The 72,089-nt window shown below is 41.9% G+C and overlaps 1 protein-coding gene across 1 annotated transcript; it reads left to right on the top strand.

The window, feature by feature from the left end:
• The first annotated feature begins 45,068 nt into the window (after positions 1-45,068).
• CAV3 (caveolin 3) lies at positions 45,069-68,869 on the top strand. Its single transcript, XM_043977437.1, has 2 exons — positions 45,069-45,296; positions 68,098-68,869. Exons 1-2 carry the CDS (start codon positions 45,186-45,188, stop codon positions 68,437-68,439), a joined length of 453 nt encoding a protein of 150 aa, XP_043833372.1. The 5' UTR covers positions 45,069-45,185; the 3' UTR covers positions 68,440-68,869.
• The last annotated feature ends 3,220 nt before the right edge of the window (positions 68,870-72,089 follow it).

Raw genomic sequence — 72,089 nt, 5'->3', positions numbered from 1 at the left:
CTCACAACAATCATCTCCAGATTTCAGTTTCTTCATCTGTAAAATTACAGAGCTGAACTCTCTGGCTGCTGAGGTCTCTTTCAACCCTAAGATTCTGTGATTCTATTGGGAGGTGTGGGGCAAGGTAGAGGAAGGGATCAAAATCTGCCCTTTCATCCATGTAAGAAAATCCCTCCAGCAATGCAGATCAGCAATTCCTCTGTAACTGATTGTCTTAGAGGTTAAGTGACTTGCCCAGGGTCACACAGCTAATACGTAGCTAGACAGTGTAGTCGATAGATTTGGGGTCATGAAAGCTGAGTTCTAATCCTACCTCAGACAGTTACTAGCTTCATGAGTCTGGACACATCACTTAACCACTCTCAGACTCAGTTTCTTCCTCTGTGAAATGTGAATAATAGGAATACCTATGTCATAGAGATATTGTGAGGATCAAATGAGGCACCATGTTAAGTGGTTTCTAAACTTTAAAGTTCTCTACATCTACTAGCTATTTTGGGGTGCCAAGGGCAAGACCTGATTCTGACACTGCCCCCTTTTCCTTTACAACACCCTGCTTCCTCTCATGAATCTACCATTTCTCTTTTACAACTGAGGAAAACAAGGCCCAAAGAGGTTATGTGACTTGCCCAAGGTCACATAGCTTGTTTGTTGCAACTAGAGGCCAGGTTTCCTGATGCCAAATCCAGCATCCCAGCATCCTTCCCCTCAGAAGTCACACTTCCAAAGTGTTCAAGATAGCTTATTTTCTTGAGTAGGTTAGATATTACACCCATCAACCTCCACCCAAAATCTCTTGATTTTGAATCATGCTCAGCAAACCCCATTCTTCAAAGAGTCGAAAAGTAGCCTTTCACTTCAGCTCTGTCCAAATCATTCTAAATTCAAAACAAGCGCTGTCTGAATTCGTAAAGTTTTATTGTACTTTATCTGGGATCTAACGGCACTATCAAGGCTTTAAGTAACAAGTATAAAGCCATCTCTCCAAATGACTTCCCAGGGGAGCCATGCGCTTATAAACATAGGCCATTTTTTTCCTCTTAGTCTTTTTACTTAAATCTTAGCCTGCAGAGAAGAACAAGTGGGTAGAAGTGATATATAGAGGGAGTACAATGTGATTTTTAAAAATCCTCATTTAAGAAGTCAGGAGACCTGTGTTCTAGCACACGCTGATTCCCAGTACCTTGGTATAGTGAATAAAGTGTTGGACTTGAAGTTAGGGAGACCTGAGTTCAGATCCTACCCCCAGACAAACCATTTAAGCTTTCTGTGCCTTACTTTCCTTCAGAGGTTGAACTAGAGAGTCTCTTCTAGTTCTATGTCCTTATAGTCAGAACACTAAAGCTGAAAAGGACTCTGAGTCTTCAGTTTCTTCATGTGTAAAATAAAGGGATTGGATTCAATGACTCCTTCCAGTTCTAACATTTTATCAACTGTCTCTTTTCTCCAAAAGCTGGTTTCATCTGACATTTCCTGATGGATCCCACCACTGGGCTAGGAAATCACCCTTGCCGCCCTACTCCTGAACAAATTTATTGCCTACAGTCAAGGCAAAATGGAAGTGGGGCCCACGTGGCCTGACAGACAATTTTACATCAGGAGTGGGTCAGTATTGGTAACAGGCATGAGAGAACAAGTCAGCCTGGCCAGACAAGAGAGACTAAGTTGATAAAGAAAAGGAGCAGCAGGTTTATTGAGGGTTCCACGGCCTTCACATCTGCTAGCATGGCGTAAGTATGCCTTTCTTGACCCATCTCTGCCCCTTTTTTTCCATAGAAATAGAGACCTTTAAAAACAGTCAGCCAACTAGCATTCATTATCTATTCTGTGACAGGTGTTGCACTAAAACTGAAAGGGATCTTAGAAAAATTAAATCTTAGAAAAATTATCCAACCCAACATCCTTTTGCCTCCCCTCAGTTTTAAAGATGAGGGAACTGAGATGCAGAGAGAAAAGTATTTGGCTACGGTCATAGTTTAGCCACGGCTTTTTCCACTACACCACTGATGATTCTAAAGGCTAATGGCAGGGCTGGCCCTAGGTATAAATGAGAGAAAGTGGTCATCTACCTGACATGATTTCGGTTGGAAGCGGATCAAAGTAACACACCCCACAATCCCCTCCCACTGGAATGCCACGTGGTCTCTGTACATTTCACCATTAGAGCTTCCTCCCTTAGGGTAAGGCTTTGTTCTTCCCCATCTCTCACACTTTTACTTGAACTAAGAATTTGAGAGTAGCCTTGTTTGGGTGATTGAGAAGGTAGTAGCTGAGTCCTGTTCACCTCCAGGGTCCTTTAGATCTATCCCTGTCTTCAGAACCATCTCAATCCATTCATTCATTCATTCAGCATGAAATCAAGCGTACTTGGAAATGTTTCTCACATTGGTAAGCCACATTTCTTGCCAGCCAGGTCTGGACTCCAGCAGCATCTATGGATCTCCCTTAGGCTAGGGAGGACAGCCAAAAGTACACTGCAGAAGGTCTGATTAAAGCCGCGCAGGCTCCTGGCTCTTCAGGGGCAGCTCCCATCAATCACACTTTGCTGGAGGTTGTTTTCAGTCCTGCTGACCTGAGATGGGTCAGATTTGCTCTTCTCGGTTTTTCCTGGTGGGATTTAGGAGGGCAGAAGTGATATGGAATGCCAAGCTGACTTCCTCATAGCCTGATGAACAGAGGCACTTTTTTGAGGGCAAGGGATATTGATCAAGGGAAGAAAAGAGTAATGACTTGGGCTTCTGGAGGGCCAACCTTCTTCATAGGCAGAGTCAGGGCAAAACAGAGGAATAGAATGGAAATCATGCATTCTAGCCCAGGGTCAACCACTGGTAGTTGGCTTTGAAAGTTCTGATGAATCTCTTCAGCTTCTTTGAGGATCATTTTCCTCTTTTGTAAGTGAGGTAATAAGACTAGGTTATCTCTAAGGTCATTCTATCTCTAATGTCCCATGAAGACAAACTCCGATAGCTTCCCAATTTTATAACCCCCTGGACCCTCTGCCAGAGACCTGGCATTATAGGGAATTGTCAAGCTTACTTACCAGGTACTACCTGCCTGAAATACATGACAATTTACTTAACTCTTTGCTCAGTATCAGGCATTTAAAGTGCTTCTAGTTTTTTCTCAGCAACACACTATAATGCTATCAAAGTCTTTGAATAAGCAGCTCTTTTCTTATTGCTTTTGATGACACTTTCAGGGTATAGTCTCATTAACAGAACTATGGGCTCAAAGGCTATGATTGTTTTTGTGATTACTGTGTGCTGCCAGACTGTTCTCCAAAGAGATTCTACAGGTTTGAAATTCGACCACCAATGAATAAATGCACTTCTTTGTCTAGCATTGAGTTTCACTGCTTTTCATTACTTTGGGCAATTTAATGGGTAGGAGGTGGTGCCTCAAAGTGGCTATCATTTCCCATAATCTCAGAATTTGAAAGTTGAAAAGGGCATCCAAGGTCATCTCATCCAGCCCATACCTACGAAGGATCCTCACTACAACATTCCTGACAAGTGGTCCTCCAGTTTCTGCCTGAAACATCCAGCGACAAAGAACTTACCACACCAACAGCAACTGATAGTTCAGTGGATAGATCACTGAACCTGAAGTTGAGAGGACCCAGGTTTAAATCTCACCTCATTTACTTGTTGTGTAACTCTGGGTAAGTCACACAATTGCTTTAAACATCCAAGGCCATCTCCAGTCATCCTGATATATATCTCACCTTTGGACCCAGATGGCTCTGGAGGAGAAAGTGAGGTTGGTGACCTTGCACAGCCCTCCCTCACTTAAATCCAATTCACTGGCGGTCAAGACATCACCCTCCTGATGTTATTGGTCCTCTCTGAGAATGAAGAAAACAACAAAGCAATGACAACGTCCTAATAACAACCCAATAGGGTGGTCCTGTCATCATCCCTACTCTACAAATGAGGAAATTGAGACTGAAAGAAGTCAAATAACTTGCCAGGGTCATACAGGAAGTGTCTGACACTGAATTTGAGCTCACCTCTTTTCAAGTTCAGATCCAGGACTCTATTCACTATGCTCAAAGCCTTAGTTCACCTCAACCCATATTTGTTTTAGTTGTTTTAAGAAGTTGAAGTTGAAATTCCTAGCTGTTGGAGGGTCTCTTCCTCTGAGATCACCTTCCATCTACTCTGTAGATATCTTTTTTGTACTCAGTTATTTTCATGCTGATCTTCCCCTCTAGAATGTGAGCTCCTTGAGGACAGGGATTTGGGGGGGGCTTTCTTTGTATCCACTGTACTTAGCATGGTTCTTGGCACAGAATAAATGCTTAGAAAATGTTTGTCAATTGGCTAGCTGATTGGTGAAGCTGTATATTTTTATGAAATAATTATTAACAATTTGTGCCTCCCCTTTGGAAAATAGTCTCATTATCTCTGTTGCCCTTTCTCCATTGTGGACTGAGAGTTACCACAATGACTTTAATGGTTCCATTAGGGTTTTGTATTTTTTATTAATATTACAATCTCCAAAAACCAAAGTTGAGAATCTCCCGACAGACAATGGAATGGGTCAGCTAAGAGGTCCAGAGTAGGTGGTGGAGTAGATAGAGCTCTGGGCTTAGAGTCAAGAAGTTTCAAGTTGAAAATTGACCTCAGAGATTTACTAAGTGTGTGATTCTGTGTAAGTCACTTAACCTCTGTCAACCTCAGTTTCTTCATTCATCAAGTGAGGATGATAATAGCACCTACCTCCAATGACAGAGAACAGAGGGTTGTAAGGATCAAGTGAGATACTATTTGTGAAGAGCTTTGCAAATCGTAAAGCATTACATAAATGCTAGCCATTATTATGTTGGCTATTATTATAAGTTGTAACATAATGAACAAATAATTATGCAGGAAAAGTAATAGAAAGGATGACATCAAAGAAATGTGTACTTGAGAAAGTGAGCCAAAGGTGTCTGCCCTTTGACTCAGTAAACCAATCAGTCAAAAATCATTTGTTAACCACTTACCATTTACCAGGCACTGCATCAAGCACTGGGGATACTCAGAACATCTATTCTCTCCCTAATAATTCTTTCTATTAATTGAACTGGAGGTGGGGAAGAGGGGAGGGGAGATTGGTAGGAATAATTTCCTTCCTCAAATGAGGCAAATATATTATTCTTTTGGCGTAATGGATAAAGTATGATATTTGGAGTCAGGAAGAGCTGAGTTCAAAGTTGCCTCAGACATTAAATAGGATGTGACTGAGAAAGTTATTTAACCTCTCATCCTCAGTTTCCTTATCTATAAAATGGGATTAATATAGTACCTACCTCACAGGGTTGTTGTAAAGATGAAATAAGAACACATATGGATAATACATTGTAAACCTTACAAGAACTAAATAAATAAAAAGAAAAAGATAGAAGAAAAAGTGCCATATTTTGTTCTTCTATTTTTTATACTTTTAAAATGTTTTTCTATCATTATGCTAGAATTCAGAGATACCATTTTACCTAAGATGTGTCCTTTGAGTGGCAGAGAGAAAAGAGGTATTAAGCCCTGTTTGATATTCATTATTATTACTGGTTATTATTATCATTGATATTCATTATTATTATGGGCAGCTGGGTGGCACAGTGGTTAGAGTGCTGGACCTGGAGTCAGGAAGACCTAAATTCAAATCTGGCTTCAGACACTGACTAGCTGTGTGACCCTGGACAAGTCATTTAACCCCATTTGCCTCAGTTTCCTCATCTATAAAATGAGCTGGAGAAGGAAATGGAAAACTATGCCAGAGTCTTTGCCAAGAAAACACCAAATGGGGTCATGAAGAGTTGGACATAACTGAAACGACTAAACAGTAATTATTACTAATCTAGTTGTTATAAGGTTCCTCTGTAACTCTGGGCTCTGCAGAGCTGCGAGAGACACACTGGCCTCATCATCTCCTCTAAATTAAGAAATTCCCAGCAGCCACCCCTTCGCTCCTCCATTGTAGAGACAGGATGTGTCCAGCCAAGTCTCCAGGACTTTTTTTATAGGTCATACATCTCCAAGGTCTCAGCAGCTTGATCTGTACCTCTTGAGTCTAGCAAGAGTGTTGCAGGTGCAATGAAAACTGCCCTGTTTTATTCAGGGGACAGAAAGAAATTCCCAAAAGCTTGGGGTTTGACCCCTAGTTGGATGCCCCTGAGCATACTGTGCAGGCAAACACCAAGGGAAAAATAATTTAAATAACAACAATAACAGAAATGAGTGCTCTAATATTTACAAAGCACTCGATAAGCATTATCTTATTTGATTCTCACAACCCTCCTGCATAGTAATACTACAGGCATTATTTTTTTTTCCATTTTACATCTCAGGAAACTGAGGATCAGAAACTGGTTCATTAAGAGCCTGGATCATGCTCCTACAGCCAAATATCAAAAGAGCAGGATTTGAAGCCAAGTCAAGAAGTAACTTTACTACTGAAAAAAAAGAAGTCTTTGGTCTGAGAGGGCCAATAGACCTTTTATTAATAACCTGCCAGCTTATTAATAAAATGATTAAATTTTTTTAAAAAAGAAGTAACTTTACTCTGCTCCATTATCTCTATCCCCAGTGTGCTTAAACCTACACAAATATTGTCTTTTATTGCCATAATCACCTTTGTTGATATACCTGCTTACCTACTAGCTGGAACTGGAAGGAAAGATCTTTTCATCTTCTTTGGGAACCTAGAATCAAGAGATGTAGGATACAAACTCAGGCATAGAGTCTGTCACATAGTAAATGATTAATAAATGCTTTTTTTCCCATTCATTTAATCAATCAACAAGCCGAAGCATATTTTTTAGTGAGGCAATTGGGGCTAAGTGACTTGCCCAGGGTCACACAGCTAGTAAGTGTTAAGTGTCTGAGGTCGGATTTGAACTCGGGTCCTCCTGAATCCAGGGTCGGTGCTCTATCCACTGCATCACCTAGCTGCCCCTCGAAGCATATTTATAGAAGACACCTCCTAGAAACATAGACCAAGTGACACTGAGATTCCCAGTCCTGGGGAAAGTTAACTCTATGTTCATAGGTTCAATTTTACCAGCAGAAAAAAGCCACACCCATCAATCTTCCCCCTCCGTTCCTGCTCTGTACAAAGCACTATGCTAGACACAAAAGCTATAATGACAGAAATGAGCATGGGCCTGGCCTCAAGACCTGGCCTTCTATAAGGAGAAATAGCATATCCTTATATAAAGAATATAGAAAATGTATGCAAAATAAATGTAATGTAATTTGGGGAAAGTGGATACACTGGCAGCTGGTAGAATTAATAAAGGTATCATAGAAGAGATGGTACCTGAGCTGAGTTTTGAAGGAAAATAGACATTCTAAGAGATGGTAGTAATGAGAAAGTGCATTTCAGGGATAGAAGACAAATGGAGAAAAGTTATGAAGACACAAGGTGAAAAGTCATGTGTGAGGAAAACCATGAAAGCCAATTTGGCTGGTCCAAAGGGTGCATGAAGGGGAGTAAACCAGAGTAAGACTAGACAGGTAAGTGAGAGCCAGACTATAAAAGGCTTTATACAACCAATCGAGGGATGTGGAGAGGGGAGCGACATGATCTAACCTGGAAGAACTTGAGAATGTTTAGCCTAGAAAAGAGAAGTCTTGGATGGGAAAGACATAACTGTCTGGTGGGTTTGGGGTTTTTGGGGTGTTGTTTTTTATTTTGGTTTGGTTTTTGCGTTGCAATGGGGGTTAAGTGACTTGCCCAAGGTCACACAGCTAGTAAGTGTCAAGTGTCTGAGACCAGATTTGAACTCGGGTCCTCCTGAATTCAGGGTCAGTGTTTTATCCCCTGTGCCACCTAGCTGCCCCCAGAAGAACATAACTGTCAAATAGATATGAAGGGTTATCACACGGACAGAGGATTAGATTTGTTCTCCTTGGCCCCATAGGGCAATGGGTTTCAGAGAAGAAATTTTAAAGTTTCAGAGAAGAAATTTTAGGCTTGATATGAAGAAAAACATTTCCTAATAATTAGAGCAATCCCCAAAAGGAAATGAGCTGCCATAGAAGTTAATGAGTCTTCTCCCTAGAGAGGACCCTAAAGGTCTTGAAGTCTTGGGGGAAATATTGCAAACAATATTCTCATTCAGGTACGGATTTGAGTGTGATGGCCTCTGAGCTTTCTTTGAATTCTGAGATTTAGTATTTCTGGCATCTGCCAAGTTCCTTCCAGCTTTAAATCTTTCATCCTAAAGACAAATTTTATTGGCTTTGAAATTTTGCCCAAGCCTAGCTCTATGGAAGATAAATGCCATAGTATTAGCTATAAATTCTCTTCTAACTCAATGGATCAGCTCACATTGTTGTGTTCTATATAACATAAGAAAGAGATTCTAAAGCTTGCACGATATTGTTTAGGGATAAGCAAGAGTAATTGGTTGGTAAGAAAGACTACTTTAAGTCGCATTTTAAAGGAGCAAGGGAATGAAATGACCCTTTAAATATAAGGGAAAGAGGGGCAGCTAGGTGGCACAGTGGACAGAGCACCAGCCCTGGAGTTAGGAGTACCTGAGTTCAAATCCGGCCTCAGACACTTAATACTTACTAGCTGTGTGACCCTGGGCAAGTCACTTAACCCCAATTGCCTCACTTAAAAAAAAAAAAAAGATGTAGCACAAGTACCAACTGCTAGTACCTCCCACCTGAAAACAGTTTTACTTTTAACTACTTTGTATATTTTTTTATTTATTCACTTCGTGTTACATATATGTATACATACACAAATGCATATATGTCTGTATATATGTATATGTACTTGCTATCTCCTCCATTAGAGGGTAAGCTTCTTACCAGTAGAGATTGTTTCATTCATTGTACTTGCATCCCCAGTGCCTGACTTACAGTAGGAGTTTAATAAATATTTGTTGATTGATTGAAGTCACTGGAAATCCCTGGGCTTGTTTCCCACCTGTAAAATACAGATAACAATCATTCTGCTACCTAGCCCTGACAAAACTCTCCCAATAGGATGATGGATGTGAATGTGCTTTCTAAACTACGAAGATGGAAACTGGGATGGATGGCAGCAGGGAGGATGTGCCCGGTAAATGTATTAGGTTCATTTAGCAGATTAACCTTTTTGTTCATTATTTCAAATCCAAAACATTTCCTTTATTTGTGACATTCTCCCCTGCCCCCCATCCAGACTTTATATAATCATAGACATAAAGAGAGGAGAGATTTGAAAGGTCATTTAATCCAACTCTTTCACTTAACAGGTTGGGAAGCTGAGATCCATAGAGGTGACATAATTTACCCAAGGTGACATATGTGTTAAACAAAAATTTAAATAATAATAATGTAAAGATTGAAACCTAGACCCATGAATTCTAAATTTAGCTTTCTTGCTGTGACATCACACTGCTCTATAAGTCCTTGGAGTCCAATGTATAGGGAATATCTTGATAAAGTGGTTCTCAGAGTGGGGTCTCTGAGATCCTTTTGAGGGGTCCCAGAGGTCAAAACTATTTTCATAATAATACTAAGATATTTAAATCTTGTGAGTTAAATGAGTTATGAGTTTAAACCTGGTGAGTTATTAGATGGTAAATATCAATAGAAATAATACACATAAGCAAATACTCTTGGGAGAGGTGAAGGACTGAAGGCAGAGATCCTCATTAATTTTTTTTTTAAGTGAGGCAATTGGGGTTAAGTGACTTACACAAGGTCACACAGCTAGTAAGTGTCAAGTGTCTGAGGTCGGATTTGAACTCAGGTACTCCTGACTCCAGGGCCGGTGTTCTATCCACTGTGCCACCTAGCTGCCCCAGGACTCCTTTACATTCTTAAAAATTAATGGGGCAGCTAAGTGGCACAGTGGATAGAACACCGGCCCTGGAGTCAGGAGTACCTGAGTTCAAATCCGACCTCAGACACTTGACACTTACTAGCTGTGTGACCTTGTGTAAGTCACTTAACCCTCATTGCCCAGCAAAAAAAAAATTAAAAGAAAAAGAAAGAAAGAATGTAAAGGAGTCCTGAGACCAAAAAAAGTTTGAGAATACACTTCTAATGAAGTTCCCCTGCTTGTCATTCTGATGTCTGCCACTAGATGGAACCAACACACATTCACCAGACCCAGACAAGCGCTCCTTGGACACCTAGACTAGATCATAGGGATGAATGGGGTCATAGGTTTCAGAGCAGAAAAGGAGTTTACACATCATCTTATAGCAACCCCTTCATCATACATATGGGGAAACTGAGACCCAAAGAAATGTCCTACCCAAAGTTATACAGCTAGTCAATGACAGAGCTGGAATTTGAATGCAGGTCTCTGCTCTGGGACTGCTAGATGGCTTAGTGAATAGAGTGAGGGGCCTCAGAAACTCACCAGCTATGCGTTCCTGGGCAAGTCATTTAATCCTGTTTGCCTCAGTTTCCTCATGTGTAAAATGAGCTGAAGAAGAAAATGGCAAACCACTCCAGTATCTCTGCAAGAAAACCCCAAAAGGGGTCACAAATACTGAAAAACAACTAAACAACAATAGCCCCTGATGCTGAATCCTGAACAACACTGTATCAATTGTTCAATCAACAGGCATTTATTTAACATCTAATATGTACCAGGTAATGTCTTAAGTACCAAGGATACAAGAACAAAAGTAAAATAACCTCTGCCCTAATGTGGCTTACAATCTATTTGGGGAGAGCAAATGTGGGTCTCCACTCTCTTTTCAGTTCCCTTGTATTTCCCTTTTTAGAATGTAAGCTCCTCTAGGGCAGCACCTGTCTTTCTCATTATGCATTTGTTTCTCTGGTGCTTAGCACAGTAACTGGCACATGGTAAGTGTTTAATAAATTATTGTTGTTGATGATGATATATACACACAAGGAATACAAAGGAAGAAGAAAAACAGAGAATTAAGTAAATTCTCATTTGGAAAGTAGTGACTGAGCTGAACTGAAGGAGACCAGAGATTCTAAAAGGGAGGGATGATGAGTAAGTGCATTCTAGGCATGAAGGATGGCCTGTGCAAAGGCTCAGAGGTGGGAGATGACCCCTTAGTGTATGAAGGGGAGTAATATAGACTAGTAAGTGTCAGCATATTGAGACTAGAAAGGGAGGTGAAAGCCAGGTCCTGAAGGGCTTTAAGTCCAGGTCGCCACCCTCAAAGAGGGAAGAAAAGACACATGAGGTTACAAAGGACTTCCAAATTGACAAGGAAACATATCAGCAGTGACAATCACGCACGGGGCCCAGGGGACCTTGGGAAAGAGGACAGCTCTGAGAATTGAGTCAGGGCAGGCTTCTCGGCAGAGGCGAGTGTTGAAAAGCGTTTTCTATTCTACCAAGCAAGATGTGGTCATGAAGGAAGAACAGCCAGAAGAAACAAAAGCCAGGTTGGGGAAAATAAATCTATCCAGCAAGGGAATGATAAAAGAGGCTTTTCTAAAAAGTAGACAAGATATAATTCCACTAGAGCGTGACTCTCTTATCTATGAATACCCAGATCACAGACCACAATTCATCCAGGGCTGTCTCCTGAGGTCCTTCTCTGTCTCACCGACCGGCTGCTGAGAAGGCAAGTCGGATCGGCGCATAGCCCCGGCCTGGGAGCCAGAAAACCTAGATTCAAGACCCAACGCACAGTGTACTGATGATGCTCCATTGGGGGAGGTCACGGGGCAAGTTTGGGGGTCAGAAGAGAACTTTCCATTCCTCTTCACTGGCTGTACAAGTGGCCAGGACCCCAAACTGTTAAGGAAGGCAGAGTAGAGGTAGGTGGCTCTGGGATCCTTGCTCCCCTCTTCTACCTCCTGTACCAGAAGCCTGCCTACACTGTAAAGGCAGAGGCAGCTGTGCCCAGATGCACCAATTTAGAGCGATGGGCATGGCTAGCCTCATTGCCAAAGCCACTCCAAGAGTTGTTGGCCACCTGTTGAGCTGGCCTTGGGCTGGATTGGCACGAGGGGAAACAGGCCAGCAAAACCTCAGCTGTTGTTGACCTTTACCCTACTCTATCTACCCCAGGCTTCCTTCGGGGTCTTAGAGCAATGAGCATTTACCAAAGAGCAAGGAATTGGACTGCTGGATTAGAGAGCAGAGTCCAGGTTCATGCTGCTTGTGTCTGTGTGGCCCTGATCAGGACAAGTGGAAGACAGGACCCAGTTTTCATTGTGTCTTTTTTTTTGCAGGGCAATGGGGGTTAAGTGACTTGCCAAGGGTCACACAGCTAGTAAGTGTCAAGTGTCTGAGGCCGGATTTGAACTCAGGTACTCCTGAATCCAGGGCCAGTGCTTTATCCACTGTGCCACCTAGCCGCCCCCTCATTGTGTCTTTCTATCCCTGTCACCTGGAATGATGCCATGAACTTAGTAGGTACTTAATGAATGTTCCCATGAGCCAGGAGCAGAGACCTCAGTGAAGGGAATATGCTGATAAGGCATCCTGGGGTCCCAGGAAAGAACCGGAGATCATTTGGTCCAATGTTCTTCAATTTCCTGGAGCAGCTAGGTGCTGCAGTGCATAGAGCACTGGGCCTGGAGTTAGGAAGACCTGAGTTCAAATAGATGCTACTATCTAAGTGACCCTAGGAAAGTCACTTAACTCTCTTTACTTTAGTTCCTTATCTGTAAAATGAGCTGAAGAAGGAAATGGCAAACCACTGAAGTTTCTTTGTCAAGAAACCCTCAAAGTGGGTCACAAAGAGTCTGATATGAACAGAAAATGATTAAACAATCTTCAGTTCCATAGAGATAAGAAGAGAGACCCAGAAAAGTAAAGCAGTTTGCCTAAGGTCACACAGGTTGAAAAGTAACAGAGTCAGAATCTGAACCCAAGTCCTCTGACTCCAAATACAATGCTCTTTCCCTTACACCCCAAGTACCAGGCTAGACTAGCAGTGGGTGCTTGTTAACTAGCCCCTTATTAGATACCTCACTGTTCCATAGGAGGAAGAGGATAAACACACACAGAAGGGAATGCATAGACTTCCAGATGTCTACCTATGGGCAGATAGCCTGATAGAATAGAAAAGTCTTGGACCAGATATTAGGACCAGACTTGAAATCCACCATGATACTTTCTGGCTTAACTTCTCTAGCCCTCAGTTTTTCTATCTACACAATGGGGAAAGAAGAATTGGTGTCTAGATTGTATCTAGAATTCTATCTGGGTTTGGATTCAGAGGCTTAGAACTTAACCTGGCTTTGCTACTCATCTGTGTGATCATGGGCAAGTGGCTTAATCTCCATTTCAATCCTCTCATCTGTGATAGGAGGAAGCTAGACAAGATTCTTGCCAAGTGTTCTTATCATTTAACATCCCATGACCTGGTAGAGGGATGTAAGATGTGTAAGGCCCTACTCTTCCAGACCTTATTCAGATTTTTAGTAGATCATCCATGCAGATCCACAAGTTTCTTCTCAATAATGACTTCACAAGGGGGCAGCTAGGTGGCTCAGTGGATAGAGCACCGGCCCTGGAGTCAGGAGTACCTGAGTTCAAATTCAGCCTCAGACTTACTAGCTGTGTGACCCTGGGCAAGTCACTTAACCCCAATTGCCTCACCAAATAAATAAATAAATAAATAATGACTTCCCAAGCTCACACAGATTATTCTCTCTCTCTATGTTGAGTCTCCATTAAAAGAGATGCCTACGTTTAAGAGGGCAAACAGCACATCCACAATGGCCAACATCTGTTGGGGAAGTAAAAAGATATGCCATGAGCTAAATGTTTGCTGGCAGAGAGAGTAAGAGGTATTAAAATGCCATACAAATAGGTCTTCCTGCTTTTACATCTTCCCCTCTTCCTTCTACCCTCCCCTGGTGCTTCCAGGGACCACAGATGATGCTTTTTCAATGTATCCTCCACACAGCTGCCAAATAGTATTTCCAAATCACAGATCTAACTGAGTTGGGTTGTTTTTTCCCTTGCTCAAAAAACTTCAGTGGCTCCCTATTGCCTCTGAGATCAAATACAGATGCCTGAGGCTGAAATCTCAAGCCCTTCACAATGTGGCCCCATCCTATCTATCCAGTCATATTCCATGTTACTCCCTTCCCACTCTTTGCATTGCAGCCAAATTAGACTATTTGCCATTAACCCAAACTCAACATATCATCTCCCTCCTCCAGACAGTCACCAGAGCTTTGTACCATGCATGGATGATACTCTGTCCTCATCTCACACTCTCATAATCCCTCAGTGTTCAGCTCAGGTAGCCTCCTCCAAGAAGCCTCATCTGATTTCCCCTCTTTGTGTTATTTTCTTCTTATTCATCTGTGAAAATGTTGAATCCCTCCATAGAATATAAACTCCTGGAGGGCAGAGACTGGTGCATATTTACCTTTGAGTCCCTAGTACCTAAAGCAGTACTTTGCACATAGTAGGCAGTTTAAACATATTAAACATATTAACATATTAAATGGAATAGCAACAAAATAGGCTAGCTCATTGCTAGAATATTTCCCTGAAAGATGAATACTATAAGAATGAAGAAATGGGTAGAAGTTAGGCAAAGTCACATCAACAAAAACTTCTTAAGCACCTACTATGTGTAGCCACTGTGCTGTGTGGGGAATACAAAGAAGGGCAAATGACAGTTCTTGCCCTCCAAGGAGCTCATCATCTAGTGTTGCTTTTGTACAAGGTGTATAATATATGAGTTGTTCCTCTAGAACTGAACAATAATAACAAAAAAAAAATACCATCAGTAGAGAAAAAGGAAGAAGCCACAGACTCCTTGAGGCCAGAGCTTTTCATGATCAGGGAGGCAAGACAGAATTTAGAGCAGAGTTGCATACTCACTATTTGAAGAGGGGCTAACCACAACACTAAGTCCCTATTAGGAACTAGTTTTCTCTTTAGTGAAATAATTCACAAAGGTTTGATTAGACAACCTCTAAGGTCCATTCAAGTTACAAAGGTCTTTGATCTTTTTGATTGGTCACTTGTCTATTTTTTCCACCAAACTGGTTAGCCAATAATTCTGGGACAGCAGAAAAATGTCCTCTGCCTGATAGCTACTAGGATGCCTAATAGGACACAATTCTGTATGTATCTATACCAAAGACCCATGAGGCACTATTACTGAAACTATGTAATCCTGAGACACCTGGGGATGGGGTGGAAAAGGGGGCAGAGGATCCCACATTGATAGAACTCTACTGAGAGAATCACAGAGAAGGGATCATGTTACAGCAATGTGTAATCTATTTTTATAATTTCCCTAAATTCAATATTATTAAGTGTCTATTGCATACAAGACTCCATGATATGTCCTAGGGACACAAAGACAGAAATGGAACCACTCTGACCTCATAGGGTTTATTCGATACAAGGGTTGTGACTGCTAGGTGGTGCATTAGATAGAGAAATGGATGTGCTGAAAGGAAGACCTGAGCTCAAATCCTGCCACAGATTATATTACAAGCTGTGTGGCCCCATGCTCCCATAGTATTATGGAAAAAGTATGGGAGGGAGAGTCAAGAGTCTCTTAGATCTAGCTGGCGGGGACTTCAGCTATCATGTAACACTGCACAAGTCACTTTATCTCTCATAGAAGGAGAGTAATACCTACTCTATCAACCCAGCAAGGTTTGGTGAGAATCAAATAACCTGGGGAAAGATGGTTTGAAAAGTAAAAAGAGCTTTCTAAATGCAATGGTTGCTATTGGCTAGAAATCCAATAATAATAAAATATAACTCTCACACACACGTACACAACTCTAAGAAAGGGGAATAGATGACCCATCATTGCCATTGTATCATAGATTGGGAGCCAGAAGAGACCTTAGAAGTCATCTAACATCTCTCGCTTCATTTGACTCATGAGGACACTGAGGCTTAAAGTTCAAGTCCAGGGTCACAGGGGAAATAAATGACTAAAGCAGAATTTGACTTTAGGCCTTCTTTATTCCAAGTCCAGCACTTTATCCACTAAACTACTAGGCTGCTTCCACATAGGATTAGAACTAGGAAGGCTTGGGGCAGCTAGGTGGCACAGTGGATAGAGCACCGGCCCTGGAGTCAGGAGTACCTGAGTTCAAATCCGGCCTCAGACACTTAACACTTACTAGCTGTGTGACCCTGGGCAAGTCACTTAACCCCAATTGCCTCACTAAAAAAAAAAAAGAACTAGGAAGGCTTGTGAAGTAATAATTAAAGATATATAATAATAAAAAAATAATGGGCAGCTAGGTGATGCAATAGATAGAGCTCCGGGCCTAGAATCAGGGAGATTCCACTTCCTGACTTCAAATCTGGTCTCAGATGCTTATTAGCTGTGTGACCCAGGGCAAGACACTTAACCCTGTTTGCCTCAGTTTCCTCATCTGTAGAATTAGCTGGAAAAGGAAATAGCAAACCACTTCAGTATCTTTGCCAAAAAAATCCCAAATGGTGCCACAAAGAGTTAGGCATGACTGAAAAATGACCAAAGAACAACAACAAGAGCAATAATAAAAATAAAGAATAGCTAACATGTATATACAGCTTTAAGGTTTGCAAGGGACTTAATATATATTTCCTCATTTAATCTTCACAACAACCTTGTGAAGGAAGTGCTGTTATTATCCCCATCCATTTTACAGTTGAAGAAACTGAGGCAAATATCAGTTAAATGGCTTGCACAGAATCAGGTAGCAGATTTGAACTCGGGTCTTCCTGTGCTCTATCCACTGGACCACCTAGCTAAGAGTATAAGGCAACATTAGTTGAGCTGTACTGAACTGAATAATTACCTAATATTATAGGTCTAATATTGTCCATTTTATCTTATTTTTTCAGAGTAGAGACCATTACTTAAGAAGGTAGTTATTGTTGAGAACTTGTTTTCAAAACCTTCATGCTTCTTTGTTTTCTTCCAGATTAATCTTTCTTTCCTGCATTTGGTTATGTTACTCCTCCACTCAAAAATCATCAGTGACTATCTATTACCTACAGAATCAAATTAAAACTCCTAAACACAAAAACATTGAGGCATTATCTCCAGAAAGCCTCTATCTTACCTGAGAATAAATTATAAGGAATTATCCTGTAAGCTAACCCCCCCCCTTTTTAGGGCAATGAGGGTTAAGTGACTTGCCCAGGGTCACACAGCTAGTAAGTGTCGAGTGTCTGAGTCTGGATTTGAACTCAGGTCCTCCTGAATCCAGGGCCAGTGCTTTATCCACTGTGCCACCTAGCTGCCTCCCCCCAACCCTCATATTCTGGCAAGATCGTATCCTTTACCAAACAGTCCTAAGAGACTACAAATCCCTCTTTAATGTACTTGACCTCAGAAAGTAATGAGGTATGATGGGAAGAGTGCTGACTTTGGAGTCAGAATCTCTGAGTTTGAATTCTTCTTAGCAATATGACCTTGTAGAAGTCATTTGCTTTTCTGTGCTTCATTTTCCCCTCTGTACACAGAAGCGGATGGACTAGATGACCTTTAAGGTTCCTTTTAGCTCTGGCACAATGGATAGAGTGCCAGGCCTGGAGTCAGGAAGATCTGAGTTCAAATCTGGCCTCAGATACTTACTAGCTGTGTGACCCTGGGCGAGTCACTGAACCCTGTTTGCCTCAGTTACTGATCTGCAAAATGAGCTGGAGAAGGAAATCGCAAACTACTCCAGTACTGTTGCCAAGAAAACCCCAAATGGGGTCATGAAGAGTCAGACACAACTGAAACAACCGAATAACAACAAAGCCTTAATTTGATTAGTTAATGATCCTACACATTACTACCAATTTACATAACCAACACTCCCTATGTCCTCTGGCACTCTGATTCTCTAAGCCTTGGAGCTAGATCCAGCTATGTTCTCATATGGCCCACACCACGGGGGGCCTGCCTTTATTTTCAAGCATTCCCCAGCCTCTTATAAGAGAATAGACAAACCAGCATCCTTCTTTATCCACTATTCTTCATTAGGTTTATCAATCTTTTATGGTAAATTGAGAGTCTGAGCTCATCCAGGCTAGAAAACCAAGTTAATACCGCATTCAACAAACATATACTGCGTACCCAACATGCTAGGAGTTGGAAGAAATAAAAAAGTTTCAATAAAAAGAACTTGCCCTCAAAGTGCTGACAGTCTAATGGGGTGTACAATACATCAGAGGCACAAATGTGAGGTCCCTGGGTGAATAAAATGTAATTCCAAAATATTTAGCAAATTGAAAATACAATAGAAAAATTCAACATATAGTTTTCTAAGTTCATGTGAAACCTGCGTGAAGATTTAGTGGTCTTGGCAGCCTCCAGTTCTATTTGAGTTTGACGCCACTGATATACAGACCCACAGAGAGAAAACTCTAATACATGACAATGCATGTGTCCCATTTTTTTTAGTGGGAGTGGACAGTGGGAGACTGAAAGAACTCAGCTCTAGCAGCAGTGGTTTTCTGTGTAGTTTAGAAACATTTCTTTGTTTATCATCGCAGGAATTCTGGCAGAAACAAGAAGGAAATGAGGAATTCAGAAAGAGAGAAAAAAATAAATAGTCAAACTATGCCCTGGCTTTATTTGACTTGAGATATTCCCCAGGTCCTGAGCAATCCATTCCGGCCTAGGCTGCTGAATATAATGTCCTTTCATGTGCAGATTGAATCCGAGAGCCAAATGATTTTAATACAAATAACATTTCTGATGTTCCCAACACTCAGCCACCAGCAGGGCCATGAATTTGTCAGGCATCATAAATTAGAGGCACATAAAGTTACCTGATTGCCTATACCAAAAGCCTCATTCCCCCTTTTCGTACTGTGTGGAGGGATGCTGGAACGAGAAATCACTCTCTGAGAGCAACTTTTCATAACTCAGGTGGAAAGTTGCTTTGAAAGATGCGACTTCTTCCCTAATAAGTGAACCATTGAGAATCTGAAATTTGGGCTCCGTTAATGTTCAATGAATTTATATTTCTTATTTATATTCCCATGTAATGCACTGGAGAGAAGTAAGAAGATAGAGTGTTGGACTTAGCATCAAAAGAAAGTTATAAATCCTTCCTTCTTATACTTACTAGCTTTGGGATTTGGGGTGAGTTATTTAACCCCATGTGCCTCAGGCATCTCCCTAGGATTTAGCCACTAACTCATAGGCATCTATCTCCATAATAAGTGTTTAATAGTCTTTTTATTCTTTTCTATACACTCATTTCCATATCAGCAACTAATCACTTCTTGATGAAGAGGCCTTGCCATCTACCCAGCAGCTGTTCTCTTTTATTTGTCAACTTCATCTATTAGATTATTTTCCAGTTAAATTCTTCTTAGGACTCGGGTTCAGATCGTACCTTTTGCACTCACTACCTGTGTGACTTTAGGTAATTCACTTTCCCTTAATGAGCTTTGGTTTCTTCATCTGTAAAAATGGAGAGAAGGGACAGGATGTTGATGACATGACCTTTAAAATCCCAAAGCTGTGATCCATTTCCAAAAAAAATCCCCATCTATGACTCTGTAGGGGAGGCCATGACATGCCATCCAGCACCTGTCTTCAAGCTACATTTGGTCAAATTGAAAAGACAAGAAAGGGGCAGCTAGGTGGCGCAGTGGATAGAGCACTGGCCCTGGAGTCAGGACCTGAGTTCAAATCCAGCCTTAGACACTTAACACTTACTAGCTGTGACACCCTGGGCAAGTCACTTAACCCCAATTGCCTCAAAAAGAAAAAGAAAAGACAAAAAAGCCTTTGGGTTAGTGACAGAAGTGGGGTTAGGGAATTTGGATTAGGAAGGTCATTGATGAAATGGCCTTGGAATGATGGGCAGGGCTGCATTTAAATGGTACTTGACAGTTGCCTTTAACATCCATTTTCTCATTTGTCCCTTAACCAGAAAGGCATCGTGGTACTCTGCCTTCAGAAAGAACTCTGGTTCAACATCCTAGGCCTGACACTTACTACCCGTGTGAACTTGGGCAAGTCACCTAAGGGTCTCATTTTCTTCATCTGTAGAACTGAAAGATTGGACTAAAGAGCCTCTTAAGGTCCTTTTGAGATCTAAATCTATGATCCTATGAACCTGGTGAAGTTAGGCCAGCCACATGATATCTTTATTATATACTGGAGGCATACATTATCTTTATTCTATTAGCTTCATTATATAGCATTTTAGCCAAGGTGTCCCAGAACATTAATGGAAGACCAGAATTCATACCTCCCTACTCCTTGGTTCACTGCTCTACTACATCCTTGCAACTTCTCTCTATTAAAATGGGCAGAGAGGCAAAGAATGTTGGACAAAGAATCAGGAAGGTCTAAGACCCATTCCTGCCTCAGACACTAAGTGGGTAACCCGGGCAAAGTTGCTTGACTTCTCTGAACCTCAGTTTCCACATCTATGCAATGGGGATAATGAGAATACCTACCTCACAGAGTTATTGAGAGGAGCAAATGAAATGCTATGTCTAAAATACTTTGGAAACCTTAAAGGGATATCATAAGGGAGTACATCCTAGGCAGGAGTCCCAGCATGAACAAAGGCAAGGAGGCTAAAAAAACATAAGGCGTGTTAGAGGAATAGTGAATAAGCTGTCCTATTTGGAAACCAGGCCTCGGGTCATGTGAAAGGACAAACCTTCACAGGGCTGGAGCACTGGCCGAGCAAAGCTCTTGTCCATGTCTGTTCTCAGTTTTTGTAAGCTATTTATGCTTCTTTCCTGTTCTCTGCTGATCCTGACAACATGGGAACCAGAGGCCTCTGCTAAATCTTTATAACACCCTGTGGAGCAGGATGGAACATGGACAGTAACTTGCTCCTTCTTGGTGATGGGTGAATAGTGAGAATCAAACAAACACAACAACAACAACAACAACAAAAGATTTCTGGTATGTTTCTGGGGCCTGGGTGAATTCTAAGGTCCCTCTGAGTATTAGGAGCCTTGGAGCCAATGATTAAACTGTAATATCTCTGAGGCTTTCTCTTGGCTTGACCCCATGAACTTCCTTTGGATACAGACCAGGAGATCAAAGAGTCACAAACTTGTCTGTTTTCCAGACCCCACTCTCAAGGGTCCGGGGAGAAGAGAGAAGCGTTCAGCTACCCAACCTCAGGAACCCTGGGAAATTAGCTGCATTTTTACTTAGAACAAAAATAAAACTAGGGAGTGGACAAGATAAGGAGCTGCCTGGGTTACAGTTTTTAGGAAAGAAGGGGCAACATCAGGATTGCTTTTTATGAACACATCTTTTTTCAGCCAACAGACCACTCTCCATGGTACTGAGGTATTCATTCAGTGATAAGTGAACTTGGATAAGCACATACAGCTTATCCAAGACAACCTTTCAACCCTCAGGATGTAGAACTGACTGCTGAGTAACTTTTGGGATCACAAATTTAGAGTAAGGGATCTTGAAAAATTTTAGCCCCTTTATTTTATAGATGGGGAAACTGAGATTAACAGGTTAAGTGACATGCCCAAGGTAGTAAATAGCAGAGCTAAAATTTGAACCAGGTCCTCCTGATCCCAAATCTAGCACTCATACCAAGAACACAACCATTACAGAAACCAAGTTTCATGCCTACTTGCAAGGTGTTAAACCTATATGGTGACAAATGGTCATTTTCTAACAGTTTCTCTCTCTCTCTCTCTCTCTCTCTCTCTCTCTCTCTCTCTCTCTCTCTCTCTCACACACACACACACACACACACACACACACACACACACACACACACACACACCCTGACCATCCATAGTATCCCACACCTTTGGAGACCTGGAAAAACTCAATAGGTAGAGATACTAGCCTACATTTCTGTTCCAAGTGAAATGCTACTTATTTTCCCACTTCCCTGGATTATCCACTGCCCCAAGAAGAGCCAACACAGAGGATCTCAAAACACTGTGTATCTGTTAATGAGTACAGAACTAGGTCATAGGATCATATATCTAAAGCTGGAAGAGACTTCAGAGGCCACCTAGTTTAACATCCTCATTTTAAAGATCAGAACATTGAAGCTGTGAAAGGTCAAGGGATTTGCCCAGAATCATAAAGTGGTAAGTAGAAAAGCGAGGATTGGAACCCAGGTCCTTTCTACAGTAGCACACTGATTCCTGTGGAAAATCACTTAATCTCTCTCAGCTCCAGTTTCTTCAACCAATGAGGAAGTTGGACTGGATGTCCTCTGAGGTCCCCTCCAGCTCTCAGGCTGTGATTCTGAGTAGAGATGAGGAAATCAATGTCCCAAGAAGTGACTAGTCACATGGCAAGTGAGAAGCAAAGCTGGAACTAGAACCCAGATAGGTTGGCTCCTGGTCTGGTGCTTCCTGTGCTAAAACATGCTATCCTTCACAGTGCCTGGCATTCCTCCTTTTAACATTCATCAATTTACTCATCCACGGGACTCTTGACATATGACTTTACCATCTTAACTGGTTAATGAGTGGGTGCAAGGTTGTCTAGCCCATTGTATCTAGATAGCCGCAGTCCACAACAGACTTTACTTCATATCCTAGCCAGCTAACTATCCAGGCCATTTTAACATCTGTCCTTCTGCCTTCCTTCACCTCTTTCCCCCATCTTTGCCTTCTCTTGCTCAGGCCACAGAAAACAAGTCAGTGGCAGCATCCAATTAACATGAATGATATAATGCCTACATGTCTTGGAAAGGGACTTCTGATTGCCGTATGGATCAAATGAATATTATTGTTATTCTCCAGATTAAACCTTTCTTCCCTGGCCATGGCTTCTCCATATTTTTGCCTCTCCTATTAAAATATAAGTTCCTTGAGGACAAGGATTCTGAGATATTATATTTGTAGGCCCAATTTTTAGCACAGTACCCAACACATAGAAAGTTATTAAATTGTTTTCATTCATTCATTAGGGAAGAGATTTTTAACTTTTGTATATCCTGCACCCCTTTGGCAGTCTGGGAAAGCCTATGGACTCCCTTCTCAGAACACTGTACTTACATACATAATATAAAATGCATAGGATTACAAAGGAAAAATATTGAACTATAGTTGCCAAAATATTAAGTTCATAAATGCCAGTTTAAAAACCCCTGCTTTAGAGTCTTAGAAGAAAATCCCATAAGAGGCATAACACCCTAAACTATTATTAACTATCACTTCGCGGCAATGGGCAGTTCATTGAGAGCAAGACCCTCCTGGAAAATGACCCAAAGTCTAAGCTGAGCCCCTGGAGGGAGGCAGGAAATAAGAGAAATACACTGAAAATGGATGTAGAAGAAACTAAAGACAGACTTCAAAATTTTCCACCATCACAAATGAAATTAAACTTGGAAACAGCACAACACCAGGGCAATGTTCAGCCTCCTGTAGCAGCAAAGAAGACATGAGGAATGGGCAAGAAAGCCCATCCTGGCTTAATTAAAAATGGTACATGGGGTAAAGGCACTACTCTGGGGATTAATAGCCTTGTGAGCTGACATTTTCCCTTTGGGTCATTACTGACCTGACGCCATGATAGCTAATGGAAGACATTCGTCACAATGGGTGGAGGAGTTTGACATAGGCCATGACTCCAAGTACTTGGATACCCAGAACAACCTTCCTAAGAGCAGTATCTATGGACAATGGGAGGAGAGATTGCACAAGACCAGGTAGGAGGTCAAACTCAGCTCAGTTGCCATAAGTAGCTTCAGCCTGGCAAGACCTTCCCAAACACACACACACACACACACACACACACACACACACACACACACACACACACACACACACACACACGGTTAGAGAAAACAAAAGCACAGTGAGCTTTTCAGTGCTATTTTCAAATGGTCTCAAGATCCCTGTCTCATGGCCAGAGGAAGCCAAGAGGATTCTGGGAATTCCACATAACGCTACTAACCAAAAAAGAGCGGAGGAGGGATTCAGCCTAAGGTATGAATCCATCATGTCTAAAGAAGTCAGTTACTAACATACCTACAAGCTTTGGTTGTACAGTAATGTGAGTGAAGTGCTATAAAATGCACTTAAAAAAAATGCTGTTCTGTCTGTCCAATTGTGCTTTAAAGCATTCAGTGTGGGGGCGGTGGAGAGAGGAAAGTCACCTTTACTCTTTTTTTTTTTTTTTTGCTGGGCAATGAGGGTTAAGTGACTTGCCCAGGGTCACACAGCTAGTGTCAAGTGTCTGAGGCTGGATTTGAACTCAGGTACTCCTGAATCCAGGGCCCATGCTTTATCCGCTGTGCCACCTAGCTGCCCCTGTCACCTTTACTCTTTAAGCAAGAAAAAGTCAGTGTCAAAAATCAAGATCCTATAACAAAACACTGGACCACCTACCTATACTCCATTATATGTTCACTTGGTTCACACCTGCTATGAACCTTTGCTTTGGGTGCTCTTTCCTCTCCTCCAGGAAGAAGGTGGTAAAGCAAAATGGACCCAGACCCACTTCAGCCACAGGATCAGTTTTAGAATTGGAAGAGACCTTAGAAGTCATCTAACCCAACTCCCTCTTTTTTGCAGATGGGAAAAGTGAGGCCCAAGAAGGTGAAATCACTTATCTAAGGTCACATAGTTTGTGAAGAGTTGAGCCAGGATTTGAACCCAGGACTTCCTCTCCAACCATCTTTCGACCACAACTTATTACCCCAGCAAGAGAGGTCTCACTTTCTCTGATTTGCTGTTCTTTCCATGTTGACTTGACACTGGTCCATCATCCCTTCCTAAGAGTACAGTGGCAACAATAACTGAGTTACACTCTACTTACAAGAGAGTTTTCAGATTTATGTTTCCCTTCTTTTTTCTTGTTCCACCTTCATGGGCCTCTGCACTTCAAATTCATCAAAATGTAAATTGTCCCATGAGTCCTGGGGTCCCCAAGCATGGAGAGATTGATGCTGATGCCCTGGGGTCTCCAGTTACTATTGGAGACACATGGATGGCAGCTACTTTGAAAGTCAGTTTCCTCTTTCTAATATAGTCAAGGACACATAGTTCCTTTTTAATAACTTGAGATTCACCAGTTTCCTTGATCCTGCTTGTCAGCATGGAACAGGCCTTATCTAGAGTTTTATCTCAGATGGTCTCGATGTTCTTCTTTTTATTAGCACTCCACAGCTTCCGGAAAAGTCAGAACAAGGAATATGCCAAATGTGTTTCCAGTATCCTTTGCTGTGGACACACTTGAAAAGTGCCAGCAGCTCCCAACCTCCCATTCCTGAAAGGCACAAGCCCAGAGGGTGAAACTAAATGTTTCCTAAGACCTTCCCCAGGTAGCTACCTCCCACAGAAACTGAATGTCTAACATCTAATTCCAGAAAACTTCATGACTCAGTTACAGAAAGTTGGATCCTGAATTGGGCATCTGTAGGCCTCTGGGGCCATTGCCTTCATTATCTAAATGGGCTGGCAGATGCACCCAGAATTGCCAGAAGGCACCATGTCCTGGGAAGAGGCAAAGCATGGAGTTGGGAGATAGGCCAGAGCATACAGATGAGATATCTGAAAGGAATGAGTTAGCATCCTAAAGGTAGAAAAAAGAGGAAATCATAATGTAGTGGGGCACTTTTGTTCATCTTTAGTATTTTCATCAATGCCTGAAAAAGCACTGGGTTTGAGGTTAGAATGATCTGGTTTGCATTCTAGAGACCAATTTGGAACTATGCCCAAAGGGCTATAGAACTAATCATACCCTTTGATCCAGCAATACCACAGCTAGGTTTATATTCCAAAGGCATCCCCAAAAAGAGAAAAAAGACCTATTTGTACAGAAATATTTATTGCGGCTCTTTTTGTGGTGGCTAAGAATTGGAAATCAAAGGCACACCCATCAACTGGGGAATGGCTAAACAAGCTATGGGATATGATGGTAATGGAATATTATTGTACAATAAGAAATGACAAGCATGATGACTTTGCAAAGACTTATATGAACTGATGGATAGTGAAGTGAGCAGAACCAGGAGAACTCTGTGCACAGGGACAGCAATATTCTTTGATGAAGAACTGTGAATGTCTTAACTATTCTTAGTAATACAATGATCCAAGGCAACCCCAAAGAATTAATAATGAAGCATTACTATCCACCTCCAAAGAAAGAAATTATATTGATTGAACACAGACTGAAGCATACTATTTTTCACTTTTTTTCATTTTTTATTTTATTCAAGTTTTCTTATAAAAAATGACTAATATGGTAGTGTTTTACATAATTGCACATCTATAACCTATATCTGATTGTTTACCACCTGAGGAAGTGGTTAGGGGAAGGAAGGAAGGAGGGATAAAATTTGGAACTCAAAACTTTAAATAAAAATGTTTATTATTTTTTTTGAAAATAGGAATGAAAAGTGGCCCTTCAAGTTTTACTGTTCTGGGGCAGCTAGGTGGCACAGTGGATAGAGCACCGGCCCTGAAGTCAGGAGGACCTCAGTTCAAATCTGACCTCAGACACTTGACACTTACTAGCTGTGTGACCCTGGGCAAGTCACTTAACCCCAATTGCCTCACCAAAACAAAACAAAAAAAACAAAAACATGTTCTACTGTTCTATTCAATATACATCAGAATATAGAAGTTATATCCTAAGTCTCCTTACATTCCTAATATTCTGTTTTATAAATGAGCTCTTTTCCTTCTCTGTATACTTGAGAAGTCATTCTAACCATCCTTTTTCTCTGGGGCTCTCATTTGACTCAGAGAAAAGAAAGAAATGCAACTTTATGACCATAGACTGAGGAGATGCAGTATCAGAACTCCTCCTAAGCCAGCACCACTGTAAAATGAATATAATCAGGGCACTGGGGTGCGGTGTGGGGGGAGGGTTGTTTGAGAGATGGTGAGGACCTAGCTTGTACCACCTGAATAATGAGAAGGGGCTCTCTCTGGCTTTGGCAAGGTCAGCATCAGGATTCCCTCCCTTTCACCACTGAGCTCTTCACCATAGTAAGAAACTGTGCTGCTCATAAGATAGAAGAAAGAACACACATTTAATTTCCTTGGTTGTATTCTTTTTCAATTGTATATATGCCATACCTAACTGCTCCTGTTAAGAGTGGGATTTGTCTGCCTTTGGTCCCCTAGTATATGCCAGTTCAGTTCCCTGGGGTGAGGGGAGGGGCACATCTCCCAGGCCTGTGTGGTCACATGTCAAGCCATGACTCTATGTCTGTGGGCAGAGCAGCAAGCACAAGGATTGGATCAATCTTGGTTCTTTTCTAATCTCCCTTTGGTAAAGAATGAACAGGTATCTCTGTCTCCTACTTCAGAGCCATACTTTGGGATATATAACTTCAGTGGTGGAGCTCCTAAGTCTAATCAAACCAAGCCAATAAGCTTTTGTTAAGTACCTACTATGCGCCAGGCACTGTGCTAAATTCTGGGGATATCAAGTTTACCAAACAAGACATCATAATCCCTGCTCTCAAGGCAGCCCTGGTGGGGCACTCTATGGTCTGTCTCCAAGCTATCACTCCAGACACAGTACTTCTTATACTCTCCATTTTCCAGACAAGTGGGTCCACTTGATACTCTCTATGGAGACAATAGCCTATTTCTCACCTCTCTGCTTTTGCACACACCGTCCTCCCTACCTTGGGTGATCAACGGATCAGTTGGGGAGTTCATCAAATTGGTCAGGTATTCCAGAAGTCAATCTGTCTTCCAACTTAAATGTTCTACCTCTTAGAAGCCTCTATTTCCCTTCAGGGATCAGATTAAGGGGTACCTTTATAAAGGGACCTTTCTCAATTCTCTTCACTTCTCTCCAAAGTTGATTAGCATTTATTTCAAGTAATGTTTAAATTTACTTATCTGTGGTCATGAAGTTCTTCAGGAGAGTGTAAGTGCTTTGAAGGCAGAGATTGCTTTGGTTTTAATCATGGCATCTCCGGTACCCAGTGCCTGGCACATTAAAAACACCTCTTACGGGGGCAGGTAGGTGGCGCAGTGGATAAAGCACTAGTCCTGGATTCAGGAGGACCTGAATTCAAATCTAGCCTCAGACACTTGACACTTACTAGCTGTGTGACCCTGGGCAAGTCACTTAAACCTCATTGCCCCACCAAAAAAAATTTTTTTGTACAAAGCATCTTATAAATTATCATTATATGGTTTGCAGAGTGAAAGGGGAGCAACCCAGTCTATGGTAGGCTTGTAAGCTATTTCATACTCATTACATGATACTTGTATTTATACCCTATGTCTGTATAGACTTGGCAAGGCCCCTTACAGCTTGACAAGATGGGTCCCTCTACAAGTTCAGGAATGTGACATGTGGACAGAGAGTATCATGGTGTGTCTTTCTCAGTGGCACACAAATATTTCTGTCTTTACTCAGGATCTCGAGAGCATGCTTTTGTAATTATATCTCACACATGATCAAATTCATGGCTGACTTAACAGTCATACTCTCATTTGCCAATATATAGGGTAGGCTAAAAGTCATGAAGGGGTTTCAATATTTAATAATTCCTTTATTTTTTGTTTTTAATTTATAATACCATGGCATCATATACAGTATATATATGAAATTAATTTAGATTATGTGTGAAAAATCAAATGTAAATGGCGAAAAAAATTTTAAATTTCAAAAAGTTATTAAAACATCATATCTTTTGGCCCATGCTGTACAAGTAAGGTAAGTTGAGATGGGCTAGAAAGAGCAAAAAAATGAGTACAAGAGTTGGGTTTTTTTTCTCTTAGGTTGACATTACCCCAGGAAAACTGGTTATTTGGTTTGGCTATCTACCTTTGAGCAACTACTTTAGCCAATCAGAGCCCAGTGAAGGATAATTTCATGACTGATTCCCAAATGCACCAGTTATTCTCTGGCCCCCTGTTCTAGCCCACATCCATAACACAGATGCATACCTTTGATCTGACCATTTCATATACCATCACACTCAAAAGAGAAAACTCTAATGGCTCCTTATTACCTGGAGGATCAACTAGAGAATGCTCTGTTTAGTATTCACAACCTGGCCCCTTCCTACCTTTCTGGACTTTTGACACTTTTGACCCCACCCTGCCACATACTCTGTAATCCATTGACCCCAGCCTCCCTGATGTTCCAGTCCTCACACAGGACCCTCCGTCTCCCTATGCTATGACTTTTCATTGCCTGGAATGTTCTTCTTTCTTGCTGCTACCTCCTGGCTTCCCAATCTTCTTTCATCTCAAATCCTATCTTCTTCAGGAAAACTTTCCTGTCTCACCTAGGTGAGACCTACCACACATATACACACTACTGGTACCTTCCCTGTGAGATTACCTTCCATTTCCATCGTACACACAGTAGTGATTCCATATTGCACCCTCCCCCATTAGAATATGGCCTTTTTGGAGGCAGGAACCATGTTTATTTGTATCCCCAGCACTTAGCATAGTGCCTGACACATGATAAGCATTTAAATACTGTTGACTGACTGATCATAGGAACTAGTGAAAAAGAAGGGATGGATCCAAGAATCTCTTTTCCATGAATGGAAAGATTCAAATTTATGTCCTCCCAAAGGTATGTCAAGACCCTCATCTGTGTACATTTCAAGAAAGATATATGCTAACAAGGAGAAATGAAGTAAAGAAAAATTGTGTGCTTGGAAATAATCATTAATGGGAATCTTTAAGCTGCAATGTTGTTCTCTTGAAGTAATTAGCATGCAGATTTAGCCCAATGGGTTTAATCAGAAACTGTTTCAGATAAATGAAAGAAGAGAAGGTAGCTGACATTTAAATCCAGTTTAATCTTCTGAGGGGAAAAAACTAGCAATTTTAGCTCCACCTAATAAATTGAATGGGTGACTGTTAAAGGTTCCCATTACCCATTTGAAAGAAATCCGGGAAGTGACTGAAGCAAGCAGGAAGCAGCTGTTCCTTCTCATTAGCTTTTCCTGCATCCTAAGTAGGCTTGTCAATTACTTTTTATTTCAAATGGTTTCTCTCAGGTTTAAATTAAACTGGCTGGGTTATCTTTCCCCAAAGCATCTTTTGGGGGAGATTTTTTCTTCTCTCACAGGCTTAGAGATTTGTTCAGCCCTCCATGCTTTCTCAAGAAAGTTAAATAATAGCTACAATGCAGTGCAGTGGAAAAGACGACTTGGATTTTCAGGAAGGAGATATGGATTCAAGTTTGACCTATGCCACTTATCAGTTATGGGACCTGAGCCAAATCAATCAATTGATGAATCTACAAGCATTTATTAAAGAAATACTATGTGCTAGGTGGCACTTGGAGTCAGGAGTATCTGAGTTTTAATCCTGACTCAGAAATTTACTATGCCCTATGCAAATCACTTAATCTCTGTCTACCTCAGTTTTTTTTTTAATCTGTAAAATGGGGAAATAATATCACCTACTTCTTAGGGTTGATGTGAGGCTCCTATGAGAAAATATATGTAAAGTTCTTTGCCATCCTTAAAGCCTTATATAAATGCTAGCTGTTTTGATTGTCAGGCACTATTTTGGGTGCTGGGAATACAGTGACAAAAAATATGCAGTCCTTGTCTTCAAAGAACTTCCATTTTACTTGAGAGAGACAACACGTGCACAGATAAGTAAAATGGGTTTTTATAACAACAAGAAAAGGACTGTGATGGAAGTAGGAGGTTGTTACTTAGACTAGATGAGTCATCAAAGGTCTCTTAAAGTCACTCCTCCTCTTAGAGTTTCTATTTCCCCAACTGTATGATGGATATTATATTTCTAATACCTATCTTCCAGGGTTGTTTTGAAGGGCAAATGAGATGAGGTCTTCAAACAACTTGGTAATCATAAAGGGCTATATAAATGCCAGCCATGGTGGAAAGAGCACTGGGTTTGGAGTGAAATGTGAGTTTGAACTCCCAATCTGATCCCCAGTCCCACTCCCTGTATGCCTGTAGATAAGTCCTCCTCCACCCCCACCCCGCCCCTCTCTCTCTCTCCTGCACTCGCACATGATCTTGGTTTGGTCTTCTATAAAGAATGAGGATTAAACTAAGAGATCCCTTAGTTTCTTTCTGTTTCTAAATCCTATGATTCCTCCTTTTCCCACCCCATGCTCCTTTTCATCAATCTCTTCCCAACTTCTTGTGCCACTTCATTGGGTAATGGATGCTTCTTCTACTTGTCTCCAAGCTCATTAATAAAGTACAGACGTGAAAGAACAATGACACCCAGGAGGTGATTTCTGCAGAGGAATAATTACTCCCTCTTAACTTGAGTTAGGAGATAGGGAGGCTGAGCCCATCCTTATATTAGAAAGTCTGTTTGAGAAGCTAGCATTGTAAAAACTCAAATCAGTGTAATGGTCTTCATGCCATTTGGATATCAAACAATTGCCATCAGGATTCTAAAATGTATACCAAACAGGTCATCTGTATTGTTATTGTTGGCTGTGACTTGGCATAACTCATGAAGGAGACAGTTGAGTCTCAAACCCCACCTATGACACTTACTTACCTACCTCTATGACCTTGGACAATTCATTTAATTTTCCTTAGCCTCACTTTCTCCATCTGTAAAATGTTGAGGGTTGAATTAGATTGCCTCTAAGTTAACTTCCAACTCCACATATCTGATCCTGAATCATTGATTAATTCTTAATTTGTCATCTTTCAATAAAAACCATAGAATTTTAGAGTAGGAATGGACCTTAGAGGTCATTCCATCCAACCTTCCCCTGCCTCTCTATAGCATCCTTGACAGATGTTCCATCAACCTTTACTTGAATACTGCTAGAGAAAGGGACCTTACAATTTAATATGGCCACCCATCCCATTGTTGGACAGCTCTCATTGTTATAAAGTTCTTTATACTGAGCCAAAATCAATCACTCTGGAACATCCATCCCTTGCTGCTCCCTCTATCATGTGATAGCCCTTCAGGCATTTGAAAATAGTTATCCAGACTCCCACTACTGGCAAGTCTTCCTTAAAATATTCAGTCTTTCCCTTATTCCTTCTCACAAACTCTGCCCTGACCCATTTCCCATCCATAAACTTACTGTTCATGTGAAAAATGGAAAAGATCAGAGGCCAAGTACATTTTGGCTGTCCCCAGTTATTCCTTATCTTTCTTGCACATAAAAACCAACAGGGGAGATTAGTCCCAGACATTTTCACAGGATAAACTACTTCAGACTGGGGTAGGAACTGAATCCTCATCAATCCTTTGAACCATAACCAAGAGAATTACTGGGCTTCCGTTTAAGAAATAAGTCAGTCTGAGGACAATGATAATTCTAAGAGTAAGTGGTACAGGGTTGGCTGAATTGAAAGGGTAAGGCTAGGGGTTAAATCAGAAACAGCAAAATAGGTCAAGCCAAAAGAGACCTGGTTGAGGTCTCATATCATGTGCATGGGTCAGTTGGGAAATAAAAATATCTATTTGGTCAATCAAGTCACAGATGCTCAGGATACCATGCATCAGTGTTGGCTGAACATTCATAAGACTGTTCAAAGATAATAAGATGATCCAAAAGTCATATATTTAGAGCTGAAAGGACCTCAGAGACCATCTAGTCCAACCATCACATTTTTACAGATGTGGAACCTGAGGAATATGAAAGTAAAGTGACTTGTCCAAAGGCCTACCAGGAGTGAATGATAGAGCCAGAATTCAAACCCATGTCCTCTGATGCCAAATGCAAACTTCTTTCTGTAATGTTGTAAAATCAGTACTGTCAAATGCTAAAGAAGAAGAAAGAAGAAAAAGAAAAATGAAGAAGGATCCAGAGGAGGAGAAGGAGGAGAAAGAGAAGAAGAAGAAGAAGAAGAAGAAGAAGAAGAAGAAGAAGAAGAAGAAGAAGAAGAAGAGGAGGAGGAGGAGGAGGAAGGGGAGGAGGAGGAAGGGAAGGAGGAGGAAGGGAAGGAGGAGAAAGAGGAGAAGAAGGAGAGGAAAGAGGAGGAGGACGAGGAACAAGAACAACAAGAAGCAGCAACAGCTGAGGGAGAATCATTCCCTCATTCAATAACAATATATGAATGATTTTTTTCAAAGAAACACTGGGGAGGGTTGAGGGCACAAATCCAATAGATAGGTGGTTGGGATGAAAGACAGATGGTTGCAAGAAGAAAACAGATGGGAGGGACATAGACCAATGGGCAGATACTATGTCCCAGGAAGTTTTTTATTCAGAATTGATCATAGACTCAGAATCTTCAAGCTGAAGATGTTTGGAAATCATCTAGAGTGGTTCTTGAAATGGGGTCCATGAACATGTTTTTTAAAATATTTTGATAATCATATTTTAATATATTTGGTTCCCTTTATAATCCTGTGAATTGTATTTTATACACTTAAAAACATTATCTGAGAAGGGATCATAGGTTTCACAAGAATTTTAAAGGTATTCATCACATACATACACACACATGTGTACACACACACAAAGTTAGAAACTCCTGATCTTGTCCAACCAATTTATTTTACAATTAAGGAAACTGAGCTCCAAAAAAATGGCCACTTGAAGTCATACTAGTTAGTGGCAGAGGGAAGACTAGGATTGTGCTGGATTTAAAAGCTTAAATGATCTTTCAGAAACCAATTGTCAATTTTTTAGTGTGATCATTTATACCTTGAAAATTAGCAAACACTACAAATCAGAGCTTGATTTATTGGGGGTTTTGGTGGTTGAGACTTAAGAAAGCAAGGGTTAAAATGGTGATAATGCATATTATTTATCAAAGAGTGTTGTGCACACATTTTTGGATATCTGGTTGTTAAACATTTACCAGCACACTCCTGACTAAAGTCTAAATATTGTCACTTCCATTGTCTATATTTTTTCCACTGCACCAGTACCATGAGGGTATACAGTCATTTCATGTTGCCTGGGCCTATCAGGAAGTAGCCTTGCAGACTGGTGTTGGTCATTTTAGAATAGGAAGGAAGAAAGGAAAGTAGGGAGGGAGGGACAGAAGAAGGAAGGGAGGGAGGGAGAGAGGGAAGGAGAGAGGGAGGTATAGGGAAGCTGGGTGGTACAGTAGACAGAGCACAGGGCCTGGAGTAAGAAATACTCATCTTCCTGAATTCAAATCTGGCTTCAGAAACTTACTAGCTGTTTGACTCTGAGTAAGTCACTTAACCCTGTTTGTCTGTTTCCTCCTCTGTAAAATGAGGTGATGAAGGAAATGGCAAATCACTCCAGTATCTTTGCCAAGAAAACTCCAGATGGGGTCACAAAGAGTCAGACATGACTAATCGACTAAACAACAACAAATGTTTGAACTAATATACTAAGGGATTTAAAAATTTTTATTTGAGTATGGTGCAAAAAGTGATATTGTGAATAGGAAGATAGCAGTTCAATTGAGTGCTTGGGAGTAGTTGAGTTAGTGGGAATGGGAGGGTATTTATATAGGCTTAATGGAGGATTAGTCCTTAAAGTATGCTCAGATTTGCCCTTCCTAACTTTGTTATACAGAACATGGGTAGATGAGTATCCCTAGTTCCAATCCAACACATGGAGCTTTGGGGTGCCTGTTTCCAACTTTGTGACCGAGGAGTTGATTCTTTGTGATGATGAGAAATCTCTTAATTAGCTTTGGCTCTAGAAGGACTGATGACTCAGGAAAGTCTGAGCCAGAACTGACTGTAAGGAGGATTGATTTAAGCTACTTAAAAAATAGAATTAAGAAGTGATGAGTTCCTACTCCTCAGAAATCCACTCGTAGGGACTAGATAACCATTTCTAGGTTATTTATAGTGGGGGTTCCTTTCTGTATAGGTCGAATTTAGATAGTTGATAAGGTCCCCCTTCCAGCTCACAAATTCTGTGATCCTATGAACTATTTTTTCAGTCATATCCAACTCCTCCCACTTGGTGTTTTCTTGGCAAAGATACTGGAGTAGTTTGCCATTTCTTTCTCCAGCTCATTTTACAGATGAAAAAACTGAGTAAAACAGGGATAAGTGACTTACTCAGGGTCACACAGCTAGTAAATGTCTGAGACCAGATTTGAACTAAGAAAAAGGAGTCTTCCTGATTCCAAGCCTGGCACTCTCACCTACTTGTCACATGTGTGAACTATACCACATGTGAATCCAACCCTATATTCCCAAATAGATTTAAACACATATGGGAACCTTTAAACAAGACCTAACTACTCTGGCCCTTCATGGTTACCTTTTGATAGAACTCTGAGTAGGAGAAGAAAGCCACCCTCTGGCGACCCAACCTGTCAGTACTAATGGTAGTTGAGGTAGTGAGACTGGCACAAAGGAAAAGTGAGTGTGTATGTGAAGAAAGAGAATAGTAGTCTGGCTCAATTAGGTATTAGAAAATCCATTGAGTGATATATAAGAAAAATAAAGTAAGAATGATCTAGGTAAATTCTAATCTAAGAGAGACCAGGCTGGGGACTAATGAGGTGACCTGGGTCCTACCACAATCCCCCAATTTATTGCATATTTCAATGTGGATGAGAAATGTATAAAAAATCATGATCTGGTTTGGTCTCGTGCCATTTAACTGAATCAAACATTTCCTGAGTTCTTCTGGTCTCTTTTAAAAAGTTTCTGGGGTGTGTGTGGCAGGTGGGGGGAGGGAACAGGGTGACCAAAGGTATGGATATATAATAGCAAATTAAAGTTTCATGCATTTGGGAACTTTCCTTCTGTTCTCTGCAAGTCAAAAAAAACCTTCCCCTCAAGTCAGATCATTCAATTCTTTCCTCTGACCCTACTCCCAGAATTCTGCCTCATTCCATCTTTCAAGTTACTCCTAATATACTATCATAAAACCTCCCCAACAGCTGTAGGTGTATCAACAATTTCTCCCTTATCCTACCTTTGGATGTCACTCTCCATTTACTGTCTCCATCTTTACCCAACTCTCCAATGAACCACTCTACCCCCACCTCTTCTCCCAGCTCCAGGAAACAAACTGACCACCTTCTATGAAAGAACTCATCACTCTTCTGAACTCCTTCGTCACTTTGAATTAACCACTTACATGCAACTTGTCATGTTTTGCCTGGTACCATAGTTATTCGGTACAGATCTTGTCTTTCCCACCAAAATGTAAGTTCCTTGAGGGCAGGGGACATATTTCACTTACCTTTGTATTTCCTATGATATCTATCAAAGGAACATGCACGCAGTAAATTCTCGATCAGTGTTTGTCAAAATGGTCAGAAAATACAGCTTTTCTCTTTGTCTCCAGGTTTCTCCCCTGACCTTTCCCTTATACTCTCCCCCTTTCTTCCTCCCTCTCTCCAGCCTTCAGCAGAATGACCTCTCAAACAAGAGTAGGATCTCATGCTGAGCCCATGTGACACATGTGAGGTTAAAGTTGATGTCTTTTGGTGTCTGGGGAATGTAGAGAATGGTGCGGCACAACATCGGAAAAAGAATTAAGGAGTCACAAATTCCCAAACTCCAAGAGCCAAACTGACTTTCTCCTGTAAGAATTTAGTGCAGTGCATTAAAGCATTGCTTAAGGAAATGGGTATCCAGACAGGATGAGAGCCTGCTCTGAGAGTAAACCTCTCTCCTTCTTTAAAGAGGTCTGAATATCCCTCTATTTTTTTTAGTGAGGCAATTGGGGTTAAGTGACTTGCCCAGAGTCACACAGCTAGTAAAGTGTTAAGTGTCTGAGGGCAGATTTGAACTCAGGTACTCCTGACTCCAGGGCCAGTGCTCTATCTACTGAGCCACCTAGCTGCCCCCTCTATTTTAAATTAAAGTGAGTTTGTGAAGCATTAAGAAATCTTCATAAAATAGAGACTGCCCAAGGCAGCTAGATGGTGCAGTGGATAAAGCACAAACCCTGGATTCAGGAGGACCTGAGTTCAAATTCAGTCTCAGACACATGACACTTGATAGCTGTGTGACCCTGGGCAAGTCACTTAACCTTCATTGCCCCCCCCCCCGGAAAAAAAAATCTTAGCAGGCTATAACAAAGGGTTGAATCTAACAAGACACTATGAGGTTGAGGATCTAAAATAATTTTGTATAGTGTAACACCACTGGGTGTCACTGTGGAGTGTAAGGTCTGTTGGTCAATATTCAAGTTTTCTCACTGCCAGATAGTGTAGAATTGAATCTTTCCCAGGCCTTACCTTCCTCCTTCCTGGGTGGTGGTTTAAACTTTTATTTTCTCTTAAGCCACAGCCCTCTCTTCCCTACCTCCTCTCTTCCTGGAGACTTAACTAACCACCCCTAATACAACAATTAGCTCACATTGTCGCCTAGGGGCAATGTGATTGCCTGTGTATCCTTCTGGTCCTCTCCTCTGCTATTTTACGGACTTTGTGTCAGATGAAAAACTAGTAGCACAATCATAATAGCTCAGAGCCCTCAGTTAGGAAAATTCCTAACATTCAGACAGTGACTTGGCTCTATTTTCTAATATAAATGCTGTGTACCTTCTGAGAAAAATTATTATTTCTCTCTTATATTCATAATCAATGATTGAATTATTGAATTAGGGCCAAGGTCCTCCCTTCTCTTTCCTCATTCCTTATAGTCATTCAGTCAGCCTTTGAAGGTGTTAATATGAATATATGGATCACCTGGATTTGATGGAGGTACTTTCTTATCCAAAAGTATTTTTTATGAAACCCTGAATTAATAGGAACAAAATGTCCTTGAACTGAACTCCAAACTGAATCCAGATATCTAGCAGATAAAAGACCCCACCTAGTGACTTCTTTTCCCTCGGGATAGTAAGTCCTGTTTGCCTCAGTTTCCTCATCTGTAAAATGAGCTGGAGAAGGAAATGGCAAACCACTCCAGTATCTTTGCCAAGAAAACCCCAATTGGGGTCACAAAGAGTCACACACAACTGAACAAAAACCAAAACAAGGTAGCAGGCCAAGTACAGTGAAACCTTATAAATACAGATAAACTAATAAAGGATTTTTATTTGTTGGAAGTCAAAACCCTTTGTAACCTGGTGTTCTCCTACCTTCCCAGTCCTCTCACACCTTACTACCCCTTCCCTTGTCCGCTTTGTTGCAATGACACTGACCTCCTTGCTGGTCTTCACGCAAGACACCCCAACTCCTTACTCTGGGCAATGTTACTGGCTGTCTCTCATGCCTGGAATTTTACTCCTCCTCATCTCCACCTCCTATCTTCCCTGGTTCCTTCAAGTTCCAGCCAAAATCTTAGCCTCGACTGGAAGCCTTTCTCCATCACCCTTATTGCCAGGGCCTTCCCTCTGTTATGATCTCCAGTTTATTCTATATGCAGCTGGTGTATACATAGCTATTTACAGGTCATTTCCCTATCATATTGTGAGCTCCTTGAGATCTGACACTGTATTTTTGCCTTTCTTTGTACACCCACCACTTAATGCAGTGTTTGGCATAGAGTAGAAATTTCATAAATGCTTCTTGACTGATTTGTGTTCCTTTGAGCATGTATAGAATAGACTTGTAGGCTCATAGACTATTAGATGTGGAAAGGATCTTTAAAATAATTAGTAGTAATAATAATAAGAGGAGGATGTTAGTGGTAGTGATGTTGATGATGGTTGGTAATAGCTTGCATGCATAGATGATAGATTAGATAGATAGATAGATAGATAGATAGATAGATAGATAGATAGATAGATAGATAGATAGATAGATAGATAGATAGACAGACAGACAGAGATAGAGATAGAGATAAACACATAGTATTTTAAGTCTTGCAAATCACTCTATTATTTCATTGATCTTTAGCCTGATGAAATAGATACTAATATTATTCCCATTTTACAGATTAAAAAACTGAGACTCAGAAAGGCTAAGCAGCTTCCTCAAGGTCACAGTATCTGAGGCAGACAATTGGAACTTAGGTCTTCCTAGCTCCAAATCTGATACCCTAATCATTATGCAACATCCTCATGACACAGATGAAGAAACTGAGGCCCAGAAAGTTGAAATGACTTTCCTAAGATCATGCAGTAGGTCAGTGGCCAACCTAGGACTGGAATCAAGTTCTATTGCCTCATGGTCCAGTATTGTCTCCACTATACCAGGGTTCAACAAGCCCTTGTCTTTGACTATAAAACACTCTAACAATATGCTTCTGTTGTCTTTGTAGATCCAGGATGGCCTGGCTCAGAGGGTACATGGAGAGGTAATAATCTGGCTCCTGGTAGCTTGACTTTGGCAACTAGTTGGATCCTCAAGGCACCATGTTGCACCTTTCTCTGTGAGTCACTTCATGTATTCTTTCCCTTTCCAATCACATCCATTGTACTATCTCTGTTCATCTCACGCTTTAAATAATGTCCTCCTCCATGACACATTATCAGAGGAACATCTCCTGCTAAAAAACTGAACAATAACAACATACCAAAAAATGATTTTAAAATAAGAACACAGACTTCCAGTAAACCATCAGCATAAAATGGAAAGTCAGTTCTACTTCTCTCATGTTTACACAATATAACTGGCATCAGAGAACGGGCTTAAAACTTGCATGCTTCTCCCTGGTCTTCAGACTGCACAATGTTCTCTTCCATGTGTGTTCCAACCTTCATCTTCCAACAATTTTCATTTTTCAAAGTCCCCTATGGCCATACAAGAGTACACTATATACTTTGAAGCACTTCCATATCCATTTATTTAATGTGTTGTTCACAATAGCTTTCTGAAAAGAGTAGAGTGAACAATGCCAATTTCACTGAGGGATTTACCCAAATTCACATCTCCAGTTAGCTAAAACCCAGGTTTATTGACTCCAATGGTTTGCCTGAATTCTAACCTTCTCTAGAAACCTTCCTTGAATACCACAGCCAATAGTGATTGCCTCCACTATTCCTCTATTCCAATAGAGGTAGAATTAACAAGCTTGCATGCATGCTCTAGGAAGATACCTGATTTAATGTCTTGTGATAACTTGGGCCTTTATGTAACTGTATCAGCTGATTTGGGTAAGGCCCCTATCCCTCCTTCCTTACATCTAGTATATAACTACACTATCTGTACAGAATCTTTGATGCCTTCCTAGTCATTTGTTTATAAGAACCAAAAATGAGAAGAAATGAGTCCTCAGTAGAGGTTATCAGTACATCCAATAATAATAGCAACTTCCATTTATAAAGGGATACAAGGTTTGGAACCGAATTTATATACATTGTCTTATTTGCTCTTCAAGACAACCCATAAGGAAGTACTTCTTTTTCTTCATTTTACCAAAGCTGAGACCCAGAGAGGATCCATAATTTTCCCTGGGTCACATAGCTAAGTGTCAGAAGAAGTCTTTGACCCCAGGTCAGCCTGATTTCAAGTCCAGCACTCTATCCACACTCTTTCCAGTACTCCCAAGCTACCTCCCAATGACAATTGTTGAATAGAACACACATGGGGGAGATAAATAATCTCCTGCTTATTCCCTAAACAATTTTGTTGCACTTATATCATATTAGCATCCTCCTCCAACTTCAATGGATGCTTTGTTTCTGGAGGACATGGGTGGATTTAAGTTCCTTTGAAGTAATTAAATTGATCCTTCTTTGTAGGAAGTGAAGATCCTAGAGGCCAGAAGGGGACTAGCCCTAAGATTTACTGAGGGGACCCTGATGGTAGAAAACCTTCATCTTTGGACCACCTGTGGCTTTTGAGTGACTGCTTAGCTACTGTAGGAGAGGTAGAGACAAAGACACAGAGAGGTAGGGAGAAACACAGGGACAGAGAGACAGTGATAAAGACAGAGACAAAGAGAGACAGAGAGAGAGACAGAGATACAGGGAGACAGAGGAGAGTCGAAAAGACATGGGGTCACCAAACACAATATTAATAGCTAATACTTTATATATATATATATATATATATATATACATACATACATATTATCACATTTGATCCCCACAATGACCCTTTGAGAGAGATACTACAGGTGTTATTTTTCCCACTTTTCAAAAGAGGAAACTGATGTTGAAAGGGGGTAAATTATTTGCCTATGGCCACACAATTAGAAGTGTCAGATGTGGGATCAGAATCCAAGCCTTTCCTATCTCCAAGTCCTATAGTCTACCTGTGACACAGTAGTGTGCCCATCATTTTGCTAAAGAAGTTTAACATTGTATTGGGCATTTCAAATATTTTATTCATAGAGTATTATTTAGACTATTTCCTCAAATAATACTTTTTAAATTTGGTGTACATCTGTCCTTTATGGCTTCCATTGTCATGAGAGCAATCTTTGAATGTTTGAAGGACTGTCACATGGAAGAAAGATTAGATTTATTCTCTTTGGCCACAGAAGGAAGAACTAGGAGAATGGATAGAAGTTTCAGAGAGATGAATTTTAGCTTGAGGAAAAATTTTCCGAACAATTGTTGTTTTTCAGTCATGTCTGACTCTTTATGGCCCCATTTGGGGTTTTCTTGGCAAAGATACTGAGATGGTTTGCAATTTCCTTCTCTGGCTCACTTTACAAATGAGGAAACTGAGGCAAAAGGGTTAAGTGATTTGTCCAGGGTCACACACCTAATAAGTGCCAGATTTGAACTCAGGAAAAGGAATCTTCCTGGCTCTGTCCACTGTACGATGTAGCTACCCAATAAGAATCTCCAAAAGTGGAACAGGCTGGCTTGGGAGGTAATGAGATCCTCCCCTCACTAGAGGTCTTCAGGCAGAAACTAGATGACTGCGTGTTGCCAGTGATGAAGAGAAATTCTTGGTCAGGTTAGAGTCAATGGCCACTGATTTCCCTTCTAACTGTGAAATTCGATGATTTTATGATTCTGTGGATTTTATAAATGGAAAGGACCTCACAAAGCAAACTGATACTGCTCTCTCAATTAAGTGCCCTATGCCAAAAAGGAGAAAGTAGCTTGCCTGGTATCACACTGGCAGTTGGTGTTGATGCCCACACTAGAACCCAGAGACCCTGACTTCCCAATCCTGTACACTCTCCACCTGTCCATGCAGTCCCCTTTACTCTGCTCCACTACCTCCCCTAAGAAGTAATAATGACTCTGCTTCTGTGGGGCCTGTGGGATCTTCGCATCAGCCATTGTACACAGTCATGAATGCCAATGATGTGACCCTAAGTGTTCAGATGTAAACACAATCATTCTGAACAGACCTGAAGAACAAAGTACTGCCCAAACATCCATTATTGAGTACTTGGAGTCCTCAGGAGCTTATTCGTTCCATAAACAAACTATTGGTTTTGAGAACAGAGCAGTCTTAACCAGCTATAAGCTAGGATGTGCTGTATGCTCAGCAATCAGCTATTGACTGGGATTTTATCTTAGAATTCACATGAGTCTGCACTACAAGGTTACTTTAGAGGTCAGTGGGGAGCAACTTCAGGGAGAGCTCTGGACCTGGAGGCAGGAAACAGCTGGGTTTCATCTTTAACACTGACTAGCTGTGTGACCACAGGAACATCCATTAATCACTCTGAGGTTGTTTCCCTGCTTGTAAGATGGGGATAATAATCAGAACTGACACTTCTATAATACTTTAGGGTTTGTAAAGCATTTTACATAAGTTATCTCAATGGATCCTCACAACCACCCTGGGAGATAGGAGCTATTTTTATACTCATTTTTATAGATAAATAAACTGAGGCAGGGAGAAGTTAAATGGCTTATCCAAGGTCACACACCAGTTTGGTTGGAGTGCAACTCAGGCCTTTCTGACTCCAAGTCCATTACTATATCTCTTGTGACAGCTAGCTGCCTTTGATACTTGTCTAATGTAAGATAAAGTATACACAGTATTTCTCAAACATTAAAGCATGGCTTAAAAGACAGTTATTAATGGGGGCAGCTAGGTGGTGCTGTGGATAAAGCACTGGCCCTGGATTCAGGAGGACCTGAGTTCAAATCCAGCCTCAGACACTTGACACTTACTAGCTGTGTGACTTTGGGCAAGTCACTTAACCCCAATTGCCTCACACACACACGCACACACACACACACAAGACAGTTATTACTGTCCTCAAGTCCAACTCCCTAATTTTACAGGTGAGGAAACTGAGCCCGACAAGGTTGTTACTTTTCCAGAGTCATGTTGGCAGAATCAGTATTGGAACACAGGTGCTCTGACTATGATGAATTCAGTGTTTTTGTAGTCTGTGCCACTGTTGTTGCTTTTCAGTGGTTTCAGTCAAGTCTGACTTCTCGTGGCCCCGTTTGGGGCTTTCTTGGCCAAGAAGCTAGAGCGATTCACCATTTCCTTCTCCAGCTCATTTTACAGATGAGGAACTATATGGATCCAAATACATGTTTCCATTCAGTCAAGAAAAAAAGAGAAAGGGAAAAGGAGGAAGAGGGGAGAGCATAGAATTCACACAATTGAAAGAAACAAACTAGGGGCAGCTAGGTGGCACAGTGGATAGAGCACCAGCCCTGGAGTCAGGAGTACCTGAGTTCAAATCTGGCCTCAGACACTTAACACTTACAAGCTGTGTGACCCTGGACAAGTCACTTAACCCCAATTGCCTCACTAAAAAAATAAAGAAACAAACAAACTAGAAGTTACCACAGAACTCTCAGGAAAGCAAGACATCTTTCCTGCAGTAAGCCACTTTTCCTGAAGACCTGCAGTCTCCTTTATAGTCACCACTGGGAAGGTCTCTGAGTTGGCATCAGTTGGCATCAGGCTCTTCATAATTTTCAGTGTTAGGTGAGATATGTGAGTGCATGTATACTCATCCTATACATACACATGAAGACATTGAACACATTTATATCATGTGTGTGCATAACATATGGGTATATAACAAATTTATATATACATACATGCATGTAGACGCATGTATTTTTTTTGTTTTATTTTTGACTGGTCTAGGAAACTCCCAGGAAGGAAATCCTCTTTACCACTGCAGAGCAGAAATTATTCTACAACCTGTTGGCAAATACAGTTATATGAATGTAATCTGCCTTCTGCCATGCCCAAAGAGGCATACCCACCCAAAACTCAGAGGAGAGGAAGGGGCTTACCTATTGGCGAGGTGATTTACCAGCATTTCCCAAGTACCAGTGGTCTGTTCCTGACCTTGAATTAGAACTGGATTCCGGGAGAGGGAAGCAGGAGGAGGGATGGCCATCTGACAGCTATGGAGCCATTTGGTGGAGCAACAGCATTCAGAGCCAAAAGGTGGCATTTGAGCATTGCATAGAATGATGGTGATAAGCTATGGATGGGCTGAACTTGCATTACTGGTCAAGCACGAGCCAGGAGGATGGGGACAGTCATCTGGGTCCAGGGACAGTGAGGTACCTCAGCCTGGTTCATGCTTGATGCATCTTTGTACATTAAATGCCTTACTAGAAGGAACTCTGTTAACCCCTTTTAGGAAGGACTCCAGACATGAGCTATACTTAAGCTTTGTTTGGGATATTTTTTCATGGGTCTCTTAAGTCAGGGTATAATGAGCCAGAGAGAACAAGAAAACCTTGACCCCCTATTTTAGATGTCAGGTTCCCCCAGGACTGAGCCTAGTCTGAGTTTAGGATGAGATTCCCTGTTCTGAGAAGGTCCTCCCCACCCCGACCCCTGGAATGCAGATGACACAAATATGTTTGAGATGGAGTAGTAAATATTGTTGTCACTGAGAAGTAGTAAGACCTAAGTTGGAATCCTCCCTCAGTTACTAACTGTGGAACGTGGGCTGTGTCAGTTAAACTCAGCCTCAGTTTCATTATCTGGACAAACAGTGAGGATGACAATAGCACCTACCTCACAGGATTCTTATAAGGACCAAATGAGATAGTGTCAAGTGTTTTGCAAAACTTCAAATACTATATAAATATAAGCTATTTTATCACATATCCCAAAGAATCGAAACAAATGCATATACATAATAAAAAGTGAAATTATGTCACAGATATGCATATATGCATATACATTTACAGAGTATACTTCTTTTTGGATTATATTTAGCTTCAGTCAATAAACAATTTTTATTTCACATTGTGTTCTAGTCATGGAATTGACAGGAATATCTCATCATAGTATGGTTCTAAGATATATAGGTGTGCGTATGTGAACAGCTCTTGGGTGGTCCAGGTCCCTGGGGGCTCCCTTGTGCCCCTACTCCCATATTGACCCTACCCCCATCCTGGTGGCACCAAGAAGAATGCTAGACACCAAAAATACTGCTGTCTTGCATGAGGGCCGGAATCCCAACAAGCCCCTTTAAGGAGTGGTTGGCCCGTGTGAGTTACAATCTTAATTTTAGCTTGGAGACCTGCCATGGTCCACTTTACCAAAAGGAGTGGATGAAGGTATGTGAGACAGCTGTCCCCAGGCATGCGGGGTGGGGCTTATTTCACAGGCAGAGAGTAGAAATCTGGGAACACTGAATTTGCCACTTCCCTCAAGGGTCTTCCCCCCCTCCCCATCCAAAAGGATTTGGGGCTTTTCTCGGGCAAAGTGAGAGCTACCATGGCTGAAGGACAGACAGACCTGGAAACCAGAATCATCCAGGATATACACAGTAAAGAGATTGATTTGGTGAACCGGGACCCGAAGCATATTAACGAAGATGTGGTCAAGGTAGGATTGTGATCCCTCTGCTTTGGCCCTGGGTTGTCCCAACCCCAACCCAGGGGCCCCAGGATACATCTGCTTTGCAAGCGGAAGGCCATGAGCAAGCAGGGATGGGGGATATTTTCATTTCAGGCAGTGCCGGGCTCTCTGAAGACCTCATTATTACTGTGTACCTGTGTCCTGAACTGTACCTTCACCAACTCCCAAATGCTTAGCATGAAATAACTAGAAGAAAAGTCACTGAAGATGGTCCCAAATATTAGGAGTGGGGCAGGAATAAAAGAGGATCAAGAAAATACACCAGCCTCACTCGGATACAAGTATTTGGAGATAAGTTTTTTTATTGGCCTAGGCAGGATTAGAAAAAAGGCATCGAATGTTAGGATTCATTTAGCCCCTGCCTATCATTTTACTGAGAAAGAAGCTGAGGCCCAGGGAAGAGAAGTAATTTGACCCAATTTGAGAATATCTTCTGCATGAGGGTGATGGCAGACAGTGAGTGGGAAGGTCTTGTTTGTCCTGGGGAAGCCACAGCCAAAGGACCATAACCCCTGACCCTAGAGCAGTCCCTCTTCCAACCCACCTGGCTATCACACCTCAAAGACACCTTCTAGGTGCCAGACCCCTGGGGTGACATGTCATTCTCAAGTGAACTGTTCCCCAGACGGCTGCCCCTGCTACTCTCAGAGCAGCTGGCATCTTGGAGGTCCAGGGCCCTTGAAGGGAAATTCACACCTCTCAGGGCTTACAGGTGAGGCAAGAGGGATGCCTAGAAGAAACCCAGAGAGAATATTCATAGAAGCGAGAGACAGAAAGGACCTTTGAGAACAACCTAGGCCAGCCCTTTCATAGTATAGATGAGAAGCCTGAGACCCAGAGAGAGAAAGTCACCTGCCCAACGTCACACAGGCAGTGAGGAACAGGGTCAAAGTAACTTTTTCTTCTTATTGGGCATCATAGGAGAAAAGGTGAAGGTGATAATCAAAGGAGAAGAGAAGGAAGAATCTAGGTTCCTTCTGTTCTATGTTCTTCAACCCCAAACTTCACTGTTGTATAATGGAAAGACCACTGGACATGGAGGCAGAAGTTTGAACCCTGGCTTTTCCACTTACTTGCTAAGTGACTGGGTCGGTCCTTTGTACTTCTCTAGGTTCTGCCCGTGTCAAATGGTGATCATAGCTGCCCACTTTGTACTGGTGTTGGGGAGAAAGTGTTTTGGGAAAGAGCATTTGAAAGAAGAGCCATTATTGTGAAATGATCATAGGATTGAGAGCTAGAAGAGGCCTTAGAATCCATCTAATTCAACAACTGAAAATTCAGCATACGGATGCAACTAGCCTGTGATCCAGCACACCATACAATAGCTGGGATTGGTGCTCAATTTGTGGGGAATTTTCAATAATAATCCTCTGCCTCACTTATTTTATTTATTCATTTATTATTTTTTTTTGGTGAGGCAATTGTGGTTAAGTGACTTGCCCAGGGTCACACAGCTAGTAAGTTTAAGTGTCTGAGGCCGTATTTGAACTCAGGTCCTCCTGAATCCAGGGCCGGTGCTCTATCCACTGCACCACCTAGCTGCCTGCCTCACTTATTTGAGCCTCGCTCCCTTAGGAAACTGGGTGTGGGTCAGTGCAAAGAACCCTCTGACATCAAAGGATCTGCCTCTGTTACCCACCAACCGTGTGAACCTGGGAAAGTCATTTTACTCCCTAAAACTCAGGGTCTTCATCTGTAAAGGGAATGAGGTAGACTGGATGGCCTCTGTCGTCCCTTCCAGGGCTGGATCTATGACCCTCTGGAATTTAGCTCAGCTCTGGGTTCACAATGCTAACACACCTGGGCAAAGAACATCATAGAAACTGAATTTGGGACAGGAATGAATAGTAAAACAAGAGAAAACAATCTCAGAATACACTTACTGAATGAGTACAGTTGCAAATCCCCACCTCCCCATGGTAGTCTGGAAAAAATTAGCCCCTCTGAGACACACAGCTCCAAGAAGGAAGGCACAGGGAATGAATGATTGGCGTCTCCAGTGCAGGCGGGTTTGGACTCTGTACTGGGAAACATCTCCTTCCAGTGTGTGCTGCTGGTGATTTGGCTGCCTACTGAGTGGCTCCCATTCTCCCTGAGGCTCACAGGTTGTTTCTCCAACCCATGTGGCCCCATCCCCACAAAAACCTCCATTATTCCTGCATCTCCCTGACACAACTAACCTGTGTCACTGGTGCACATGCCTCACTTTAATTAAAATCCTGCTTCTTCCAGTAAGCCTCCATGCTCTGGGCCCAAGTATCCAAGGACATGTAATCTAAGCAAACCAAAGGCCAGAAGGGATCATAGATATCAGAGCTGGGAGCCCCCCGCTTCTTATTTTACTGTGCTAGAAACTTGAGGCCTAGAGAGACTTCCCCATGGGGAGACACATTATCAGTGGCAAGTCCTCTGACGCCGAATCCAGCACTCTTCTTCAGTATCCCCCTGTCCCTCATGGGAAATGACTTACCCAATCCCCAGGATTTGAACCCAGGGTGTATTGGTCAATGTTTAACTATCAGTTTGGGGGCTAGAGGTAGGGCGTGGCACATGAGGCAGTACATATTCAGGACACACTTTTAAATGTAATCTGCATTAACATTTTCTCCATCCCTTTCTTAAGTCTAGAAATCAACTAAACAATTATATATTATATATGTGTGTGAGTGTATTCATATATATCTGTGTGTATTCAAATATACGTGTGTGCAAAGGTATGCACATATACATATATATGCATGCACATTGTGTGTATATTGCTATGTATGCATTTGTATGCATGTACATATGTGTGTACATATATACATATGAGCATCTAGGTGGTGCAGTGGATACAGCACTGGGTCTAGAGTCAGGAAGACTCACCTTCCTGAGTTCAAATCTGGCCTCAGACACTTACTAGGCATGTGGTCCTGGGCAAGTCACTTAACCCTGTTTGCCTCAGTTTCCTCATCTGTAAAATGAGCTGAAGAAGAAAATGGCAAACCGCTCCAGTGTCTACCAAGAAAACCCCAAACAAGGTCAGAGTCAGACATGAATGAAACGACTCAAAAACAAAAAAAACAACAACAATAACCTCACCCATGATTATCCCAGAATGTCAGATTTAGAAGGGACCTCAGCATTTATTCAAACAATACTTGAATAGCAATCCCCTCTCTAACCGAGCCCACAAGTAATCAATGCAGTCTTTGCTTAATGACCTCCCATCAGGAGGAAGCCATTAATACCCATGCCAGTCCATTCCACTTTGGGATAGTGTGAATTATTTAGGAGCTCTGCCCTTGTATCAACTATAAATGTGTCTGTCTATCACTTCCACCACTTGCTCCTGGTTCTGGATTCTGGGGCCAAAAAGGACAAGAACAAGCCCTCTTCTACTTGAGAGGTTTTCAGTCACTCAAATTCACTCTCCTCCTCTCTCCCTTCAGTCTTCCCTTCTCCAGGCTGAATAGTCCCAGTTCCTTCAAATGATATATTTTTGTTTGTTTGGTTGGTTGGTTTTGGTTTTTTTGTGTGTGCAGACAATGGGAGTTATGTGACTTGCCCAGGGTCACATAGCTAGTAAGTGTCAAGTGTCTGAAGCCGGATTTGAACTCAGGTACTCCTGAATCCAGGGCCGGTGCTTTAACCACTGTGCCATCTAGCTGACCCCAAATGATAGATTAATAATAATAATATTTAATAATAGTATAGGTAGCCTTTATACAGTGGTGATTATATATAACTAATTAACCTATCTCTTAATCATATTATAAAATATATAATAGTAATGAATCTATATATTAACCATAACATATTATAAAATATTTAATAGTCATTTCATAATGGTACAAGTAATTAGTACTCGTATAATGCCTTCTGTATGCCATGTACTGTCCTAAGTGCTTTACAAATATGTGATCTGATCTTCACAACCACCCTAGGAGGTAGGTGCTATCATTATTCCCATTTTACAGTTGAGGAAACTAAGCAAACAACAGTTATATCATATCCCATAGGAGCCAGGATCCTTGTATTATCAAAGGTATCAAAGTTTCCAGTGGGAGAAGGGAGAAACAAATTTTATTCCTATTTTTCAGTACCCTACAGATGGGACAGTGGAAAAAGACAAAAGATCTGGGGTCAGCAAACCTAAGTTTGAATCCCAGATTTGCTACTCATTACCTATAAACAACCAGCATTTTATTGTTGTTCAGTCATTTTCAGTTATATCTGACTTATCGTTGACCCCATTTGGGGTTTTCTTGGAAAAGATACTGGACTGGTTTGTCATTTGTTTCTCCAGCTCATTTGATAGATGAGGAAACTGAGACAAATAAGGACAAGTGACTTGTCCAGGGTCATTCAGCTAGTAAGTGTTTGAGGCTGGATTTGAATTCAGGAAGATGAGTCTTCCAGGCCTGGCCCTCTATCCACTATACCACCTGGCTGCCCCAACAGGCATTTATTAAGTACCTATTGTGTACTTAGCACTGAGCTGGGCAAGATGACAAAAATTTAGACAGCACAAAGTCCCTGCCTTGAGAGAATTGCATTATGGGGTTTCTAATGTCCCTAAATCCCATGATGGACAATGACCATAGTTCATCCTTCTCCTCCATACTGGAGTATTAACATCCCCCTTTCTAAAGGTACAAAGGAGAGAAAGCAGGGGGGGTTGGTGGAAAGAATGTTAAAATAGATGTCAGGATTCCTTAATCTGGAGTTTTGTTTTTATCTGTTTTCTCTCACAACATAGATAATGTGATTTCCATGACTACTCATGTATAACACGTATTGAATTGCTTGAGCTCTTGAGGGCGGGAGGTGGGAAGGGAGGGAGGAAGAGAAGTCGGAAAGCAAAGTTTTTTTTTAGTTGATGTCAAAATTTGTTTTTACATGTAATTTGGAAAACAAAATTCTAAACAGAGAAAAAAAGAAATAGATGTCAGACCTGGGATCCTCTTAGCCATGGCTCTTGCACCACCCAGCTATGTGACTCAGCTTCCCCCGCAGTCAGTGACAGGACAAAGTTCAATGATCTCTGAGGTCTCCTTCCCCCGCCCCAACATTCTAGAGTGTGGGACTTAGAATCGGGAGATCTGAGTTTGAATCTTAGCTCTAATATTTAGGATCACAGATTTAGAGCTGAAAGGGGCCTTAGAAGTTATCAAACCCAAACAAACACTTCATTCTACAAATGAGGAAACTCGAGGCCAGCTCACAGGTATCAGAAAAGGGAATCAAGCCCAAGACTCTGACTCCAATTCCCTTGTGACAAATTAACTGCGACAATGGGCACGTTATTTCACCTTTGACCTTAAGGAAGAGGAAGAAATGACACCGGAAGGAGGGGTTGGTGAGAGAAGCCAAGGGACCTGCCCAATGTCATCTGGTAAAGTGTCAGTCAGGACTCGAACCTGGCTCCTGCCTCTCTGGCCAATACTTTCCACACCTTCCCTCACTAAAACAGTCATTAGACTGTTTCTCATTGCATTATTGAGTGTTAAGTCTAATGAGTTTGTGCTAAAATTCTTTGATGCTGCCTTAAGCAGTAAATAACTGCAGAATATTATAAGTAGAATATTAAATTACCCTGGGCATCCCCAACACATCTTTTTTGTTGCTGTTGAAAGAAGTTCAAAGAACAAAAAAAACCACTGAGAACAGTTAGACCAATAACAAACCTGATGCTTACATTTACAGTTTCCATAAATTTTGGGTTCCTCTTCTGTAAAATGGGGTTAATAAAGTTCAAGCTATCTCCCTCACAGAAAAGATCCCCTAGTCAGCTGTTGGTCCTCTACTCACAAATTATATCATCTGTCTTTATCCAGTTGGATGTTGTACCACCCCATTAGACTGCAAGTTTTTTGAGGGTGGGGGTGTTTCATTTGGGTCTTTGTTTCCTTGGCAACTAATACAATGACTGATCGATAGTGGGTACTTAATTATAAATGCATGTTGAATGAATTTATAAACTTCCATGCACTATGTAAATGTGAGTGATTGTCAGAAGCAGGGGGCTGAACCACATCTTGTAAAAATGGCAGATTGAATGGTGTCCTTGAAGGAAGAAGATGTAGCTTGGCTTGAAAAGCTTAATAGCTGTGTAATCATGGATACATGAGTCCCAGCTTCCTCATCTCTAAAATGGGGATGATAGCTCTTGTATGATGGTCAATATGACAAGATTGCTTGGCAAACTTTCAAGGGCCAGAGGACTATGAGTGGTTACTATTACTGTTGGAAGTGGTTGTAAAAGTCCCTAACATAGGTTTTTTTTAAAAGACCATTTTGGGGGCAACTAGGTGGCACAGTGGATAAAGCACTGGCTTTGGATTCAGGAGGACCTGAATTTAAATCCAGCCTCAGACACTTGACACTTAACTAGCTGTGTGACCCTGGGCAAGTCACTTAACCCTCATTGCCCTGCAAAAACAAAAAACAAAAAACATTTGGTCAGAACTGGAGAGCTTGTTTCTTATTCACTTGTCGGGGAAGCTCATGTATTCATTTAGCTGGAAGAAACCAGTGATCTCTAAAAGCTGACCTCACAAGCCCCATTTCCCTGCTACTGAGGGAGCTTTCCCAGCTTGGGGCTCTGCTGACAAGTTCCAGGTTGCTTTGTCTATAGCCAAAGGAATGTCATTTAACACTAAGGAAAACTAAACCCTCCTGGGTCTAAGCTGCCTGATGCTAGAATGAATGTCAATACTAGTTTCTCAGACCTTTTTTCAGAATCTCTCTGTGTCTGAGAAGCAAAATAGTTGTCAATACAATACAGGAAAAATTACTATTTTCAGGAGGGGAAAAAGGGCAGTAGGCATTTGGGCAATGGGGAAAAGATTCCTTGGGAACAGACTTAGAGATCGTAGATGCTCGGGTTTAGAGAGACCTTAAAAATATCTAGTCCAAGCTCTTCCTTTGACAAAAGAGGAAACCAAGGCCCAGAAAAGTGATTTAAGCCATTAGTTACCCTTTGGTCACATCATATTCTCTTAACTTGAGCAAGCTTTTCTCTGAACTCTGCATGTACTTTCAAGAAATAGTGTGTCCCTAACGCTTGGGAGTAGGTTTTTGTACCAACTGTTCTTAGAATACTTCATTAGTAAGTAGCATTTTCTAAAATCTCATTAACTGTGGAGAGTTAATCAATATTGAGGGGCACACAAGATGGTGGCTCATGAACCACAAAACCCCAAGCCCTTCAGGGTTATCCAATGATACAACCCTGAAGGGAGGAGTGAGTTGCCCAGTCACCTTCTGAGAACCCAACCTGCCAGTGCTAGTCAGGGTTGTGGGGAGAAAAGGGCACAATACAATAAGATCATCTATTTGGAGCCAGAAGAGAATTTAGTGATCACATAGTCCAATCCCCTCACTTAAGAGATGAGAAAACTGAGTCCCAGAGAGATTGAGTGGTTTGATAGAGGTGACATAGCTAATAAGTTAAAGGACCAGAATTGATAACAAGTCTTCTGACTGTAAATTTCCACTTGTCCAAGGTCACCCAGCAAAGCATGATCTAACAACGTTTACAGGGTCCCCCACTTATTCTTTCTGGGCTCTTTCTCTCCTTTTCAATACTTTTTAGACACAGCCTATTATTACAACCTGTAAAGAAGAGCTTTCAATTCAATAATCATTTATGAAGTCATCATTATGTGCCAGGCACTGTGTTGGGAATGGAGAGATAAAACTGGAAATGGTCCATGTACATATAAAAGTAAATACATAATAATGTGGGGGTGCTAGCAACTTGGGGGATAAAGAAAGGTCTTATGCAGGAAACTACACTTAAACTGAGTTTTGAAAGAAGATTAGGGATTCTAAGAGGCAGAGATAATGATCATCACACCTTTAAAAGAGACTGTCTGTGGATGGGGGGGTCCCCATTTCCCTTTCTCCTACATGCCTAGCAACATTGTTAAAATCAGAATAATCAGTCAACCAATTAGTGTTAATTAAGGTCCTACTATGTGCCAGACTGGGCTAAGTGCTATGAAATACATAAAGAAATAGATAAGTAGATGGGTGAATGAATAAATAGATGATAGATAGATAAATAGATAGATTAGATAGATCAGAGAGAGATATGTGATAGACAGATGGATGGACAGATGGACAGAAGACAAAAAAACAATCCCTGCCCTCCCAGAGGGCTCATTTATCATTCAGATTTCTGAATTTCAGCCCCCCATGATGTTCAGCCTATATACAGTCTCATGCAGAGAGAAAGGTCCATTGCCTTATACTGCAGAAAACAAGGCTTCTCCACTCACAATCTGAGATGCTCTAAGATAAGAGCCTAGTGACTTGGATTTAAACAAGTAGTGTTTTCCAAGCTGAGCTGAGCCATAATAAATGATAATGATTAATGTGTTCTCATTTAAAAGCACCAAATTGAACTCTCTCAAATGTAGCCCATTAGTGGTTCAAGGGCTAGGAAAATTCCAAGTTACCCACAAACATCCACCACACACACACACACACACACACACACACACACACACAGGTCCCCACGAGCCTGCCATTCCTTTGGGTGAAGCATCCTCCTCGGCCTCAAGTCCCCTTTGACAATGTAGACATCTCCCCGCAGAGCAAACCCATTAAGCTAACTAATGCTCAGCGGTCTAATGACTAATGAGAGCTACTTTCCTGTCTGAGAAGGCCCTGGAAGGGAGGTGATTGGTACAGTGGAAAGAGCATTGCGCCTGAGGTCAGAGGCCCGACTTCCATTCCCAACTCAGCCAATTAGTGACTTTGGGCAAGTTCACTTTGACCCACTGGGTATTGGATTCTTTATCTATAATGCTATTTGAAGTTCCTTCTGGCTCTAAACCTATGACTTTGAGAAACACAAGAGAACTAGAGACTTGGGAAATAGAATTCATGAAATGGTAGAGGGAAGGGAGAAAGCAAGCATTTACAATAATACCTACTATGTGCCATGTGTACTATATACAGGACCTACTATGTATCTAGTAGGTACTTCTACATATGTTATCTCATTTGATTCTCGCAATAACCCTGTGACGTAGGTGGTATTATTATCCCCTTTTACAGATGAGGAAACTGAGGCAAACAGAGGTTAAGTGACTTGCCCAGGGTCACACAGCTGATAAGATATCTCCAAGCTCTATCTAATGTGCCTCCAGCTGCTTCTAGAGTGACAAGGTGTCAGAGAACCTCAGCTTGAATCCTAACTCTGCTATTTGATCTGAGCAAATTGCTCAACCTTCTCCAGGACTCACTTCCATCTGAAAAGTAAGGGAGTTTGATAGAATGACCTCTAATGTCTTTTCAAGCTCCATCATAGGCCTATGCTTCTCTGTGTCAGGGTTTCCGTCAATCAGTTAATCAGCATTAATTAAATGCTTATCATGTGCTGGGCATCATGCTGAGTGGGAATTCAGCCTGGAGTGGCTGGCCTGGGGGCCCTCCTGAAACAGACGTGTGGGGGGAGCCATCCAATAAGAGGCAGAGGCCGCTCCAGGGATGTGTGGATTCTAGGGGTGGAGTGAGATTTCAGGATGGAGAACTGAGGCATGGTGGAGGAGGCCCAGAACACAGCTTGGAGAGGAATCCCAGATGTACTATGTATTAACTTGTGTGTGGCTTCCAGCAGGTCATTCATCCTCTCTGGGAATCACTTGCTAAAATGGTCGGGTTGGACTAGACCATCTCCAAAGTGCCTTTTTTTTTTTGGTGAGGCAATTGGGGTTAAGTGACTTGCCCAGGGTCACACAGCTAGTAAGTGTCAAGTGTCTGAGTCCAGATTTGAACTCAGGTCCTCCTGAATGCAGGGTCAGTGCTCTATCCACTGTGCCACCTAGCTGCCCCTCCAAAGTGCCTTTTAGTTCTCCATCAATGATGCTGTCATCTCTCAGTGACCCCTTAGCTCTACAGTTTGCTTCTACAAGCAGATGTGGATGAGGAGAGGGGAGGAAGAAGCTGAGTCAGACACAGAAGGTCGGAGCTGGGAGGGACTTTGGAGAGATCCCGCCAACCTTCACCTGGCATGTCCAAGGCAGCATTAGAACTGACCACACGGCGGGGCAGCTAGGTGGTGCAGTGGATAAAGCAGTGGCCCTGGATTCAGGAGGACCTGAGTTCAAATCCAACCTCATACACTTGACACTTACTAGCTGTGTGACCCTGGGCAAGTCACTTAACCCTCATTGCCCTCCAAAAATAAAAAAGGACTAACCACACTTCTAACATGCTCCGTGTTTCACCACCTGACTGTTCCTATGTACTTCTTCCTGCCTTCTCTGATGGATCACCAGTCCCCAGCTACTGAATTAACCTATTTTGGGGTCTGGCCTCCTTTCCCCATCCACTCTAAAAGGAATGCATACATGTAGAAGACTCCTTTCAACAGGGACCTGGAAGCTTTCTGTCCAAGTACCACATCTTGGGGCAAAGGCACTCTATGTTATCCTGGGCCATTCACCCAGGCCTAAGGCTCCTCTTCTCTCAAGTGGGCAAACAAAAACCATGTACCAAGTAAGACCCAAAAGTGAAAAGAAGTCAATTCAAACCTGATATACAAAAAAAATTTCCCAGCAATCAGAATGGTATACAAATGGAATGAGTGGATTCATAGAATCCTAGATTTGTAAGGGACCTCAATAGTCCATCTAGTTCCAACTGCCCCTCTCTTTACAGATAGGGAAACTGAGGCTCAGAGTCATTGGCACACCTTAGAGGTGTTCAAGCAAAGGCTAGATGTACTCATGGAGGTTCTTCTTTTTCAGGCATAGGTTCTCCTAGCAGTAGAATGTAAGCTTCCTGATGTCAGGGGTCCTCTCACCTTTGCATTTATGTCCCTTGTGCTTGGCACATAGTAGGCTTTTAGTAAATGTTTGTTGATTGACTGAGTGATTTTGTGAAACTGGGACCAAGGAGGCATAGTGTGAAAGGAACACTAGATTTAAATATAAGAATGCCCAGGTTCCAATCCCAGCCTTGCTCCATGCTACTTGTGTGATCTTAGACAGGTCACTCCCCTCTCCAGGTCTCAGTTTCTCCCTCTTTAAAACAAGGGGTTCATTAACCCAGATAATTGATGCCTCTGGCTCCTTCTAATTCTATATCCATGATGCTCTAAGTCCAGACACAGGGTGTCTTACACACAAGAAATCCAGACAAAAGGAATCACAAGGAGAGTCCGGGATGAGGGTTCTGGCCATACTAGTGGCCTAATTAACATGCCCACCATTGGTTTGTCATCTGCAAGCTATTCCTATGTGTAATATGATCCTCCCATAATCCTCTCCACCTGCCAACTGTGGGGCCCAGACACCCACACACTGACATTCAACACAAGCTTACCCTGCATACAGTCCTTCGCAATCTGGGTCTCCACTCATACACAGTCAAAATTTAGCTATCCCTTGTCTCTCACAGGCCCCTGACCAGCGAATGCCTTAAACAACAAACACCTGGTTGAGAATCACCCAACTAGAAATGGTTGGATGTGACATAACATAAAGCGAGCAAAAGATTGTACTTCAGAGCCAGAAAGGACCTGGAGATCCCCAAGTTCTCTAGTTTTATTTTACTAATAAGGGCATTAAGACCCAGAAAGGTGAGGTGATCATCCCATTGTCACAACAGAAATCAGTGGGAGAGCCAGTTCTTCTGATCTTTCATGAGATCACCTTTGTGGTATCAAAAAAAAATGGCCATAGAGTCAGTTCAGACCTTGGCTCTGGTGATTACCAGCTGTGTAACCTTGGGTCCGTCTTGTCCAACAAATGGGATTCATATTAATACTATCTACTTCACAGGGTTGTTGTGAAGGTTGAATGTGAACAGATAGTCAATCAATAAGCATTTATAACGTGTCTAGGGGCAGCTAGGTGGCACAGTGGACAGAGCATCGGCCCTGGAGTCAGGAGTACCTGAGTTCAAATCCGGCCTCAGACACTTAACACTTACTAGCTGTGTGACCTTGGGCAAGTCACTTAACCCCAATTGCCTCACTAAAAAACAAACAAACAAATATAACGTGTCTACTGTTTATTAAGTGCGTGCAGACACAGTGCTAAGGGGCTGAGGATACAGAGAAAGTCCAAAGACAGTCCCTGCCCTCAGGGGACTCACAGGCTAATTAATGAGCAAAATGCTCTGTAAATTCCAAGTGTCCTATAAATCTGGGCTACTAGACCACTGAGGATGTGTGATGTCATCATGTAGAACTCCCTCCACAGAGACATCCTTGACTTAATAAGTAAATCTCAAGGAGTTTCTGGCTACTCAAAGCCAGATTGAATTTTAAAACAATTGTTTTTCATTCTTCTCTCTACTACCCCCATGAGCTAGTATTGGTTAATTTTTCAGGCCACCTGTGATTTCATTGGTGCAGGGAACTCTACATGAGCGCCTCTACCAAAGCTGACTGATACCTTGCTTTGCAACTTGTAGACTTAGAATGTTGGCCAAGAGCACAAATAGGTTTAAGTGATCTGCCAAAGAACACGTAGCCAATATTTGTCAGAGGAAGGACTTGAACTTCCTGACTCTGAGGAGGTGAGGTCTCAATACCTATCTCTCTAGTTATCATCACCACCACCACCACCATCACAACCGCCGCCACCACCATTACCATCATCACCACCACACTATATATCATTAATAGTATATGATGATATTAATAATTAATGTATAATTATAATGATAAGCTAGGTGGTACAGAATGTCGAGATTGGAGTTAGGAAGACTCATCTTCTTGATTTCAAATCTATCCTCAGACACTCACTAGCTGTGTGACCCTGGACAAGTTTAAACCTTGTCTGCCTCAGTTTCTTCATCTGTAAAATGAGCTGAAGAAGGAAATGGCAAACTACTGCAGTATCTCTGCCCAGAAAGCCCCACATGGGGTCAGAAGAGTCAGTCATGATTGAAAAATGACAATAGTAATCTACTTCTATTTCCATTCCCACCGGGGCTCCCAAGTACTTTGGCTGAACTGGATGAGTCTTTGGGAATGTCAGGCATGAGGGCTGGCTGAAAGGTGAGCATTTTGCAGCAGCAGAGGCTTCATTAACTCACTCAGGACACCCCATACACTGGCGCACCCACGCAGAGCCTCCCCTGACCCCTTCATGTGCTCCAGGCCCCTCTACTATGTACCCTGTGCCACTGCTGCTCCAGCTGGCCCACACTAATCAAACTACCACCTTCCTACTCCAAAAATAAATCTAGGAGAGGCTGCCTGACTTAGGCAGATTCACTTCCCTTCTCTCTCTGTGTCTCTCTGTCTCTTTCTCTGTCTCTCTGTCTCTGTCTCTCTGTCTGTCTCTCGCTGTCTGTCTCTCTGTCTCTGTCTCTCTGTCTCTCTGTCTCTGTCTCACTCTCTCTGTCTCTCTCTGTTTCTCTCTGTCTCTCTGTTTCTCTGTCTCTGTCTCTATGTCTGTTTCTCTGTCTCTGTCTTGAGATCTCTCTCTGTTTCTCTCTGTCTCTCTGTTTCTGTCTCTCTCTGTCTCTCTCTGTGTCTCTCTGTCTCTGTGTCTCTCTGTCTCTCTGTCTCTCTGTCTCTCTCCCTCCTTCTCCCCCTCTCTCCCTCCCCTCAGATACAGACAGAACATTCTGCCTTAGAAAGGGAGCAAAGGAAACATTACGAGTCCCCCACTGAAATAAGTCATTTCCCCTGCAATTCTAGTAACTAATTAAGGAATAAAGCCACTGTATTGTTTGGGAAAATTGGCACGCACCACAGAGCTGCCTGATTCCAGCCACATAAATGTCGCCTTCTCCTTCCCAGTGAGAGGCTTAGCACACCGTGACCAAAGCAGGCCTTTCTCCCAGATCCCAGCTCAGGGGACAGCTGCAGGACTCTATTTTGGCTTCCTCTGATTTACAGGGAAGGGGCTGCTTGGAAGACAAGGAAATATCAGGAGACTCAGAACCAGCCCCGCACCGCCCCCTTGGTGAAAAGCATTGCTGGGAACTGCCTAATTGAAACATCAGGACCAAAGACTTCTAAGAAAATGAATAATTAAATGATGCACCCCCAAAGCTCCCCCCCCCAGGGCTCTATGTGTTACCGTAAGAAGGAAGAGAGCAAGTTCCCTTCTGTCATCTTTCATCTCAGGCAGCCATCCCCCACCCCCACTGCTGCCCACAATTTCAATACTGGGGAAATCATCCCATTTGTGAATTCATCTGCCAATAGTGGTTACGGTATAAGTGTCAATTAGCAAACCCTCTGGGAACAACGCTGCTTTTGACAAAGTCAGCCTATGCATGGAAGGGATTTGGGCACATCACAGGATGTCTACTTCAAACAGGGCTGTGGCTGGTACTGTTCGAATGCGAGGACCACCCCACCCTACTCCTCCAGTCAGTAGCACAACAACAGGGATTTTTGAAGCCTTGGAGGAAGGGGGACAGGGGTGGGGAGGTGCTGAGGTAGAGATGAGGCAGGCCTGGGGAGAACTCCACAGGGCTATAGCTTCCAGATGGAGCAACCAGTCACTGAGAAGAGGCCTCTTTGAACTAATACTTCTTGCCAACTCGGTGCTAAGGTCAGTGCCTGGCACATAGTAGGCACTTAATATATGCTTCTTGATTTCATCCTCTAAATCTGGATCCTAGGGGAAAAAACTCTTATCACCCCACTTTCGTTGTAGCTTTGGCTCTGGGTTGGTGGCCATGGTGACTTAGGAGGACTAGAAAAGGGGGATAGTATTGATCACTTCAAGGTGGGCCTGGCTGAGAGGAAGACGAATTGTATAAGCCCATGTGGCCTGACCACTTCACACTACTAGAGCCTCCCCATCCCTAAGTTGGGATGATATAGAGAGGTCCCCTGTGCTCCCTAAGAGGGCTAAAGAGCCATCTCCCACTTTTCTTAAAGGAGAGAAGCCAGCTGAGGCCTGATAGAGAAAGCCCGAAGATTCTGAGTCTTTGCCTCCTAAATTAATTAATTGTCTTAATTAGATCTAATGATGATGTTCCTGACCATGAAGTTACTACCACAGTCAGGGGGGCTGGGCCAGTTCATTTGCGGTAAACCCATTGTCACCAAAGCAACGTTCCCTCAGTCTCTGATCCAATTTTGGCAGAGAGGCCGTAGCTTCTGCCAATCCCCCCATCATGGACACCAGTATCTTTCTCACTTTGTCTGGAGGAAGCATATAAAAAGAAGGGGAGTTTGAACCTCTAGGCTGGTATTTAGGCCAAGCAATTATAGTTCCATCATTGGAGAAAGAAAGAGAACCAGGGGATACCTCTTTGGGACACAGCAGCGTGCTTCTAGCATTCTTGGGAGATAGCCCTGAGAGTTTACATACACATACATACACACACACACAAACAAATGCACACACACACACACACATACACACCTCAACTTGTTGAAAACTATTCTGGGATCCAGATTCTGGATCCTTCAGCTTCTCCCCTAAAGCTCTCTTTCTGTGCTTATACTATTGGCGGGGAGAGGAGAGGGGGTCCAGAACTGTGTCAAACATCTTTCTACATCTTCTGGGACTGGGTTATGTGGATACCAGCACGCTCCTATTAGTGAAGCAAAGACCTATCACCTCTCCAGTCAAGTTGCATGAGCTAAAGTTACCTGACTTTGTCTGATCCCAGAACACATGCTCCATGCACCCATAGTCAGCTCTGAGAATTGACACTCAGATCCCATTCCTTACACTCTCTAGTATTCAACACCAACCCTGCTTACATTCAACAACTATTTTACATTTAATTCTCTCTCTGTCTCTCTCTCTGTGTCTCTCTCTGTGTCTCTCTGTCTCTCTGTCTCTGTCTCTCTCTCTCTCTCTCTCTGTCTCCTCTTCTCTTCCCTCTCACTTCTCCATCACAAACACATTCATAAGCAGGGTTTTGATTCCATGCCAAACCATGCTTGGCCACCAACACTTAAGGAATGTTCTCTTATAACCACAGTGTTGAAGAGGATAATTAACAAGCAGTTGTGTAAATGCTCTGTTTCCTTGCATAGCTGAATCTCTTCCCCAGGAATTCTCGACTCTAATATGTATCTGGGTACCCTTGTGTTGTGTGTGGTTTTGAGGAAGTCTTATGATCCAGACTGTGCTGCAAACTACCTGAGGTGTTGGGCACAGAAAACATCTCTGGGTTGGGCAATAATCCTTGACTGTGTTACTGGGTCAGCAATGGATACACCCTTCCCAGCAGCTTCTGAATCATATAAGTGTGCTGAAGTCAAATTGGGTAATGGGACCCTGACCAAAATGAGAAATTGGATTAAATCTACATTAATGGATGTATTCATGTATGGGGGGGTCAACTAAAATGGTCAAGGGAATAGAAGCGCTACAAAAGACAGAGTCAAAAACATTAAAATGCTGCATTCTGGAAATTAAGCCTGAGACTAGATATGTTCAAAGTGTACAAAATTGCAAAGGTTACATACAGGAGAAGTAGGTAGGGAAGGTCCCTTATAAATAGAAGGAGATGCTTTTAAAAATAAGTCCTTCTCAACACAACAACTAGGGAAGTTGCAGACCTTATTCTCTTAAGGAGGGGCACAAGTTAAAACTATAAAGAAATTCAAATGTAGTTTTTAAAAATTCATAGGAGGGGCAGCTAGATGGCACAGTGGATAGAGCACTAGCCCTGGAGTCAGGAGGACCTGAGTTCAAATCCGACCTCAGCCATTTGACACTTACTAGCTGTGTGACCCTGGGCAAGTCACTTAACCCCAATTGCCTCACCAAAAAAAAAAAAAAAAAAATCATGGGCGATGGATGCCCTGAACTCCTGTTGCATTTAGAGCCAACATCTCTGATTTAGCAACTAATTATCTATTTCCTTGTATTTTGTTTTACTTTTCTACAGTTTGTTCTTTGAAATCAAGGGCCATCTCTTTGCATTCCCACCCCCCATCCCCACCCGCCAGTGTGGTCTTGCACATAGGAAGCATTCAAGAAAAATTTGTTGAGTGAATTAATAGCATTTTATTAAGGAGACAGGGGAATCTTGGTGAGGTTGATAGGGCAAAGGTCACCCTCTTCTGCCAAGTATCCTTTGTCAAACTCCTGTCAGAGAGAGAATGTAGGCCCAAGCTAGGGTGGACTTCTTGAGTCCTTCTTGAAGTCAAGGACTGGGACTTCTCACACCACCCACCTCCCACAGTACCAGAGAACTATAAGAATTTCTGACAGTGACCTAGGACTTGCATGTGGTGTGGAGACCAAAGAGTTCTTGGCACCACCTACTTGCCTGAGAATGCACTGACCAGTGCTCTCCTCTCTTAAAGAGAGACATGAATGGCTTGGAATTCTCTGGGAGGAGGAGGTATCGGAATACACCCAGAAGAGTCCACGAAGGGAAATCCTACTCTCGTCCCAAAGTGCTCTGTTGGTGCAATGCCAAACAGGAGCTTTGCAGACTAAGGATGTTTGTGTGTTACTGTTCTCTGCCATAAGGTTCCCAGTGGTGAGAAATGCCCTGCCCTAAAGCTTGCAGCACCTGCCAACTAGTAGCTCTAAGCTGAAAGGAGGGTTCTACTCACCTATACCTTTAAACCCATGGGGTGACAAGAACTCACACCAAGTCCAGCCTAGGATGGAGATGCTGGCATTCAGTCAGTTGTTTTCTCCAACCTAGTGTGTAATTTAAGATTCTAAATGTGGATTCTAATCTGTTCCCCCAGTTTTGGGGGAAACTGACTAAAATCACTAATAAAACAAGTTTAGGTTTTTAAGGGTTTATTGGAAAATAGAAAGAGAAAGATTGAGAACAGAATTCCAACAGCCTGGCATTCCTATCTTTCCTCAAATTTCCTGTGAAGTCCTCTGCCGCCACCACCATCCAGTCAGGAACCCAAAAAGCCCCAGAGCCTTCTGCGCAGGCTCCTTCTCCTCCTTCCTGTCTCCTCCCAGAAAATAGGAGGCTCCTCAACTTGATTGGCTGGTAGCCTTGATAGACAGCACCCATGAGCAAACGTCATTTCCTGACGCCAAGGAAAAGCCACAATGTCTCTGAGGCATTTCCTCATGATGGAGCTTTCCCACAGCAAGTGTCCAGTAGGTGGCATCATTCCAATCATTACACTAGTAATCATATAAAGTCGAAATGTAATAATTCCTCAAACACCCATTAAGAAGTACACTATGGGGGGACAGCTAGGTGGCGCAGTGGATAGAGTATTGGCCTTGGATCCAGGAGGACCTGAGTTCAACTCCAGCCTCAGACACTTGACACTTACTAGCTGTGTGAACCTGGAAAAGTCACTTAACCGTCATTGCCCTGCAAAAAAAAAAAAAAAAGTATACTATGGGGGCGGGGCAGCTAAGTGGCACAGTGGATAAAGCACCAGCCCTGGATACAGGAGGACCTGTGTTCAAATCCGACCTCAGACACTTGACACTTACTAGCTGTGTGACCCTGGGCAAGTCACTTAACCCTCGTTGCCCCGCCAAAAAAAAAAAAAAAGTACAGTATGCATTTGGCACTGGCTATACGAAGACAAAAAAGAAACAGTCCCTGCCCTAAAGGAACTTACATTTTATTGGAGGAGGCAATGAATTTATATTTATACATGAGTATGATACAAGGTAGGAAATGACGGGCAGGGGGTGGGAAGGAGGAGAGATCTAGACAAAGTGCCTTGGGAATATTTGGGAAGGAAAATCTCACCTTCACCTGTCAGAATCAGAGATGATTTCATGAAGGAGCCCTGAAGAAAAATAACCATGCTGAAAGGTGGAGCTGAGAAGACATCAAATGCCAAGCAGAGCAGAGATGCTGTGTAAATGTATGAAGGCAGAACCATGGGGATCATAGCTAGAAGAGACTTTAGGGGCCACAGAGGCCAAACCCCTCATTTTACAAATGTGGAAACTGAGATCTAGAAAAGTAAAGTGACTAGCTCAAGGTCACACAGTTAATAAGTGGAAGTGTCAGGATATAAGCCTAGGTCTTATGATTACAGACCTATTCCATTATATCATGATTCCTCTCAGGTGATAGTCTACTGAGTGTAGCAAGCAGCAAGTAGTATAATTGGGCAGGAAAGTGGACTCCACGAAGGAGAGTAATGTGAAAGAAGTCTGGAAAAGTTCCATCCAACCCAATGATGGAAGTACTTGAATGCCAGTCTGAGGGATTTGTATTTTACATTAGAGGAAATAGGGAGCCATTGAAGGTTTTAGAGCAGGGGAATGAGGTGTGTGATGGAAAAGTTATTGCCATAGCTGTCAATAAAGAAAGAATCAGGAAGAAGAGAGCCAGAAAGATCAATTAGGAACCTATTGAACTAGTCCAGATGAGAGGTGATGAATTAAGTTGTTGACTGCATGAGCAGAAAGGAGAAAAAATGTGAGAGAATTTGTGGAGGTAGACATCACAGGACTTGTAGACTTGGGTTTGAATCCAGATTCACACATTTACTAGCTGTATAAAGTAAAGCATTTAACCTTGCTCAGATTCATTTTCCTCATTAATAAAATAGAAACAACAATAGCACCTACATCACAGGACTGTTGCAGGGATCAAGTGAGATAGATAGATATATAGAGATATATTATATATATATATATTATATATATATTATATATATATTATATATATTATATATATATAGTGCTTTGCAGATGTGAAAGCTATCATGATAGTATATTTTATATGGCTATTATAAATGCAATTATTGTTATTATTAGCTATTTTCACAAGTTATTTCAAATTCTAGAAAACTCCCCCAGTTACAAACCAGCCATGACAAAGAGGTCAACCTTTTGTCACTAGAATAATATTCCCCCAGTCTCTGGTCCCACTTTCTAGCTACATAGAACATACATTTAACCATTTCTTCTAATGCAGGCTAGATAGTTTCATCCCTCTCCCCCACTCTGTGGAGTCAGCTGATGGCCAGTGGATCCTCAAGCTGGAGCCACTCGGGGCCAAGAAATACTGTGCCAACCCAAATATGCCTTTTCTTACCTGACCTAAATATAACTGGTGTCGTTACACCAGAGCAGGAACTTCTCAACCCCAGACTGGTGCCTTTGGTTTGCCTTTTTCTCCCTCAGTACCTAAATCACATAACCTCAGGCCACTCCAAATAAGTATGTGTCTGGACAGAGCCAATTTCCTGGGTTGTAGCTGATTTGAGCCAGATGGAAATCAGGACCTGAGAGAAGCAGGCAGGAGAAAAGACACATTTCCTCATATTGTTTCTGTGTCGGTCATCTGATTCCCTAATTATTAGTGATTTCTTGGTCTAGAAACCACTTTATATTACCTTGTATGCACTGAGCATCTATATATGTTTGCAGGATGTGTGTGTCTCCCCCCCACCCCCCACCAAGAGAATATAAGATCCGTGAGGGCAGGGACAGTTTTACTTTAGTCTATATCACTAGCACCTTGCAATAGAGTAGGTCCTTAATAAATGTTTATTGAACATATCCTCCCAGTGGCTATCTTTATCTATATATCTCTATCTATAACTATATATCTCTATATCTCTATCTCTATCCCTATCTATATTTATATATCTCTAGCTTTATCTCTAGCTCTATCTATAACTATATCTCTATCTCTCTATCTCTATCCCTATCTCTAGCTCTAGCTCTATCTATATCTATATCTGTATCTATATCTATATCTATATATCTCTATAACTATGTCTATATCTGTATCTAAATCTATAACTATATCTGTATCTATATATCTATATACATATAAAATATTATATATAGTTATTAACAATGATAGTATTTATATAGAGACTGAAGGTTTGCAAAGCACTTTATATGGGTTATCTAATTTGAACCTCATAACAATCCTGTGGGGTAGGAACTATTACTATCCCCATTTTACAGATGAAGAAACAAAGATTGAGTAAGGTTAAATTACTTGCCTGAGGTCAAATTGCTAGTAAATGTCTGAAGTGGGATTTGAACTCACAATAAAACTGCCAACAAAGTCACAGATTTTTAAGAGACAGAGTAGGAAAGAGACAGAGACAGAGAGACAAAGAGAGGGACAGAGATAGAGAGACAGAGACAAAGACAGGGACAGAGAGATAGGGAGAAACAAAGAAAGAAAAGGAGAGGAACAGAGACAGAGCTTTGTAGTTAATAGAGATAAGTGGCTGTGTGTCTTTCCTGAAATCACCTCATTAGTTTAATATTTTAATCACTGTTAAAATGTAAAAGCACTGGGAAGCATTCCACACTTAATTGTTAGTAGCTACTTACTCCTCAGTGTGACTGAAGGCTCTATGAATAGGTCTCAGCAGATAAAGGAGCCAATATTGGGCATCTTAGCTGGAACTGGGAGAAGGAAAAGGAGAACGGAACAAGAGAGGTTAGGGACTTGAGGACTCACTGGTCCTACCTCACTATTCTGTCTCTGCAGAAATTGTTTCTCTTCACAAATACCTGTTCATCCAATTACACATCTGTCTGTGAAGGCACAAGAGTTAATGTCCATGGCCTTGGGGACTGCTGGTTTGAAATCCTTTGTCTACACTCTATAGTTGTGTTCACTGGAGAAAAAAAATACACCCCAAACTCAGTCAATTTTTGATTGCACATTATATCAGAGTTTTGGTGCTATGGAATATTGCCAAGCCTGCTTTTCTTGAGTGCACATTAAATAATAGGGAGAAGAGAGAGAAGCCAGAGGAAGGCAAGCAGAAACCAGGCTGAAAGTAAAAACACTCGGAGCACAGAATCACTTAGTTTAAAAGTATTTTTCTCTCTCATTGTTATGTCACGTTCATTTCTGGATCTATTCCTGGACCCCTCTCCTATTGAATGAGCCATCCCTTCCTCATAACTAAGAATAAAAAGGAGAAGAAAAACAGTCCTAATAATATATCCAGCACATCCAAGAAGTCTAATGGTACAAAAGCTGTTCCACACCAAGATGCCCTTCCTCATGCCCTGCATGGAAGGGAAGGGGAGGACTTTTCTCATCTCTTCTCCAAGGTAGAATCTAGGGCTTGGTAGAATCATTCTCCATCATAATCAGGAGTGTGCTAAAACCAACTCATATGAGTTCCAGCCAATAGTTAAATTTTTAACGTGAGCATTTGCAGCTTGGAAATCAGTGGACAATTCAAATCAGGTTTGGATTTATTGTTCTGTTGATTGTGTAGACTTAAGAAAGTGATGGAGAAAATGTTAATATTGCAGTTTATCATATTTAGTGTATCATGGATACTTGTTTCCCCTCCCACACCCCCCAGAAAACTGATCATTAAACATTTACCAGCAGATCCCTGTATATTACTTTATGTATATCAGTTCTCTGGTAAGTCAAATTGAACATTTCATGATAAGTGATTGCTAAAGTCTCTTCTAGTTGTTTCTTAACCTCTAGTGATCCTATAAATGTTGTTGCTTTTAGAAAAAATTTCATTTGTTGATATGCTTTTTTACATCTCCTACATTTTCCAATGTTTCCTACTCCTTAAGAGTCATTCTGTATAATAAAGAATAAAAAGTTGGGTGGGGGGATTCAGTGAGACTACATTTCAAAAATCTGGAATTATAGGCAATGCCCCATAAACACCCATAAAAATCTCCAACCTATACCAGACGAGGAGAGGCTCTCTCCTATCTCTTCTATAGAGACAAGCTTGGTCATTACAATTTCATAGCATTCAGCTGCCATAATTTTGTCATCATTTTCTTTATTTATGCTGTTATCCTGGTTCTGTTGATGCCACTTGGCATCAGTTTGCCATTGAGTGTGGCTCTTCTTCTGGTCCCAAACCTTGTGTTTTGACAAGCACTCTTTTCTTTCCTCACTCTGCATTGGATCTCAGGTGGATTTTGAAGATGTGATCGCTGAGCCTGAGGGCACCTACAGTTTTGACGGCGTCTGGAAGGTCAGCTACACTACCTTCACAGTCAGCAAGTATTGGTGCTATCGCCTGATCTCCACCCTGCTGGGCGTCCCACTGGCCCTCCTCTGGGGCTTCATCTTTGCCTGCATCTCCTTCTGCCACATCTGGGCCGTGGTACCCTGCATCAAGAGCTGCCTGATTGAGATGCAGTGCATCAGCCGCATCTATTCCCTCTGTGTCCACACCTTCTGCCATCCCGTGTTTGCTGCCCTTGGCCAAGTCTTCAGCAGCATCAAAGTGGCCTTGAGAAAGGAGGCCTAGATAAGGTTGGGGAGGAGGGGAAAGGCAAAACCAGTGAGTCTGGGGTGGGAGGGAGGGAAGAGGGGACAGAATGCCACAACTTGTTCCACAATAACACTCCATGGGGATTTCTACGTATTTTGTTTTTTAGAGACTTGTTGTTCTTTCTGAGACAAGAATGTGCAAAGAAAGGGGAAATGACATAATGACATTTGAGCACACTGGTCCTCATTCTGTCCCTGTCCCTTACCGTGGGATCCTACAACTGGGATGATGGCCATTTGCTCAGAGGGCAGCTACTGTATGAGTCTTGGCACTCATTTGTACTGTAATCTTAAGTCTTCACTGTAATGGCATGAAACCAGCCTCTTCCCACCTGGGATCATTGTTTCCTGAAACCCCAGGAACCCCTATATTTTAGTGACAACATGCAATCACTATTGGCAGATTGGAATCTAATAAAGGGTTCTGGCTGCAGGGGGGAGTGGTTCATTTTGTTTCTGTCCAAAAGGTTAGAGTAAAGTGTCCTAAAAAGTTTATTTTGTGTCCCCAAGGAAGTTCTATATTCCCAGGAATACTCTCAGAGGAACTTGGGATATTTGGCTGAAAAAGAGGAGATTCCAAGGAGATATCATAACCATCTTCCAATATCCAAAAGTGTCATAAAAAAATTCAGCTTGTTCTCTCTGACTGCATAGGATAGAAGTTGTAAAGACACAAATTGAAGCTTAAGTTAAGGAAAACCTTCCATGTACTTAGGTCTATTCAAAATGGGAATAGTCTGCCTTGGTAGTGAGTGAGGTTCTTCTTATTAGGGTCTTTAAGTAAAAGCTGAATGCCCAATTAAGTTCTTTCCAACTCTGAAAATCTGTCAATAATCTCTTCTGGGGCTTTGGTATCACCTCTAAAGGGTTTAATCACCCCAGGAATCAGAGGAAGAAAGAATTGATTGAATCTCACCTGAGACCCCTCCAGTAAATCAATGTAGATTTATTTCCTTGAATTCATTGCTGTATCTTCTTTTTCCCCAGTTATCACTTATTCCAGCAATGTGGCATCTGTTAAGTTCATTGGGAGACTATTTCCTTCTTTGTTTCACTCCCTTGCTCATCCTGCCCATCCTGAATGGACACAATGAGTGAGGAAAGGAACATTCACAGAATCATGGAATGACAGAATCTCAGAGTTGGAAAGGACCAACTCATGGGACCATCCAGTCCAACACATAAGGAAAAATTAATCTCCTCTCTGACCCCCTTGGCAAGTGGTCATCCAGCCTTTCCTCGAATGCCTTTAGTGAAGGTGAAGGGTTTCCCTAGCATTGAACCTAACCTTGGCTTCTTGGCCATCTCCACCCACTACTCCAAGTTCCATTCTTCTGGGTCCTGACAGAACAAGTCTAACATTTCTTCTGTGTCATAGCCTTTCCAGTACTTAGTGATAATAGGATTCTAGGATTTAGAGCTGGGATGAACCTTAGAGGTGTTACAGAATCAAATATTTAGAGACAAAAGGGATCCCAGATTCCATCTAGCACCACCACTTTATTGTAAACCCAAAGAAACAGAGATGAAGAGAAGTTAAGTGACCATCTCAAGGTCACACAGGTAGCAAGTGACAGAAATGGGGTTTGACCTCACTCTCTCTCCACTGCATCAGATCACCTCCATTGCTCCCTCTGAGCTTTCTCTTCTCCAGGCCTAATATCCTCTGTTACTTCAAGCCATCCTGATATGGTATGGGCCTGAGGTCCTTTACCATTCTGGCCACCAGATGTGCTCTAGTTTAACACCATCTTTTCTCAAATGTGTTTCCAACACTGAACACAAAGGTCTAGATGTGATTTCCTCAGAGCTGAGTACCAGGGGTCTCCTTATTCATGGAAGCTGTATCCCTCTTAAAGAAGCTCAAGATAGCACTGGCCTTTACAGGTAGGTTGGATACAACTGGTTCAATAGGTTTTCTTGTGGCACCCATTAGGGAGGGAAGGTCCTGAGTTTAGCTCTCTCTATGATCTAGCCTAATACAACATTCCTAGTCCTACTCACTGACTCTTACCTTTCAGTATAAGAGAATGGGAGGAAGTGGCAAGGATGGTTAAGTGGAAAGAATACTGGAAGAGTAGTTTTATGTTTATCATGTAACCTTGGGTAAGTTGCTACTTCTCTCTGAACCTCAGTTTCATCATGTGGAAAATGAGAAGGTTGGATTAGATGATGTGTGATGGCCCCTCTAGCTACAAATCCTATGATGAGGGTAGGTAGATGATTCACAATCTGGTAGTTTCTTGCATTTATAGTAAGCATAAATTGTCATTTTGAGAGCAACATGGTGAAGTGGATAAAGTGACGTTGGAGTCAGGAAAGCCTGGGTTTAAATTAAATGCTCTCTCTTACACTTACTAATTGTGGGACCCTGAGAGTCTCACAACCTCTGTGTGCTTCAGGTCATTAATTGCAGAGGCTCTTATCTATAAACCATAAACCATGATACATTGGGAATTACCACACAAGGTGTTTCCCCACCTACAGAATCACAGAGCCAAGTCATCTGCATTTTTGTCATGTCATTGGACTTTAATGACTCAGGAAGAGAGAGAGAGAGAGGTTGATCACTTTGCTCAACTCTACTCCACGCCCACGTCAAGCCATCACTTCGTGATATCATGGGTCCTCTTTGAGAACAAAGGACAAACAAGTAAAGAACACATCAGGTTAGACATCAAGTGATCTGAGTTCGAACTCATTGAGTTCTAGGTCACAAGCCTTAGAATAGATAGAAGTCACCTGTTTTAGGGATGAGGAAACAGACCCAGAGAAGAAAAACGGTTTGTCCAAGAATATACCGGTAGTAAAAAGCAGTGGAAATATTGACTCCAGGTCACAGAATAGTAGAAGTAGAAGAGACCTGATTATCCAGATCATTACACCACACAGCAGTGAGATCTTAAATAAATAACTTCACTTTTCCCACCCTCACTCTTCTTATCTTTTAAATGTTGTGGGGGGGATCCCCAGAGGACATGCTTGAGGAATTTGTTGAGCCTTAAATAACTTAATAAGGTTTATTATGATGCAAGAAGAGACAGATTTCCAGAGCATATGGACATAAGTAACCTGCAAGAGCCTATAAAAGATGCTCACATCATCGTGTAACCTGGAATAAGTTGTTTAGACGGCAGCTGAGGAGCATCCAGATGTTTCCTTAATGATACAATGCTTTGGTGAGTTGAGACGGATGTCTCTTGTCAGTTCATGCCATTAGTTCTGATAGGACAATCTGAAGTGTAGAGGACCAATCCATTTTGTTCTATTTGGATTTAATTACATGCATCAGGCTTTACCAGGGACTTTGAAAGGTTAAGCATCTATGTTCTAAGACTCCATATGTTGCATTTAACCCTTTCAAAAATAAGGAGGTTGCGTTAGAAGATCTCAAAAGTCCTTTCCTACCTTCTGCGATGTAATTAGATCCTTGAAACACGTCTGGAGGGATAGTTGGAAATTCCATGTCTACAGCGAAAGGCACGTTAAACAAAAGTCAGGACATCTGTTCTGGACTAACTGTATTGCTTTGAACTAACCCTGCCTCCCCGAGTCTCAGTTTCCACCTCTTCAAAATGAGGGGTTCAGCTTAGACCGTCTCCAAGGCCCCTTCCACAAATAACATCC

The sequence above is a fragment of the Dromiciops gliroides genome, chromosome 1, assembly GCF_019393635.1.
Source record: "Dromiciops gliroides isolate mDroGli1 chromosome 1, mDroGli1.pri, whole genome shotgun sequence".
Taxonomy (NCBI): Eukaryota; Metazoa; Chordata; class Mammalia; order Microbiotheria; family Microbiotheriidae; genus Dromiciops; species Dromiciops gliroides.
Note: the sequence above shows the minus strand (reverse complement) of the source record. Positions and strands in the feature narration are given on the sequence as shown.

What these genes read in the sequence shown, in the direction of transcription:
- CAV3 (XM_043977437.1), top strand. Translation starts at nt 45,186, where the DNA reads ATGGCTGAAGGACAGACAGACCTGGAAACCAGAATCATCCAGGATATA. An exon ending in TTAACGAAGATGTGGTCAAG is followed by an intron (nt 45,297 to 68,097) that starts GTAGGATTGTGA and finishes ATTGGATCTCAG; the next exon opens with GTGGATTTTGAAGATGTGAT.